General features: G+C 36.5%; 3 protein-coding genes and 1 long non-coding RNA gene across 4 annotated transcripts in view; 2 read left to right on the top strand and 2 right to left on the bottom strand.

Annotated features, from left to right (window-relative positions):
* Positions 1-17,605: 17,605 nt before the first annotated feature.
* On the bottom strand, positions 17,606-20,197 carry LOC136068182 (uncharacterized). The gene is made up of 3 exons (XR_010629592.1): positions 19,823-20,197; positions 19,594-19,608; positions 17,606-17,818 (listed from the first exon to the last, which is right to left on the bottom strand). It is a non-coding gene; the product is annotated as an uncharacterized LOC136068182 (long non-coding RNA).
* A 7,711-nt stretch (positions 20,198-27,908) lies between these two features.
* LOC112038754 (uncharacterized) lies at positions 27,909-35,878 on the top strand. The gene is made up of 6 exons (XM_024071597.1): positions 27,909-27,990; positions 29,091-29,268; positions 31,562-31,666; positions 31,751-32,124; positions 32,188-35,701; positions 35,770-35,878. The coding sequence occupies exons 1-6, from the start codon at positions 27,909-27,911 to the stop codon at positions 35,876-35,878; spliced, it is 4,362 nt and encodes a 1,453-aa protein (XP_023927365.1).
* Positions 35,879-57,145: 21,267 nt separating this feature from the next.
* Positions 57,146-61,399, top strand: LOC112038753 (putative receptor-like protein kinase At3g47110). The gene has a single exon (XM_065774978.1). The coding sequence runs from the start codon at positions 57,224-57,226 to the stop codon at positions 60,326-60,328; it is 3,105 nt and encodes a 1,034-aa protein (XP_065631050.1). The 5' UTR covers positions 57,146-57,223; the 3' UTR covers positions 60,329-61,399.
* Positions 61,400-68,257: 6,858 nt separating this feature from the next.
* LOC112038188 (carotenoid 9,10(9',10')-cleavage dioxygenase 1-like) overlaps positions 68,258-72,089 on the bottom strand; it is a 4,833-nt gene continuing 1,001 nt past the window's right edge. Inside the window, exons 2-6 of the mRNA XM_065774981.1 lie at positions 71,154-71,265; positions 70,840-70,939; positions 70,074-70,136; positions 69,732-69,842; positions 68,258-69,652 (exon numbers count right to left, since the gene is read on the bottom strand). Of these exons, the coding sequence (XP_065631053.1) occupies positions 69,531-69,652; positions 69,732-69,842; positions 70,074-70,136; positions 70,840-70,939; positions 71,154-71,264 (507 nt within the window). The 5' untranslated portion in view covers position 71,265 and the 3' untranslated portion in view covers positions 68,258-69,530. The remainder of the gene's footprint in view (positions 69,653-69,731; positions 69,843-70,073; positions 70,137-70,839; positions 70,940-71,153; positions 71,266-72,089) is intronic.

The raw sequence follows: 72,089 nt of genomic DNA, 5'->3' as shown, positions 1-72,089 counted from the left end.
CTCCTTGTTCACGTAGCATAAAATTAGGCTAGATACTCTCTGTGGGAACGATCCTTACTCGCACTACTACATATATTTTTAGGAGTATAGGTTTTATTTTTGGTTGCCTACGACAGCACACCATTAAGCTCTTCGAATTTGGTGCTAAGCATTTGGAGCTTTGTGTCCTTCACCTTCTTAGTCCCCTCATAAGTTGTCTCCAAAATCTCCCAAGCTTCCTTGGCCACAGTCATGTGAGATATCCTGTGAAATTCATCTGGAGACACACCACAGAAAATAGTATTTAACGCTTTATTGTTAGCATTGGTTGCCGTAAGAGCTGCCTTATCCCAAGTAGATTTAGCAACCTTCAGCCTAGTCCAACCAACTTCAACCGCATCCCAAACGGTGTCATCAATAGAGCATAGAAATGCCCTCATTCTAACTTCCCAGAAGGCACAATTATTACCATAAAAAAATGGTGGAACAGTGAGAGATTGAGACCTATCCATCTCAACAAGGGGTCAAGGATCACACTCAGGTATTAAAACCACAGCAAGTGTACCTGCTCTGATACCAATTGAAAGTTCAATATGGGTATAAAACACCCTTGAACGTTTAGACCCCAAATTACAAAATTACCAATTCAAGCTTTATATCAAACAATTAATGTGCAGAACATAATAACAAGCTTATAACAGAATTGATAAACAATCTAAGCCAAATATAAACGCATCCACAGCGGTAAATATAAGGCAAAGATAAAGGGAATGAAGATGCAAACACACGGACAACACACGATGTGTTATCGAAGAGGAAACCAAAGTTCTCGGCGTAAAACCTCTCCGCCGCCTTCCAAGCGGTCAAATAATCCACTAAAGAATGTAGTTGGGATACATGAACAGCAGAAGACCCTTCAAGCCTAATCTACCCAAGTACGTAAGCCCTCCAAGCTTCTTGCTCCAACGAGGTTACGCCGAACCTATTTCTTCTTTAGCTTCCCGGATTCCGCTACTAGACCATAGCGTCAACCAATGTATATTAGTTCCTTCCAAACTGCTTCCCTTAGCACCAAATGAGCCTTCTCACAAACGTGGGTGTGGTGAGATAAGGATTTGGTTAAAAAACCTCTCAAGGGTATGATAATGGAGAGGAAGAGAGTAGAGGAATTTGTAGAGTCTCTAAGGTAAAGATTGGGGATGAGGCAATCTTGTTTTGCTTTAGGGTTTCTCTCACAAAATTCTCTCTGGAAGCTCTCTCAATATCGTGGGTATAAGGGTCTATATATAGTAGGGTGAGAAAAGAATACGAAGAGACAGTTTTTGCCAAACAGGGTAAATTGGCGGCTTGGTCTCGCAGCTTGTCCAAGTCGCGAGTTCAAGTCGCGGCGTAACGACCTGGCTAGCCTGGGACTTTTGTCCTGTAGTGCGACAGCTGGTGCGACCCTTCAACTTCCCTGTGTACATCTCACGTGCCTGCATTTGGCGGCTTGCCAGTCACGAGCCACCCGTGAGTCCTAGCCGCGAAACTCTGCTTCTTTGCACATACTTGAGTTTTTCTTCACATCTTCTCACACACTACCCTTACAATAATCCCACCTAATTATAGGGTTATTAAATGCTAAATTACAAGCAAATTGGCACGGAATAAAGCCAACAAGATGGTTGATAAATTTCAACCTTACAAACAACAACCACATTTAGTTTTATGTAGTTTCTAGGAGGGGGTTTCCATGACTATGTGAGACAACAACATCCACATTTGGAGACTTAATGTATTACAATTTACTCCTAAATTTTACCCTTGCTAATAATCATAAGATATAAATCGTAAGTGTAATGTGACTATATAAAACATCTCAACATGAATTATTCATATATGAAAAGAGTAAAATTCAATCAACAACTCTGAGATTTGGGTTAATGTGAGCTACATACAAAATATTTCAAAACTGATCAACTCGATCCCTACTCACCATGAGAAAAGGGAGAAAAGTAAGTAATGGTTTCAAAACCAAGTTAGGTTAAGGACCAAGTTGGTTAATTTAAAAATATCTTGAACTTGGCTTGCATTAGCCTAAAACTTTGAGGAGTTAATTGTATTTTACCTTATAAAAAATGACCTTTACAAATTAACAAAATATAATGAATATTTTAGCTATGTATTAGTATTTGGATATTAAAATAGTACTTAATATTCACGTGAGTATAATTTTATAGTCTGGAATAATTTTTAAGTAATATACATATATACACACACATATTATTTGTTTGTGCCAAGGGCGGCGCTACACTTTGTTCTTTTTTTTTTTTTTACATATATATAATTTTTTTAGTTTAATACTTTAATTTATTTTTAAAAATATTTTTGCACACCCTGACTTAAATCTTATGCATCCTTATTACAAGTATTTTCGACTCTAAAAGTAAGAGTAAGTGTTTGTAAATTGTAAGTCACTCTTTAATTATTATAAATTTATCTTATGTGTGTGAGTGTGTCTAATATTGACTGTGTGCATTACTTTTTGTTATAATTTTATTTGTGTGAATAATGATGTGTGTGGATATTTGTGTATAGTATAAATATAATATAACTTTGTATAATTTAATAATTAGGAAATAAAGATGGTTTGTTATATATGTATATATTGTTATCATGTTATAGTAACATCTTGTTATAAAGTCAAAAAAATTCAAGAAAAAAATTGTAAAGTTAGTGATTGTTCAAGCATTTAATTGATTAAGTAGATACATAGTGTATTATTTTATGTATGAATGAGCTAATGAGTTGAGTTTATTCATTTAGTTTAAAATATTTTTATAAAATCGATGACAAATAGATAATAACAACTACATAAAAATAAAAATGTTAGACAAACTTAACAAAATAAAATGGTTATATAGCTATCCACATTGGCAATAAATATTAAATACTCATAATGAGCTATCATGTGACAATTCGAAATTTGAAAACTTGTAAAAGGAAATTGTAAAACTTCTTTTTTTGTTGATAACTTAATATATTTAAGTTCTCTTTTTATTAAATTTTTTTTTCTTAATTTAAGTTTCTTAATGACTCTCCTAAACAAAATTTTTGGAATCGCCACTGGTTTATGCATACATAATATTTTCATATCATCAGATATCTACAGACTACAAGGCACTGTAACACAAATGGTGAAGATTTTGATACTCCAAATGATATTATTTTAGCATGTGTCGTTACATAAAAATGCTCAATAAAATTGATTTTTTTATAATCTTTTAAAATTTTCATAATAATGGTATCAAAAAGTAACTTTGGTATCACATAAAAAGTTAAAACTGTTGACGTTACATCAAAAGTTGTGGTTTACCATGTGAAGCTTAGATTTTTTGGTATAAAAAATTTATAAATCTGATTTTTTAAGAGATAATAAACTTTTTTTTTTTGCTGCGGAGGATAGAACACCCGAGCTGAAAGTTACCAAAGGAACCGGGTGCCACTAGGCTACAAGGCCCAGTGGTGTTATAATAAATGTTTAATACTTTAATTTTTAAATTTTTTTATTGATTTAATTGTTATGTCTTTTCATGCCTTTCCAATCTCTCAAAAGACAATATAAAAATCAAGTCTACAATAAGCAGAAAATAAAGTTGAGCAAACACACAACGGAACCTGTTGGCTCAGGCTCACGTTTCTATCAATATTTTTTTTTTACAATTCGAACATAGTCACTCATGTCTTAAACCGTGTATTTTTCACCTTGTTGTTATTGGTAGATTCGCAATGAGTAATGTTATCACCATCGAAAATGGCACAAATTTGTGCCACAAATCGTCACATGACGATTTGTGATTGGTGAATGTGTAACTTCACGTGAGTTGTCAGTGGCACATAAAACAATAGCCACAAAAACTAAAATGCCCAAAATAAAAGAAATGAAAGGGAAGGGAAGGTAGATAGTTAAATCTCGAAGTTGAAGATGAAGAAGAAGAAAAAGAGGGAGATGAACAAAACAAGCGGGGCAGATGATCAGCGACCTAGGAGTGACGACCGAAAATGTAGTGACAACGGCAGAGATCATGAGTTATTTGCCATTAACTTATTTTTTATATTTTATTTCGTTATTTTTTTTCAATATTTTGTACTGGCCGATTTTTATTTTCCGGCCGATATGTCCAGTATTCGCCAGTATATTCGGTATAGTTCGGTATAGTCTGGTATTTTGAGCGGTACAAAACAAAGGTGTTTCAGTACTGGTTGACTGGCCGGTACTAAATTAACTCCCCTGGTGTGTAGTAGGATTTCATGGGTTTCAAAGCATGATACGCTAAGTCAAGACTTGTGGGCTAAAGGGCCAAATCTGTGAAGTAGAGATATAGATGATGAGTGGGCCACAACACATTTTGTGATTGGCCCAACCAGAATATGTTGAGCGAGAAGCTCCTCATAGCTAAACAGCATAAAAACCCTTTGCAAGCTTCAGTTCTAGCTCCCACATCATTTTTAATCAACCATATGATCCTATCCCTACAATGAATCAGATCATTATGGACTCCTGCATTTTGCTGCATCCAAATATGGTAGATGAATGTAGCCCAAGCAAGCTTGCACAAGATATACCTCAAGGCTTTGCCATTATGAGAATGAAACCCCTATTTATGTTGGGAAAAAAACCACTATAACATACAGCACAATTATTTTCAATTTTTACCCTTTGTACAAATTCTATGGTCACTTGAAATGAAGTAGGCATGCACAATAATCAACTCAAACAGAAATATCCAACAACAGTCCACAACCAAGACATCAATTTTTTAAACCATCCAATGGGAAGAGAAAAACCGCAAGACCAAGTGCGGTATAAATCTTCCACTATTGAATAAAGAGTTTACAACAATCTTCTCTAGAACAAATGCTAAAGACACCAAAGCATTAAGAATACACAGCTCTAGGATTACAGCAAATATTTATGACATTAAAGTGGATTTCAACAAAAATAACAAAAAAAGATATCAACTAGTGGGTCTTAGCTTCCGAGCACATAGAGAGGAATTTCAAGCAATCTGCAGACTAACCAAGTATGTTTTCTACAGTTGCTGCCATATTCTTCAAGTAAAAGAGTAATAAACTAATAATAATAATAAATAAATAATCCTAATATCAGCATTGTAACCCCAATACGCTCTCTCTTCATCCAAGTTACCCTTTTATGCTCAGTTCATTCTTTCAAATGCATATTGCTATGAGGCCAATTACGAATGACTGCAGTGACAATGCATGCAGCATCCTCAAGCTAGCCAAAGTTTGAAAATGGCAGGGAATTGTGAAAATTTGCCATGGATTGGTTATTCAAGCCTGACAGCAATGGCCAGAAAAATATTTCCCAAGTTTATAGAAGTAAGCAATGGAGAACATCACACAAAATGTAAAAAAGAGATTCCACTAAAATTGTGTACTCTTCCAATCACATGAGAAAAAAAAAATGATGTTAAGCTCTAGACCATTAAACTATGGTAGAAAATAAGACAATAATAGAGACAAAAGATATATTTTATAGACAAGGTGTTCTTTCTAAAGGTGAAATTTGATTAAAAACCTATTCAAGAAAATTGACTGAAATGAAGCACTGATATATTACCAGGTTTCAAAGTAGTGATTTTTTTTTTTTTTTTTTTTTTTTGGTTAAAAGAGGATTTGAGGGTAATTTTTCAAATACTCAAATTTTTTTTTTTTTTTTTTTTTTTGGTTAAAAGAGGATTTGAGGGTAATTTTTCAAATACTCAAGTAAGGACAAATCAAATCAGGTTGAGCTTAACCCAAACACTTAAACATATATATGTATCTAAAGAAATATTTTAAAACCCCTGAAGGGTCTTACGAGTTCGTGTACACACGGACGATCCCATCAATACGGACGAATCCAAACTCTGGCTGGATGAGGCAATTGTATGCTTGACTGACGAAGATATCCAGACCATTCAATGCAGGTAATCAAACCTAAAACGGTTACAGGGACAACTGTACAATCCGTTGGAGGACAGTGATGGCACATTAAACGGCCTCAGACGTTACCAAAAGGAGCATTAAGACCTCCATAAATACCCCCAACGGCTAGAAGCCATAAGAACATATATAAGTCTCCCACATTGTGAAGGACTAGGTACATAAATACAAGAAAAATACAAAAAGATCTCTTTCATTCTTTCTAATTACATTGTCCATTTCCTAGGGAGTTTCTTATACTAACTTTGGCATCGGAGGCTTCGTGGCAGGCACCACACCGGTGTTCACATTTTGAGGGCGCGATTATACAGGCCGGGAGAATTGTCATCATCTGACCAACATCACTGACGAATTCATTCTACTGACGAACTTACGCTTCATCAGTTTGGCACCGTCTGTGGGAACGACATTTTTCGTGTTCAGATCCCAAATAGTGATTCCTTATTTTTATTCTTTTTAGGATGGAGTCTAATCAAGATTCTGCAGCCCTAGCTCAGCAAGTTCAAGCCCTTGCAGCCACAGTTGAAGAATTGACTAGGCAAAACCAAGAAATGAGGTTACAGCTTCAACAGGAGGAAAATCGTTCGAAGGGAAATCAGGAAGATGAGGGGGATAGCAACAGAAGAAGTAACCATCGAAGGCCAGACACCCCCGCCGAGCAGAATTCAGACATTCTTCGGGAGATGAGGAGGGAGATGGACGAACTAAGAAAGGCCATCAAAGGAAAAACGGAGTGGAGCGTGGATCGGATGGTTCGGGCGACGGATTCGCCATTCACAACATCGGTCCTCGACTGTCCAGTGCCAACAAAATTCCGGTTACCTCAGCTCGAGCCTTTTGATGGGCTGAAAGACCCCCAAGATCACCTAAATACATTCAAGACGACCCTGGGTCTTCAACAACCCCCAGATGAAATATTGTGTCGTTCCTTTCCAACTACACTCAGGGGAGCTGCTCGAGAATGGTTCACAAAGTTGCCAACATCGTCGATCGATACGTTCGAGCAACTGAGCAACGCCTTCCTGCGTCACTTTATTGGGGGACAACGACCAAAGAGGACCGCTGACCACTTGCTTACCATCAGGCAGGGAGAAAAGGAAACCCTGAGGTCGTATGTAAAACATTTCACGAGGGAAACACTGGAGGTGGACGAAGCCGACGATATGGTGCAGCTGACGACCTTCAAGGCAGGGCTGAGGTCCAGGGATCTCGTCAGCTCACTCGCGAAGAACCCCTCAAAGACGATGGCTGAAATGCTCCTCAAGGCGCAGAAGTACATGAACGCTGAGGACGCATTGGCTGCTATCAAGGACGGGGACAGACCAGGGGACAAAGGAAGAAAAGAAGACGATCGTAGAGGGCAAAAGCGGGATTGACCAGATCGCCGAATTAATGACGGAGTCAAAAGGAAAGATGATAAAAATCCACGCACGGTAAAATTCACTCCTCTCGTTATGCCCGTTGACAAAATTTTAGCGCAGATCAAAGACGAGCACTACCTTAAGTGGCCACGACCACTGCACTCATCTCCTAACGTCCGCGACAAAAATAAATACTGTCGATTTCACAAAGATCATGGCCATTACACCGAAGATTGTAGGGATCTCAAAGAACAGATAGAAGAATTGATACGGAGGGGGAAACTGCAGAAATTTGTGAAGAAGGGGGAACACAATAGATTCCGAGATGAAAACAAAGGCCAACATGGGTCCTCATCCAGGAACGACAACCGTCAATCACAACCTCCTCAAAATGTGGTCAGGGAGATACAGACGATTGCAGGGGGGCCAACCACCGGGGGCTCATTCAAGTCACTCAAGAAAACACATCAACGACAGGTGAATAGCGTCCATATGACACCCCTGCCAAAGCACAGACGAACTGATCAGGATATGACCTTTAACGAGAACGACTCCAGAGGAGTGAAACAACCTCACAACGACCCCTTGGTCGTAATGCTCACTATAGAATGGTTCAACACAAAAAGGGTTCTCGTAGACAACGGTAGTTCTGCCGATATCATTTACTTTCCCGCATTCCAGCAATTGAAGCTAGATCCCAAAAGACTTCGTCCATTTGACTCCCCGCTCGTCAGTTTCAGCGGTGACATGGTGTACCCCAGAGGCATAGTGACGCTGACGGTAACAGTGGGAACGTACCCAAAGCAATTAACTCGTCAGATAAACTTTTTGGTAGTAGATTGTCCATCATCCTATAATGTCATTATCGAAAGGCCAGCGCTCAATAAGTGGAAGGCGTCCACGTCCACCTACTGTTTGAAAGTGAAATTTCCAACGGAAGATGGAGTTGGTGAAGTTAAAGGAGACCAAGTTCTAGCTCGAGAATGCTATCAAGCTGTTCTAGCAGCTAAGGAGAACCACACGTGGGTAGTGGAAGAAAAAGAAGAAGAAAAGGTGGAAGCACTGGAAGTAGTGGAGTTGGTCGAAGGGGAAATGACAAAAACAACCAGAGTAGGGACGACCTTAAGTCCTGAGATGAGAACGAGGCTCATTCAGTTTCTCAGGGAGAACTTGGATGTCTTTGCTTGGAGCCATGACGACATGCCAGGCATATCTCCAGAAGTTATTCAACATAGGTTGAATGTGGATCCAGAGAGGAAACCCATCAAGCAGAGACGAAGAACTTTTGCACCCGAAAGAGACCAAGCAATTGCTGACGAGGTGAGTAAACTCTTGACTGCAGGCTTTATCAGAGAGGTGTACTACCCAAACTGGCTGGCAAACGTCGTCTTAGTAAAGAAATTGAATGGGAAATGGAGAATGTGCGTGGACTTCACAGACCTAAACAAAGCCTGCCCAAAGGACAGTTTCCCCCTTCCCAGAATAGACCAGCTAGTAGACTCTATGGCCGGACACAAGCTGTTGACATTCATGGACGCATTCTCAGGGTACAACCAGATAAAAATGGCTGACGAGGATCAGGATAAAACCGCCTTCATTACCAGCCAGGGGCTCTATTGCTATAAGGTAATGCCCTTCGGACTGAAGAATGCAGGAGCGACGTGTCAGAGGTTAGTGAATAAAATGTTCGTCAAGCAAATAGGCAGGAATACGGAAGTATATGTCGACGATATGCTCGTCAAAAGCAAAGAAGAACTCGCGCATCTGGACGATCTCAAGGAGACATTTGATACCCTCAAGCAATACCAAATGAAGCTAAACCCTGGTAAGTGTGTTTTTGGTGTCGCCTCTGGAAAATTCCTCGGATTCATGGTGTCTCAGAGAGGAATAGAAGCAAATCCTGAGAAGGTGCAAGCTATACTCAATATGGCATCACCTAAGACCGTCAAGGAAGTCCAGAAGCTCACAGGCCGGATTGCAGCTCTTAACAGATTCGTATCTAGAGCAACGGACAAATGCTTACCGTTCTTTAAGACCCTGAAGCAAGCCTTTGAATGGACCGACGAATGTGAAACTGCCTTCCAAGAACTCAAGCGTTACCTTAGCAATCCACCACTCCTAAGCCCGTCCAAAGAAGGTGAAAACTTGTACTTATACCTAGCAGTTTCATCTACGACCGTCAGTGCAGCCTTAATACGAGAGGAGGATAGGAAACAGCTCCCAATCTACTACGTCAGCCAAGCTTTCCAAGGAGCTGAATTCAAGTACCTAAAGATCGAAAAAATCACGTTTGCGTTGATAGTAGCCTCGCGCAAGCTCAGACAATACTTCCAGGCAAACCCAATCTTAGTGATGACGAACCAACCCATCAAGAAGTCTATGAGTAAACCCGAGGCAGCCGGGAGGATGGTCCAGTGGGCAATTGACTCAGCCAGTTCGACGTGGAGTACCATCCCAGGACGGCCATCAAAGCACAAGCTCTGGCTGACTTCATCGCCGAGTTTACCTACCCAGACAAACCGAGCCTTGCCAACATGAACGAGACATGGGTGATGCAGACCGATGGCTCATCAGCCCAAAAAAGAGGGGGAGTAGGGGTCGTCATAACCACTCCTGACGGAGAAACATTGAAATATGGAGTCCAGCTGAAATTTCCAGCCACCAATAACGAAGCTGAGTACGAAGGAATTCTGACGGGTTTAAAGCTCGGGATAGAGCTTGGAGCCAGGAACCTGCTAGTCTAGAATGACTCAAAGCTAATAATTGGGCAGATCAGAGGAGAGTACGAAGCAAAAGAAGAGAGGATGCAGAAATACCTCAAGTTGACGAAACGCTTGACTCAAGAGTTCGAGAAAGTGGAGTTCATCCAAATTCCAAGAAGCCAGAATATGGCTACAGACGAAGTTTCAAAGATAGCCTAGTCGGAGGAGACAGAATCAAGGACAGACTTGATGATGGATATACAGAGAAACCCCAGCATAGAAGAATTTTCAACATTCGCAGTCGAGGGCACAAGAAGCTAGATGACGCCCATCGTGTCCTTCCTTCAGGATGGCCACCTACCCCAAAATGAAGATGAAGCCAGGAAGATCAAAAAGAGGTCTGCTAGATTCACAATTCTTAATGATACCTTATACAAAAGAGGTTTCTCCATGCCCTACTTGAGATGTGTTGACGAAGGAGAGGCCGAATACGTCCTGAAAGAGGTCCATGAAGGAATTTGCGGAGATCACGCAGGCCCAAAATCCCTGGTAAGAAAAATTATGCGAACAAGTTACTTTTGGCCGACCATGCAAGACGACGCAGCAAGGTTCGTCAAGAAATGTGACAAATGTCAAAGATTCGGGAACATCCAACGGCTCCCATCAGAAAAGCTGACGACAATAACATCTCCATGGCCATTCGTACAATGGGGGATCGACATCATTGGCCCACTGCGTCAAGGCAAAGGTCAGGTAAAATTCTTACTAGTTGTTATTGATTATTTCACTAAGTGGGTTGAGGCAGAGGCATTGGCAACCATCACCGAAGCCAGAATCCAGGGGTTCGTATGGAAGAATATAGTTTGCAGGTTCGGGATCCCACGAACGATTATATCGGACAACGGACGACAGTTCGATTGCCAAAGTTTCAAGGACTTCTGCTCGGGCTTGGGCATCAACAACCAGTTCTCGTCACCAGGCCACCCACAGGCGAATGGACAGACGGAAGTAACGAACCGCACGTTGCTCAAAATCATAAAGACCAAACTGGACGACGCGAAAGGAGCCTGGCCAGAAGAACTGCCCAAGGTCTTGTGGGCCTACAGAACCACGGCTAGAACCCCAACAGGACAGACCCCCTTCAAACTCACCTACGGTACCGAAGCAGTGATCCCTGTCGAAGTAGGAATAACCAGCACCAGGAGAGAAGTGTTCAACGAAGATGAAAATGGCGACCTACTGCGAGTTGAACTAGACTGCCTTGACAAAGTAAGAGACAAAGCCTTCAGCAAGATGATGGAATACCAGAGAAAAATGACAGACTACTACAACAGAAGGGTGAAGCTCAGGAGACTCAACATAGGGGACCTCGTCCTGCGCAAAGTAACCCAGGCAACTAAAGACCCACTCAAGGAAAGCTCGGTCCTACGTGGGAGGGGCCATACAAAGTCATTCACTACTCCAGACAAGGCAGCTACCACCTGGAGACCCTAGACGGACAAAGGCTCCCGAGACCGTAGAACATTGAACACTTGAAGAAATATCACCAGTAGATGTAATGGAAAGACGTATTCGTCATTTATGATCAATAAATGAATTATTCAGCCAATATTTGTGTATAAACAAGCCTGGAGAAACTAACGAAAGTCAAAAATGGCTAAGTAACAAGATTCCGCTTAGACGGATGTAAGTTACTGACGGCTACAAAACCCTGAAAAAGGTGTAAGTCCTAAAAGCCTAAAAATGGCTAAGTAACAAGATTCCGCAAAGACGGATGTAAGTTACTGACGAAGATAATTTCAACAAGAGTAGTCAAAAAGCCAAAAAGATGGCTAAGTAGTAAGATTCCGCATTGACGGATGTAAACTACTGACGACGATGAACTAAGCGATTAAATGCCAAAAATGGCTAAGTAGTAAGATTCCGCATTGACGGATGTAAACTACTGACGACGATGAACTAAGCGATTAAAAGCCAAAAAATGGCTAAGTAGTAAGATTCCGCATTGACGGATGTAAACTACTGACGACGATTAACTAAGAGTGATTAAAATGCCAAAAAATGACTAAGTAGTGAGACTCCGCGTTGACGGATGTAAACTACTGACGCTCACAGTTACAAAGAAGGTATGTCTCACAGATGTTTCACCAAACACATCACATGTGCAGCTAAAAGCATATAACTTGTAAACATAGGGAAGATGCAAGAAGTGAATAAAAACTACCATTGTTTTCTTACAAACCCATAAACACTGGGCTTAAATATTGTTCCCCAAAAAGAAATACGTTTCTGGATAAAATTTACAAAAACAAGGGCCACAATGGGCAACAATAATAAAATAAAAAAAACTGAAGTAACAGGTTCAGGCTTCAAAGGTCGGGGGGGCATCAACGGCCGCGTCATCATCAGCAGGGGCATTTCCAGGAGCGTCATCAGCAGGGACTATGGACAGAGCAGCTTCGTCAGCGGCCATCTTTTTGTCCACTTCTTCCAGGTCCAGGCCTCCAATGTCAACGCCAGTTGGGTGCTTGACCATGTACCTTCGAAGAAGTTCAAAGCCTTTAAAATACCAACTGAAGAGCACAGTATTGTACTCATCAGTGGTTTGAAAGGCCTCAACGGACCTAGCCGCAATGGTCTTCAATGATTCTTTGGAGCTTTGAAGCTGCTCGTCCTTCTCCAGGTTCAATTGGCGCTCTACTCTGAGGTCGTCACCCAAAACCTTGACCTTCTCCTTCAAAGTAGTGGCCTCGTCCATGGACTCAATGAGGTTCTTCTTCAACTTTGAGTTCTCACTCTCCAAGGCTAGCACCTTTCACGAAAGGGACGCCAGCTTAGCCTCTTGAGTGAGATACTCAGAGGCGATGTGTAAGCTTTCTCCCAGAACCTGAAGAGATGTACCAATTCTTCGGTAAAAAAATAAAAATAAAAATAAAATAAAAAAATAAAAAAAAGAAGATTACTCATGGAAGAAATAAAGCACTTCACCTGAACGAGCTTATGGACGTGACCACCGACGACCGTATTAAAAGGGACCCCAGAGAAGGCCTTAAGGTCGTCAGCCGTCACAATGCTATGGGCCCGTTCAACTGCCAGCTTCTTGTCACCCCAGATTGTTGAGCGACCAACATCCTCCTTCTCTTTCTCTTTCCCCGTCAGGCGTGGCCTCTTGGAGACGGGCGTGGGGAGCTCCTCCACCAAAGTAGACGGGGATGCAGTCCTCGTCGTCTCAGTGCCGAAGACGAGGGGATTGACGGAAGCTGGCGGAGTGGCAGAAAGACCCCTCCCTACTACATGCACGGTCTTCTTTCCTATGTTGGACAAGGGCTCGTCTTTCTTCGCCCTCATCTTTGCATACATATCTTTATTAAATTTCGACGTCATCTCTGTCAAAAGAAGAACATTAGCCCCGAGAAAAAGCACAAAGATCAATACTGACGAAGTTAGAACTTACTCTTTTTTCCTTCTATTTCAAGGTTTTTCAAAACAAAGGCAAAGGGCTCAGGCCCGAGACAGTAGAACGCAAGAGTTCTGGGATCGACGAGATCGTCCCAGCTTTCGATCGTCTGCACGTACGTGACAGCCTTCTGCACACGTTCTCTATATCTGCTCTTAAGCTTTGGTCGTCTTTTAACTATAAAAAAAAAATAAAAAATAAAAAAAAAAAAGAGAGAGAGAGAAGGTTTCAGCGGCCATAATTGTAAGCACGACAGAATTCAAGAAATGAAGAAGAAATGTTGACGCACCTAAAGTCGGGGTTTCCCACCGACAACGTAACACCGGGAGATCACCCCAGACCTCCCCCGAGGGCGTCTCAAAATCATCCCCAGATACATAGAAGAATCTGGACTTCCAATACCTGAATGACAAAGGTAATTTTTTGACAATCCTAGTCCCTCTCTCCTAAGGCACTAGTTCATAATACCCATGTTCCTTTGATGCTTTCAATCGATACAAATACACCAGCTCGTCAACCCTGATCATATCCCCGTCAGTAGCTGCCAGCCATATCCCCATACAGCTGATTAAAATTTTCCACGAGTTGGGCATAAGTTGCCCCGGAGCGATACCAAAGTGATCTAACAACTCCATCAAGAAAGGATGGACGGGAAACCTCAACCCACAAGTGAAGGCAGCCTCGTAAAAGCATACCTCACCTAGGAAGAAGTGACACGCCCGGTCTTTCTCACTGGGCAGACGAACCCTAACTCGATCTGGAAACTGGAATCTATCTCTAAATCTGGCCAATGTGTCAGCATCTAGCCCACACTCCTCTCCCAGGGCATAAAAAGCCCTAATCTCACGAGAGCCAAAGACGGCGGTATCTTGCTCCGCTGGGCCACCGTTGGACGACAACCCAGTTTCAAGCTCGCTCGACCTAACTTCGGACATACCTACTCGCACCCCAACCTCATTCACAAACCAATCTAAAGACTGACGAAGCAAAGGCAACAGATCGGCCAAAGCAACACTCAGACAGTTACCCTCAAAAACAAAATCCTCAATATTAGAGGGAACCCCTAAATACCCTCCTAAGCGAGCAAAAAGGAATGAAATTGAGGGGCAAGCTACCCTAACCTCAGAGCTACTAAGCATGAAAACCAAAAGACACAACAGCAAACTAAACCCCCATGGAGTTTAGAACAAAAAAAGAAAAAAGGAAAAAAGATCAGATGCAAAGCCATAACAAGGCAAAGAAGAGTAACATAGGAGAATGGGCGTACCTTAAGGAAGCAATCAGAAGAGGGAGCACCACCGCGCCAATTGCTAGTTCACAGGAAGGTTGCGGAGAGAAGTCGCCGGAAAGGATGATCAAGCAAATGATTGAAGGATTTTTGAAAAATGTGAACAAGAAGAAGCTTTAAACTAAGGCTTTGGAAAACTGAAAAAACCAGCGGGAAGCCCAATAGTCCCACCAAATCAAAGCATTAACTCCACCCACCAGCGCGTGCCACGTGTGCCACGATTTGCAAAACACCGCCGCTTTGCATTTAATGCGCATCAAAATCCCAAACGACGCTAAAAAACTCTTCGCATTTTATGATCGTCATTTAAATGACGAACACAGAATCGGGGGGCAACTGAAGGGTCTTACGAGTTCGTGTACACACGGACGATCCCATCAATACGGACGAATCCAAACTCTGGCTGGATGAGGCAATTGTATGCTTGACTGACGAAGATATCCAAACCATTCAATGCAGGTAATCAAACCTAAAACGGTTACAGGGACAACTGTACAATCCGTTGGAGGACAGTGATGGCACATTAAACGGCCCCAGACGTTACCAAAAGGAGCATTAAGACCTCCATAAATACCCCAACGGCTAGAAGCCATAAGAACATATATAAGTCTCCCACATTGTGAAGGACCAGGTACATACATACAAGAAAAATACAAAAAGATCTCTTTCATTCTTTCTAATTACATTGTCCATTTCCTAGGGAGTTTCTTATACTGACTTTGGCATCGGAGGCTTCGTGGCAAGCACCACACCGGTGTTCACATTTTGAGGGCGCGATTATACAGGCCGAGAGAATTGTCATCATCTGACCAACATCACTGACGAATTCATTCTACTGACGAACTTACGCTTCATCAACCCCTAAAGCAAAACATTGTACTAGATTTCTAAACGAAGCTTTCGTTTCCCAAAATTAGAGAGCACATAGACTCAATTATCAATATTTCAAACTTAGAATCTTAGGAAAGAAACTACAGTTAGAGAGAACTACTTTTCTATCATTAAACCTAGGAAACATACACGTCCACATATATCAACCAATCAAGATTTTCAAAGCAGAAGAATTCATTTGAGGAACCCTATTCAACAAAATAGAAAGAATCAAGAAATGAGAAATTTAATTTTTAAGTGTTAAAGTTAATTAAAACTTCAATAAGTGTTTGCCTTAACCCTCCGTTATCTTTAACCTCCCTGCTCAAGTTCCATCAGGTCTGGCAGATACTCAAAAGATCTTAACGATTTCGTCAACCCCCTCAAGGCTCTATAGATTTCCTCTCTCAGAGAATGCCTCTCATCTAAGGAATAGAAACTCAACAACAGAATCGTTGACCTCAATCAAGCTACATCGTGGCAATTTTCTCAACCCTGTATCCCTCATTGCAACTTTTAGTCATGCATCATGATGGGGTGTCATACATGAAACCATAATTGGAAATTACTCTATAGGTGATATATGGTGGTGTCTGTGAATAGCCAAATGTAAACATCTCGCCTGAATGGAAGGATCTGTAAGTTAAAAGGACTTCTTCCATTACCATGGTCGTTAAATAGCTTTTACGAGGATGTCTTACCAGTGAATGTGACAATCTCTTGTCATAGTCCAGCATACCAAGTGTTTGGAGATCTAAATAAAGTAATGAAGACAATTTCAATCCCACATCAGAAGCGAGGACATACCACCAAATTACTTGATGGAGTCCATATATGACAACCAAATTGGCATTGCTCCGTATTTCCTTTCGCCCACCATGAAAGAATAAAGCGGCTACATCATATGAATGGAAATCCAGAGGAAGACCAACCCTTTTCATTTTAATTTTTTAGAATGAAAAACACAAGAAGAAGACAAGCTTACAAGGTTTATCTGCCTCAGAAAGTGCTAGAAGTTTCCCATGATGATATACCAGAGCTGTATTAGCTGTACACAGGAGGCAAATACTTTGTGTCTTGCACTTCACACCAGGATTATCTAAACACAAAAAAATATGCAGAGATACCCAATATACACATTTAAAGACAGGCTTTGGCACGGTGCATGTGTCAGAGATATTCGACAAATACATATGTGTCTACTAAAGCAAGGGAGCATATTCATCTAAGTAATACAAACTTCTGGCTCAGCTGGTAAAAGGCCAGGGAAAAATTGGTAGGTTATAAGTTCAAATCTTACCCACCAAAAATATATATATATATATATATATTTTTTTTTTTTTTTTTGGGTATTGCCGGGGGGTTGATAATTGAAATAAAGGAAGTAAATATGTGCAAGTGTGCACCAAAATATTCAGCAAAAAAAATAAAAATAAATGAAAACAATAAAGAGTTGAGCAACACATAATGTTAGGTAAACATATTTGCCAGGCAAGGTCTGAAAGAAGTATGCATTTGGACACTTCATTCTTTGAAACCTAGCCCTGTACCTGCATCCTAATACATGGGGACTTGATGGATAGAAGAACTATACACACACTATTACCCAACAAAGAAGAACCCGAGCAACCAGAAAATTAAGCAAAATTATATATGGGATAATGTGTTTGAACTCTACTAAAAATTCTGTGCACAATTTCAGCAGATTTATTTTCCTTTGAGCAAACTTTGCATACTTGACTAACTAACCTGTTCCATATCCGTATGAGACATCTAATACTTTCAATTTTGCTCTCAGTAATTGCATGTTCACCATGAATAATCCAAACCGCCCTTTAAGATCTCCAATCTGTAATGACATTTAAAAAGGAAAAAAATATGTATACAACAGGACCAACAAATCAAACATACACAACTGATGATTATCTATTCAAGATTTTAATCATGCAGAGGCAAAACATGTAACTAATAAAGGGGGCATATCCTACTGAGGTTAACCATGCAAATGAACATACCAGAAATAAAAATAAGAAAAATGAAACCCACAGCTTACTGGTATACCTTCATAAATTTAGCATCTCCAAAATACTCTTCTTGTTTGATGCGAGATGTCCTTACATAGCAGGAGACATAGGTTGCTTTCCCATCTTTGATGTGCAAACCATGAATCATGCTGAAAAAGTTAAAGATATCACCTAATCCCTTCTTGCTTTAACAGTCTAGCATTGGATAAACTAACATTCATGAGCCTCTAAAATTAAAGAAAAAGTGGAAAGAATACAAAAACACATTGGAACATGACCAATTTCAATATATCCAAGAGCAGTAAACTAGCAAGGATGGTTATAAACAATCAACTGCTGTCTACTGAACAAACAGACGCACAACTCACCAAAACCAACCAAAATACAAGACTAAATAGTTTAACAAACACCTTGAAAATAGCAAATAACGTGTAAATTACAATCAAGTTTCCTCTCGCCCTTCACTAATAGAGTGACACCTAAGCTTGCCAAGGGATTATAAAGAAGAAGAACAAGCTAAACATCTTCTTTTGAATCCTGATGATTGAACATTTCACCAGCATGTTCAAAGCTGTTTTGATTACATCATGATTATTTTTCACTCTTAAGAACAGGTATTATTCGAAATCATAAACACTTGTAACTCACTAGTTTTTTTTTTTTTTAAGTAAAGAAAATTTTATTCTAAGACATAATAATGAGTCACCCAAATATATAGGAAGTATACAGCAGTGGACAAAAATAATCAAATACATAAATTATAAGCATCCATCAAATCATAGACCTAAAAAATAGAATGACTTCCTATGATGGACATCCAATCTGATAGAGTTTTAAAGAAGAAAAGTTTCAAATCAGCTATAGCCCTTTCAAAATCTTCAAAACACCAGTTGTTTCTCTCCTGCCATATGCACCACATCAAACAATAATGGACAACCATCCAAATAACACCATTACGATGATGACCAAAATTTCCTTGCCAACATGCAAGGAGCTCAACCACAGTCTTTGGCATCGCCCAGTAGATACCAAACAAGGTGAACACCATAGACCACAACTCATAAACAATAGGACAATGTAGTTGCATTATATAGTTAGCTTGGCAACTTGTAACTCACTAGTTAGCATGGCAGTTGCATTCAATAAGATATTTTGGCTCAGCACATGCCCCACAGAAATATCATTGGGAAAATTTTCATTCTTTAGAAGCTCGATTTGGTTATTCTAGTTTGTTTTTTGATTGATAAGTCACACACACACAGTGGGTCTTGAAACCACGACCTAACCTTCCACCTTACTCTTTCAAGGGGAGGATGTGCCATTTGAGCTAGAGCTCATTGGCAGGCTCGATTTGGCAATTCAATGTAGTTAAACTAGTAAAACTTCAACATTTAATGTCAAGATAGTATATGAATAAAATGGAAAGAACCTCAAGTAAGTGTGGAAGGGGGAAAAGAACAAATGTATCATTTTCAGTTACTAAAAAAATTATTCATTTGGCTCCACTGCCAAACTGCAGTTGTGTAAGAACAATCATGGTATTTTAAGTGAATTTCTCAGAACTAGGCACCATATAAAATCCAAATAATCTTGGCCAACTAAAGAATGAACTACAAGGGTTTAATGCACATATAGCCACCATATATGATGACTAAGGAAAATTACATAGAGCAGCCAATTGGCATTTTTTTCTTTGTTATATGCTTTTTCCTTCAAAGTATGTGACACAAATACTTTTATAATGTAGAGAATTGGGCGTTGAGTAGCCACTAAAAAGCAACCATAAATTAAACACACAAAGCAGAGAAACATTAATGGTATTCTGGAGGGGGAAAAGTGGTACTGAAGTTATATCTTTGAACTTTTTCTTCAAGAAAACTTAAAAGAAATACTCTTTTGAATAAGGGAACAGAAAATCACGCACCCATCTCCATCAAACCTGCAAAGAGAGCAACAATGGGAATAAGTACAATGGTCATCTGATTAATATCTGAATTTTCATTCACAAGAACTAAAAAAAAAACGCTTCATATATGGTAGTTAAATGAATATGCTTCTTCACTTAGAATTAAGTCAAGTAATTACAGTAAATAGTTCCGCAGACGGGTTTATATATATTAATTAATTAAAAAAAAGAAAAAAAAAAGACATACCAGTGATATCCAGCAACAGGAGAAAACTTCGGGTTAGGACCCACCCTAACAAACTCTCCGTTTAAGCAATCCTGTAAGACATATTCTACATTCCATGTCATGGGCAATAGAGGCAATAAGATGCAGCTTGATGCATTGGAGAAATAAATGAATAATTGGTCAAACTGTTGGCTACATTTACTTGAAACGAAATACATATACAGTTATAGTAATTAGATAGCACATATCAAACTCAAGGTGATAGGAATTCTTCAAATTGACAGGTTATTACATGACAAGGACCACTATTACCCAGCAACAAGGCTGTAGTATAATACAGAAGAAGAAGCTAGAATGGTAATTGACCTGTTTCTTAGGTAGCATGAAGCTTATTTAATACATTTTCATTTGCAGTGTTGTAAACAACATCAATTACTCTTGCATCACTAAGAAAACATTACACCACAAAAATTTGTTGTGGATGTAAATCACGTAAAACTTAAAAAGATGACAATCACTTCTGCACATGGGCTTTGAAATGAGGCCCTTAAGTTGCACATCTTTTTGATAATCTAACAAGTAATGGCACTGAACTACAAGGTTCTTGATTAATGGGGTTTCCTTTGAGAAACCACAAAAGTGGTTAGCCGTGAAAGCTACAACTAGTTCTAAACTTGTTCAGTATGGTAATTTTTCAGAATGTGGAATTAATTCTTAATTTACCATTTTGGCATAAAAATCAAGTACAAAATACTTTCCTGAAAAGCTAAACTAATGCTTTACCAGTTAAATCACAATGACATTTTTAGTGCTTCTTCTGAACTCAATGCCAGAGCATGTTTAGCCAGATTTGTGTAATGCATTTCAACTTGTCAAATAATTTTCTAGTGTAAAAAAAAATAAGCCTCTGGATTCGTAATCAGCTTTTGAGATTCATGATATATACATCATAAAGCTTTTGCAGCTGACTTAGTGCCCAGGCAATTTGGATACTATTTCTTGTCCTCTGTTTTTGGATGAATGAGGAAATTTTATTAACTCAAAAATTATTACATGAAGTTCAAAAGACAGAACACTACATTTCAGCAGAAAAAACAGCTAGCCCCTGCTGCAAAAAGACAAGCTACCAAGCTAAGTTAAAAGAGACAGAGAGACCCATATAACTAAACAACACCCTATTCTATATTGACATTTTAAAACCATTGTAAGTTCTAGTTCTAATTCTCACATCATTTTTTAATCAACTATATGACTATTCTCAGTTTCTCACTATAGGATCATTATGGACTCTTGCATTTCTTTAAATCCAAATATGGTAGATGAATGTAGCCCAAGCAAGCTTTGCACAAGGTAGACCTCAAGCCTTTACCCATTGAAGAATGAATCCCCTATCTCTATTGGGAAAAATTGCAGATTGATACAATAGCACACAATGGATTTATATGTATGTATGTATGTATCTATATATATATATATATATATATTTTTTTCCCTCTTTGTGCAAATTCAATAGGAACTTCAAAAAAATTAGGCAAGCCCAATAATCAACACAAAGTAGAAATATCCAACAACTAACCACAATCAAGACACCAAATTTTTACATGGAAACCCTTCAATGAGAAGGGAAAAACCACGGGACCTAGTCCAGTAAAAAATCTTCTACTATTGAATAAAGAGTTTACAACAATTTTCTCTCAAACAAAAGCTAAAGACTACCAAAACAAGAAGAACACAATTATTAGATTACAGCAAATCTACATCACACTAAAGTCGATTTCAACAATAACAAGAACACCAAGTGAGCCTGATGCAGGACAACCTAGGCTTCCCACCTAGATTAGTCCTACAGATGAACCTTAGGCTTCCCACCTAAGGGGTTTGGAATCACCACCAAACAAATACGTTTATAATCTCAATAATAATAATAATAGTCTGTAACGTACAAAAGAAACCATCTGGAGCTTTATATACAGCTTCCAGGAATCACAAAGATAAAGATAAACTCTCCTAAACAAATCCTAAACAATCTCAATTACTAATATGATAATCCTAACAATCTCAAATACTAATCCAATACTAAAGATAAACTCAAATAAAGATAACATAAATGATAAAGATAATCTCCATAGACGTGCTATCATGTGGTGTCCGCACCAACTCCCCTGGGGTGGGAGAAACTCGACCCCGTCGAGTAAAGCTCATAAGGATCAAGTGACATCAGAATAAACTCCATCAAGCCACGAGCTCACTGGGTCAGCATGGCGCCTCCGTCGACGCTCATATGTGCGGGTGATAGGAGGTAGAGATGAAGCAGTAGCAAGGGAATCCAAGTAAGCCTCCAAAAGAGCGGGATCAAGCTGCTGCAACTCCTCTCTGGTCATCCATGTACAATCGAAATCAGGCCGTCCTCGCCAGCGAACCAAGAAGCGCTGAACTGTTCCATCCCTAATGAAAAGAGACTGCTCATCCAAAATAACATCAATAATATCTTTATGTGCCTTTTGAAAACAAGATGGTGTAGGGCTAGGGACATGGTTAGTCAAAGAAGAAAAGGGAGGATCATCAAAAGGGTCATAGGGAATAACTGCTGGACCTTTAAAAGCAATTAAATCAGCAATATTAAAAGTAGAACTAGTACCATAATCTGAAGGTATAACAATCACATAAGCATTAGGTCCAAGTTTCTTTAATACCTTGAATGGGCCAGCACTGCGGGCCTGCAGTTTCTTAACGGTTCCTATAGGGTACCGTTCAGGCCTGATACGAATCATAACATAATCCCCTACATCAAAGTCTAAATGACATCGATGTAAATCAGCTTGAGTTTTATACTTAAGATTACTAGCATGAATTCGTTTGTTGATCTCTTTATGCAGCTCATGCATGTGACTAGCAAACTCTACTACAGACACAGGAACCCTATCATGTGAGGACATTGGGAGAAGGTCGAAAGGTCTCCTAGGTGTATAACCATGAACAACTTCAAATGGACTCATACCTATGGACCTATTGACTGAGTTATTGTATGCAAATTGGGCTACAGGGAGTATAGATTCCCAAGTCTTACCATTCTCACCTATGAGACACCTTAAAAGATTTCCTAAACTCCTATTGACAACCTCAGTTTGACCATCAGTTTGAGGATGGTATGCTGTGGAGAATTTCAACTTTGTTCCCATCATGTGCCAAAGGGTCTTCCAAAAATAGCTCATGAATTTAACATCCCTATCTAACACAATTGTTTTAGGTAACCCATACAACTTCACAATCTCATCAAAGAAAATCTTGGCTACCTTGGAGGCATCAGAAGTCTTAAAGCATGGAAGAAAATGAGCCATCTTAGAGAATTGATCTACCACTACAAGGATGGAATCAAACTTCCTAAGGGTACGGGGAAGACCTAGTATAAAGTCCATGCTAATATCCTCCCAAGGACGGTGTGGAACTGGTAGAGGAGTGTAAAGGCCAGTACTTTGCTTGCAATGCTTAGCTAATTGACATTGACGACATTGACCAATTATCTTAGCAACATCCCTCTTAAAACTTGGCCAATAGAACTGCCTCTCTACCTCTTCAATTGTCTTATCACGTCCAAAATGTCCTGAAAGTCCTCCCGTGTGCACTTCCCAAACCAAAAAGTCTCTAACTGATGTGCGGGGAATACAAAGCTTATTGGCTTTAAACAAGTAGCCATCTCAGAGGATAAAATCATCAACAACCTGAAGATGCCTAGTCCTAAATGTAGTGTAGACTTCTCCAAAATCTGGGCAAGATTCATACTCCTATTGCAACTTCTCAAACCTTATGACTTTTGTGCTCATCATAGAAAATAAGGTGACTCGGCGACTCAAAGCATCAGCTACCTTATTCTCAACACCAACTTTATGTCTCAAAACAAAAGAGAATCTTTGCAAATACTCAACCCAAGGGACATGTCGAGCATTTAATTTCTTTTGGGAATTGATGTGACGAAGAGCATCATGATCAGAATAAATGACAAACTCATGGGGTGTCAAGTAATGGCTCCAATATCTTAAAGCTTGTACCACAGCATAGAGTTCTTTGTCATATGTAGAATACTTTTTCTTAGCCTCATTTAATTTCTCACTAAAGTAAGCTATAGGGTGACAATCTTGGCTAAGAACTCCTCCTATGCCTACACCAGACGCATCACATTCCACTTCAAAGACCTTATCAAAGTCTGGTAGGCGCATCACCGGTGCTTCTGTCATCTTCTTCTTGATTTCTTGAAATGCTTTACCAGTAGCATTTGACCATTGGAACTCGCCTTGCTTCATACAATCAGTGATTGGTGCCATGATTGTACTAAATCCACGTATAAATCGGTGATAGAAAGTTGCAAGCCCATGAAAGCTGCGAACCTCATAAATGTTCTTGGGTTCGGGCCAATCCACTATAGCCTTGACCTTTTGTGGGTCAGCAGAAACTCCTTTAGATGAGACCACAAAACCTAAGAAAATGACACTATCAGTGAAGAAAGAGCATTTCTTTAGGTTGGCATACAAGTTTTCTCTCCTCAAAGTAGAACAAACTTGTTTAAGATGGTCCAAATATTGCTCCTTTGATTTACTATAAATGAGGATGTCATCAAAGTACACTACCACAAATTTGCCCATAAAAGGCCTTAGTACTTGTGTTATCATTCTCATAAAAGTACTAGGAGCATTTGATAACCCAAAGGGCATCACAAGCCACTCATATAGACCATCCTTTGTCTTAAAAGCAGTCTTCCATTCATCACCTGGGCGGATCCTAAGTTGATGGTATCCACTTTTCAAATCAATCTTCGAAAAGATTGTGGCTCCTGACATCATATCAAACATATCATCTAACCTAGGGATAGGAAAACGATACTTCACAGTAATCTTATTGATTGCGCGACTATCCACACACATTCTCCAGGATCCATCTTTCTTTGGGGTCAAAAGTGTAGGAACTACATATGGGCTTAAACTTTCACGCACAGATCCTTTGTGCAAGAGCTCATCCACTTGTCTAACCATCTCATCATGTTGAGGAGGGTTCATTCAATAGTAGGGCAAGTTTGGGAGTGCTACTCTCGGGACAAGATCTATGGCGTGTTGAATATCACTCATAGGAGGCAATTGATTTGGGAGCTCCTTAGGGAAAACATCTTGGAACTCTTGAAGCACTGACCGTACTTCTTTTCTTGGTTCTTCAAAGTTATCTAGTGCAACTTCTTTAACAACCAAAGCAAAGATGATGGAGTCTTGATTGATAGTTCTTTCAAGTTCTTTTGGACCAATGAGGTTCATACTTTGCTTTTTGGGCTCTTCTCTAGCCTTACTTGCACTAACAAACTTAGTTTTGACTGGGTTAAGCTTAATCCTTTGTCCGTTGTGCATGAAAGAACAAGAGTTCGAGCGACCATAAAGAGTGACATCTAAATCATAGAGCCATGGTCGTCCTAAAATTATGTGTCCTACATCCATTGGAATCACATCACATGAAATCTGAGCCTTGTATGAGAGGATGTCACTAGGAATAAGACACCTATCCTTGATGGTGATAGATGAATCATCTACCCAAGAAACCTTATAGGGCTTAGGATGGGCAACTAACTTCAAACCTAGGAGGGAGACAAGTTTAGAAGAAACTGCATTAATGCAACTTCCACTATCAATGATAACCTTGCAATTTGTGGTTCCACACTTGACAAAGGTTTGGAAGATAGTATTTCTTTTCCAATCATCACTTTCTTTGGATTGTGCTAGAGTACACCTAACAACACTTATTACAGGAGTACCCTCATTGAGATTATCAAAAGATGGTAGAGCTCTAATGCAAGCTAATTGGGTGGAATCATCCTCTCCTATTTCTACAATGTCTTCAATGTTAGGCTCATAGACTACTTCTTCTACCTCTTCCTCTCCATCCAATTCTTCAATCAACAAAGTCTTATTAGGACATTGGGCAGCCATATGACCAAAGCCTTGACACTTAAAGCACTGGATTCTAGAATTGGGCCTAAATGTCTCTCTAACTACACTCTTCCCTTTGTCTTCTGGGCGCAAGGGCCTATTGTTAGGATTGGGTCTAGTTTGAGGACCTTGTTGGTATCTATCCTGAGGATTCTCTTCTATGTGCAAGAGTCTATTGTTGGGATAAGGTCTATTTTGGGTACCTTGGAGGTATCTACCTTAGGGACCATCAAAATTGTTGTGAGGCAATATGCGATTATCAAATCTCCTTCCACCTTGGGGCCTAGGGATCAGCTCTAAATCTTGCACTAAGGTATAAGCATCATCAAGAGTTGAGATCTGTCGGGCCACCAATTCTCTTTGAAGATCATAATTTAGACCTTTCCTAAATCTACTCAAGGTAATTGGCTCATCTTCAGTGGCATTGCTACGTATCCTATACTCTTCAAATTGTTCTACGTACTTAGTAGCAGACCTATTGTCTTGTCTCAAATCATACCATTGATCCAACAAGTTACCTAGATGAGAGACTGGGAAGTACTTTTCATTGAGCTTGGCCTTCATTTCTTCCCAAAGAGTTATGGGTGGTTGGCGGGTCTTACGGAGGTGGTTGACAACACTATCCCAATAGAGTTTGGCTCTTCTTACAAGTTTCATTTTGGCAAACCTAACCTTTCTATCCTCAGACAGGTCATACCACTCAAAGAAATGCTCCATCTCTCGCACCCAATCATTGTAGACCTGGGGGTTCCTAACACCATCGAAGGTAGGGGCCTCTACTTTGATATGCTTAGCTGAGTTGTCTTCATTGTCTCTATGGTCTTGCCTAGGATAAGGGCCATGTCTATTATTATTTCTTCCATTATGTGTATTATCCTTGTCATACCTAGACTCTAAGTGGCCTAGACGGGCAGTAAGCTCTGCAATGGCTTGTCTTAATTCATCTTGGGGAGGAGGATCCATGTTCAGGCGGGATTGGGGACTAGACTGGGATTTAGAACTAGACACTGATGTGGAATTAGACTGTTCTTCCAAACTAGTTACTAGACGACCACTGCACAAATGCATGCAAAGAGATCAACAAACTAATTCTAGCAAGTGAATAGTAAGGATAAAACTCAAGTTAAATTATATGTGAAGAGAAGTCATGAATTCCACAGGTTGTTGCATTCAAGCAGTACTAGCTTCAACAAGAATTAAATTAAAAAGGACCTAATTGTTGCAATGTGATTAGGCTAGTTCAACTACTAATACCAAGAATTGATTACTTTAAAGGATTTTTTTTTTTTTTTGGCTAAAATAAAATACTGAAAGAAAATAAACCAGTAGTTAAAATAATAAATTCATGTGAAAGTTTAAGCAGAATAAAGGGCAAAGGCAGTAGCATGTTACTGAAGATAAAGCTAAGGCACATAGTAGATATATTGATATTAAATCTGAAAGTGCATTTCAATTCATTAAGTTAGGAAAGTCCACACCTTGGTTGGGCTGACTTAGCAACCTGGGCCTCATTGGACAGTGGGTCAGCTACTAACAATGGAAAGTTGGGCTTGTGGGTCCTCACGTGGCACACTTCTGCTTTGACTTGATTCTTCTTTTTTTTTTTTTTTTTTGGAAATACAATAACCAAAGAACTGGAATATAAAACTAAAGCCTATTACGTCAAACACTAAAAGTCTACACTGAAGCAAAAAAGAAGAAGTACAGAGTAAACTAAAGAAAAGGAACTTCAGGGAGCAGTCATGATGGCGTTGCTGGGGTCGATGGCGAAGAGGCGGCATGGGCTCGTCGACGAAGGCTGTCAGCGGCACTCGAAGGTAGAGATCGGAGCTGGTGGGTCAGATCTTAGTGTTTCGTGAAGTGGCATGGCGGCGGCGATGGCGGGTTGTGCGACGGCGTCATTCCGTTGGTGGGATCAGCGGTTTGGTGTTAACTCTTAGCTCTCTTATATCTCTGTCTCTGATCTGGTGGATTGAAGTTGTGAATCTGAAATTTTTTTTTTTTTTGGTGGAATTTATGTTCTCTGTTTCTGATCTGGTGGTAGTCCTCAGAGTTGGGCACGGATTGGGATCACAGGTTTTGGGGGAGTAGTGGGCTTTTCTGTTGGTTTTGGGATGAAGAATTTGTGTGGGTAGAGAGGGTATATGGTACGGATTGTTTCAAGTTCTGGTTTACAGATTTCGTGGGATAAGAAATTGGGTAGCTTTGGTTTGCAAATCTCGTGGGGTAAGTATTTGAGTAATGGCATGCCTGGTGATTGATTTGTTTTCTGATGGTGAGTGTGGCTGTAGGTTGTCAGTCGTGATTTTAGGTTGCTGAAAGGGGAGATCGGGTTGGCCTCTGATACCAAGTTGATGCAGGACAACCTAGGCTTCCCACTTAGATTAGTCCTACCGAGGGGGAATGGGCAGAGTGGCTGCGTGTGGGGGAAGTAAATAGTAAGTTAGGCAACGTTCGTAAGAATTAAGAAAAATAGTATCTCGAGTTTTAGAAACTCGAGATCCATATTAAAAATCGAGTCTTAAAGACTTTCTTTGCGAGTGTTTTGCTGGTGAAAATGCCACACAAATCTCGAGTTTTTAAAACTCGAGTTCTATGCAAAATAATTTTTAGTGTGATTGCTCCTATAGTGGCATTTTTAAGCCCTATAGCGACGTTTTAAAGCCCTATAGCGGCGTTTTCCTGCAAATAAATTTTTATAAGTGCCCATACCAAGTTCAATGAGCCCTATAGTGGCGTTTTTAAGCTCTATAGTGACGTTTTTAAGCCCTATAGCGGCATTTTCTTGCAAAAAATTTTTCTAAGTGTCATACAGTGAGCCCTATAGTGGCGTTTTTAAGCCCTATAGTGACGTTTTAAGTCCCTATAGCGGCGTTTTCCGGAATTCGAGTCTTTAAAACTTGATTTTTACTTGAATTTTTTTCCGCATCGGAGCCATCCGCTTACAAAGCGAGACTTAAAAACTCGAGTTTTATCTTGGAACTCGAGTTTTAGACACTCGAGATGCTAGTTTTCAACATTGTTTTGAAACGTGACAACTAACTAAATTTTTTTATATTTATTGTTAAATGGAAAAAAAATTCGTCCTACCGAAAAACCTTAGGCTTCCCACCTAAGGGGTTTGGAATCACCACCAAACAAATAAGCAAATAATCTCAATAATAATAATAATAATAATAGTCTGTAACGTACAAAAGAAACCATCTGGAGCTTTATATACAGCTTCCAGAATCACAAAGATAAAGATAAACTCTCCTAAACAAATCCTAAACAATCTCAAATACTAATATGATAATCTATGGTATTAGTGTTTGATATACCTTCAGATTATGGTATTAGTTCTACTTTTAATATTGCTGATTTAATTGCTTTTAAAGGTCTAGCAGTTATTCCCTATGACCCTTTTGATGATCCTCTCTTCTTCTTTGACTATGTCCCTAGCCCTATACCATCTTGTTTCCAAAAGGCACATAAAGATATTATTGATATTATTTTGGATGAGCAGTCTCTTTTTCACTAGGGATGGAACAGTTCAGCGCTTCTTGGTTCACTGGCGAGGACGGCCTAATTCTGATTGTACATGGATCACCAGAGAGGAGTTGCAGCAGCTTGATCCTGTTCTTTTGGAGGCTTACTTGGATTCCCTTGCTACCACTTCATCTCTACCTCCTATCACCTGCACATATGAGCGTCGACGGAGGCGCCATGCTAACCCAGTGAGCTTGTGGCTTGATGGAGTTTATTCTGATGTCACTTGATCCTTATGAGCTTTACTCGACGGGGTCGAGTTTCTCCCACCCCAGGGGAGTTGGTGCGGACACCACATGATAGCACGTCTATGGAGATTATCTTTATCATTTATGTTATCTTTATTTGAGTTTATCTTTAGTATTTGATTAGTATTTGAGATTGTTAGGATTATCATATTAGTATTTGAGATTGTTTAGGATTTGTTTAGGAGAGTTTATCTTTATCTTTGTGGTTCCTGGAAGCTGTATATAAATCTCCAGATGGTTTCTTTTGTACGTTACAGACTATTATTATTATTATTATTGAGATTATTTGCGTATTTGTTTGGTGGTGATTCCAAACCCCTTAGGTGGGAAGCCTAAGGTTCTTCGGTAGGACTAATCTAGGTGGGAAGCCTAGGTTGTCCTGCATCAGAGCCTTAGCATTTGAACAAATGGAGAGGAATTTCAAACAAGAAGCTGCAGATTAACCTCATACTCTTTCAACACATGTTGCTTTAATCTTCTTGTAAAAGAGTAATCACAAAAGAGATGATCCCTACAGCACTCCAAACGCTCCCTACAAATAACACAAGATATTAGCATACAATCCCAATGATGATCCATGTTGCATCCTCAAGCTAGCCAAAGTTTAACAGTGGCAGGGAATTGTGAAAGATTGCCATGAACTGGTTATTCAAGTAAGAGAAAATGGCCAAAAAAGATATTGTTCCCAAGTTTGTAATAGTAAGCAATGGGAACATAGCACAAAATGTACAAAGAGATTCCACTAAAATTGTGTATGCATCTAACTGCATGAAAAAAAATTGATGTTAAGCACTAGCCCATTAAACTATGGTAGAAAATAAGATCATGACAGAGACAAAATGTTCTTTATAAAAGGTTTCAAATAGGCTCAGATATTTACCCCTGGTTTTGTTTTGTGCTTCCAATTTGTTTAGCATTTAGGATCAAACCAAGTGAGAAATCACCATAACACAAGAAGGACAAAGAAGAGGAAAGGAATTAGCATTTGAATAACCCACTTCTAGCTATTCAAAGTTCATTGGAAGCATTAAGGACTTGAGCAAGGCATTTTTCATGTAAAGACTTCTAAACAGCACATCCATTAGCATCTGTAAAAATCAGTTAGAATAATGAAGCAAATAGGGATATATGCATCTTAACGTGTGAATCAAATAAATGGAATGAAATTTTATTCAAAATATTCATTAACCTTTGATTATAGAAAGTGTAACCAAGTACCTTTCGTACTCCATCCAAAATCTTACTAGTAAGGCCCTGTATATAATTTAATTGCAAATCTCCAATGTTTGTAAAGACGAGAGATCGCGCATCTCATCAGGCAGTGATTTCAGATTGAGACAGTTGTAAATTGTAAACTGTTTAAGTGAGATAAGATTCCCAATCCACCGAGGCAATGTTTTCAGATTCTCACAATTTCCAATTAAGAGTGTTTCCAGATGAGTGAGGCAATTGAGATGCCATTCCCCATCTGTCGGAGACACAACATCTGGCAAAATCTCACTTATACCCATATAATTTAATTTGGAGAGATGAGAGGACGAAGAGGAGGAGGAAGAGGGAAATATTGTCTCTTGAAAAAGCTTTGAGCTAATTTTAATTAGAAATAGCGCATTTCCGAGATAAGGAAACAAGGGCAGGGAAGTCATATTAGGACAATTAATAATCCAAAAAGTAGAAAGACAAGGAAATAAAGGCAGTATATGGTTGAAAAAAGTTGTAGACAGTTCAAGAAGGGTCTCTCTCTCCCAAGTAAGAGCTTTTCTCTCACCCCGTGTGGGTTCTCCCTCCACCTCCGTGTGGGTTCTCCCTTCACCTTCGTGTGGCCTACTTCCACCATCCCAGGGTGGGTTTCCTCCACCTTCATGTGGTATTTCTCCTCCGCCTGCATGTGGGTTTCTCTACTTAGGTCTTTTGTGGGCACTTTACTTGTTAGCTGGAAATCCCTAATTCTAATCCCAAATCTCAGTTTCTTACCAACCATCTACCTATTTTGTGTCTTCTCTATAAACCTTTCATTTTAGTCTTTTGGCTTCGCTGCGGTTATCTCCGGTGAATGAACTTGATCATCGGTTTCAGCTCGGAAGTGGGTCGCCATCTGATCAGCCCAAATTCCGATATTCAAATTAGTAAGTGTCCTATTCCTTGTACTTTAAGTGGTCTAATCTTGATTATTTTTGTGGTTGTTGGGGTTTGTATTGTCTGCCCATTAGTATTGGCATTCTTTGGATTGGTATTGGTGTCTTGCCCCTACCTTCTCATGAGGTCCCTCGCTTGGAACTGTCGGGGTGTAGGCAGAGCTTCGACACTCGGGGCCTCAAGGAGCTCATACGGGATTCTAATCTGGAGTTAGTCTTCCTGTCTGAAACCAAGTCCAAATCTCCAAGAATAAATAATCTCAAAGCTAGATTGAAGTTTGCTAATTGTTTTTGTGTAGAGCCAGTTGGTCGTGCTGGTGGTCTTGCCTTATTTTGGAGTTTGGGGGTGGAGTTGGAAGTAGTGTATTCTGATAAAAATGTGATTTCTGCTCTTGTGTATTCTGACCCTCCCAATTCGCCATGGATGCTTTTTGCTATTTATGGGCCCTGTAGGAGAAATAAAAGGATAGTTTTCTAGGAGATGCTTGAGAATATGGTGCGCTCCTTTTTAGGTCTTTGGTTGGTCATTGGGGACTTGAATTGTATTAAGAGGGCAGATGAAAAAAGGGGTGGGTGCTCTAGTCCTGAAAGTTCTATTAATTGTCTTAGGGACTTCATGACAAACACTGGAGCGATCGATCTTGGTTTTAATGGGCCGTCTTTTACATGGTCTAATAGGCGTGAGGGTCTAGCTAATATTAAGGAACGCCTTGATCAATGTCTATGTGATCGAGATTGGCAAATTCTTTTTCCTAAGGCTGGTGTTAAACATCTGTCAAATGCTAATTCAGACCATAATCCCATTTTGCTTGATACACATCTGGAGCCCGAAAATCTCAATCGCCCTTTTAGATTTGAAGCAATGTGGACTAAGGATGAAAGAAGTAGCATTGTAGTGGAGAATGCTTGGCAAGCAAATGTGGAGGGTTCTAATGGGTTTAGACTTGCAAGGAAATTGGAAGAGACAAAAAAAGATTTAAAGAAGTGGAACAAGGAGGTGTTTGGCCTTGTTAGGGAGAGAATTAAAGCCATACAAGCTAATATTGCTGAAATACAACAGAAATCTCCCACTAAAGAGAATCTGGAGCTTGAGGCATCTCTAAATCTTGAGCTGGATGATTGGTTGACTAAGGAAGAGTTGAGATGGAAGCAGAAATCTAGGGAACTATGGTTAAAAGAGGGTGATAGGAATTCGAGATTCTTCCATTTATCTACCCTCAATCGTAGGAGAAGAAATCGTATCTCAGAAATTAAATTGGAGGATGGCTCTTGGATCAATAATATTGCTGATATCCAAGATTACTTTGAAAGAAATTTCAGTTCTCTGTATCAATCTAGTAATCCTCATATTCCTAGAGAGTTGGAGAATTTAATTGATTCCTGTATCTCTGATGAAGATAATGCTGAGCTTTGCAGAATACCTTCTAGAGATGAAATTAGAAAGGTGGTTTTTGAGATGAAATCCTTAAAGGCCCCAGGCCCGGATGGCTTCCCTGCTCTTTTTTACAAACATTATTGGGGAGTTGTGGGGGATCAAGTGGTGCTTGCGACGCAAAGTTTTTTCCGAAATGGCTGGATGTTAAGAAGCTTTAATCATACATATATTTCTCTCTTTCCTAAGAGATCTGGGGCTTGCAATTTTAATCACTTCAGACCCATTGGTCTATGTAATGTGTGCTACAAAATTATAACAAAAATTCTTGTAAATAGGCTTAGGCCTCTACTGAACAAATTAGTGGATCCAGCCCAAGTTGCCTTTGTTCCTAATAGATGGATCACAGAGAATGTGGTTCTTGCTCAAGAGATAGTTCATAGTTTCAAGCTTATGAAGAAGAAGAAAGGTTTCATGGGAATAAAACTAGATTTTCAGAAGACCTATGACAGAATGGAATGGAGTTTCTTAATGAAGGTGCTTAAAGCTTTTGGTTTTAGTGATAAGTTCTCTAATTTAATTTTTCAATGCATCTCCACTGTTCAGTATTCCTTGCTACTAAATGGGGGAATTGGTCCATGTTTTATGCCTAGTCGTGGCCTCAGACAAGGGGATCCTCTCTCTCCATACTTATTTATTCTTGGTAGCAATGTGCTTATGAGGTTGATTAATAGAGAGGTGGATCAGAAGAATATATCTCCAGTGAAAGTGGCCTGCAATGCGCCTGCTATTTCAAAACTTTGCTATGTAGACGATATCATCCTGTTTTGCAAAGCTAAGAATTCTGAGCTGGTCTCACTAAAAATGTGCCTAGAAAAATACTGTTCTTGGTCTGGTCAACTAATTAGCGTGGAGAAATCAGGTGTCTTCCCCTCAAAAGGTGTCAGCTCTCAGTTTCTCAACCAAATAAAATGGGGTCTTAATTCCCTTCCTCAATGTTCCACCTATCTAGGTGTTCCCTTGTTTTTAACTAAAAGTAGGTCCCAAGATCTTAGGTTGGTTAAAGATAGGTTAGTGGGCAAGCTTAGTGGTTGGAAAAGTAAAAATTTATCTTGGGCTGGAAGAGCAACTTTAATTAAATTAGTGGCTCAGTCCATTCCAACTTACACCATGGCTGCCTTACAATTCCCCAAGAATTTTTGTGATCAATTGGATGCGGTGGTTCGTAGGTTTTGGTGGAATCCTAAAACGGAGTCTAGTCATTTTTGGACTCCCATCTCGTGGTCCTCTCTTTGTAGACCTTTGAAGGAAGGTGGTTTGGGTTTCAGGAAATCTTGGGAATTCAATCAAGCCCTACTTTCGAAGATTGTCTGGTGGTTGTTGTCTGGTAAGAACTGTCTTTGTGTTAAGGTTCTTAGAGCTAAATGCAAGATTAGAAATAATTGGCTGTCTCATATCTCTCAAGGCCATTCCTCTCCAATTTGGAAAAGTTTAGAAGGTGTCAAGCACCTTTTCTCTAATGCAGCTTGTATGATTGTTGGTGATGTTAATTCCATAAGAATTTGGGATGACCCTTGGATTCCAGATCTTCAGGGTTTTATTCCTAAGCCCAAGGTTGGGGTTAATCCGGACGAAATAGTGTTGGTTTCTCAACTTCTTACCTCTGATCATAATGCCTGGGACATCCATATGCTGAAGCATTGGTTTGAGGATACATATATTGAATTAATTTTAAAAATCCCAGTATCATCTTGTATTGTTGAGGATGGGTGGATTTGGACCCCTTCAAGCTTTGGGGAGTTGTCGGTTAAATCTGCCTATTGGTTTGGTCAGGGTTTCTCAGCTAGTCAGCCACCTGTGCCTCTTTGGCATCAACTTTGGAAATCCAATCTGTATGAAAGGCTTAAAATGTTAATTTGGAGAATTGCAGCGGATTGTTTGCCTACTAAAGCCAATTTAGCTAGATGTTTGGATATTGGAGAGGTGCTTTGTCCTCTTTGCAAATCAGAAGTTGAGTCCTCTTTCCATCTCTTTGCACTATGTCCGGTGGCAAAAGCTCTACGGTTCAATAGTAAGTGGGGTGTGAGGTCTGATGCTCTTGGGCTTTCCTCTACTTTAGAGCTTATTCACTTCCTTTTCTCCCCCCCTTTCATGTCTAACTTATCTTCTGGTCAGAAATATGAATTTTTATTGTTTGGAGCTGTTCTTTTTGATGGAGTTTGGAAGTTGAGGAATCAAGTTACCTTTGAAAATACCTCCCTAAGTTTTGAGGACTTATCTTCTAGAATTGGGAGGCTTCTTGCTGAATTTCAGAATTCTAGAGCTGCTGAGGTGGTTCCTGTGGGACCTGCGAAGCGGCTTCTTGCTTGGTCTCCCCCTGGGAGATTCTCGTTTAAAATTAATGTGGATGCTGCTATTGGGCCTTTATTATCTTCTGTTGCTGCAGTGGCGAGGGATTGGAGGGGAAGGCTGGTCTTTGCTTGCTCTCAAAAGGTGAATACCACCTTCCCTCTTCAAGCTGAAGCTGAAGCAGTGAGATGGGCTTTAGTGTTGGCAGCCAAATTGGAAGCTGTGGGTGTTTATATTGAGTCTAATTCAATGATCTGTTGTGATGCTCTTATCAATCCTTGCCAAGCTTCCCCATGGAGGATGAGGTCTATAGTTATGGAGATGCAAGGGCTGCTTTCTGATTTATCTCATGTTTTTGTCTCTTGGTTAATAGGTCAGCTAATATGGCTGCCCATCATCTTGCTGCCCCCCTGTTTTTGCTGCTGTTGTTGGGCGGGATTGTGGCAACTAGTGTGCTTTGGTTGTTTCCTGTTCTGTGTTAATAAAGTTTTTTCCTTCATCAAAAAAGGAAATGAAGGCAGTAACTTGGAAGTCATATTATGCTGATGACCTGTCATTGATGCACTCCTCCACCATCCCTTTAAGTTAGGGCAATCCCTAATCCAAAGAAATTTTAACGACGGGAAGAAGGATAAATTAGAAACTTCCTCACTTATATCACGATCTGATATGCATTCCAAATCTTTCATTCCACAAAGCCTTAAGCTTTCTAGAAATGGGAGTTTAGACAATGGTGGCAGGTGGTTGCATCTATCAAATCCCATTAAAGTGATATCAACAAGATTTTTGATGGAAGAAAGCCAACTTGAAAATGTCACACCAGTATACCCATACACTTTCAAAATTTTGAGATTTGGATGTGGCTGGAGGCTATCTAATAACATCTCATCATGTCCTTCTTGGTGAGTCCATGTTAATTCTAATTTCTCAAGATGTTGTTTTTCCTTTAAATTTTTGACATCGCAATTAGAGTTAGTATCTTCCAATTGTTCTAAAATTTTGATGTCAAGTGTTCCTCTGAGGTTGTTTAGCCCATTCAATTCGCCTAGTCCACCATTATTCCTCGCAATGAATAATGGTAATGATTGAAGACTAGTCAGTCTCCGTAATCCTTGACTCAACTCAAAACAACCCCTATCATCAAGGTGCCTGAGGCTAACCAATTTTGTGATGTCTCTAGGCAATTGTTCAAGATTACGACATTTATGAAGTTTTAGTATTTGCAAATTCAACAATGTAGTAATAGAATCAGGAAGAGTTTCAATAGGATTAAAAGAAAGATCTAAGTACTTCAAATGTAAATCTAATGCACGCAACCTTGGGAAACTCTCAATTAGTGTAATCAATGTTGACTCATCCATGGCACTAGTTGCATAGTCACCACGTGTGAAAAGAATTGTGCGTAGCTTGCTGCTTGCTTTAACCAAACTAAAAGTTTTAGCAAAAAATGAATAGCTAGAAAATACATGACGAGTTTTCCAATCCAAATTGTCAAGTCTACAGTCTGACCCTGCAATTAATTCTGCAAGATCATTATATAAATCATGCATCTTATATTTTAAAGCTCTATCCCATACTTCCTCAAAAAAATTAGAGAGTAGATACTTGAAGTATTCATCTGCAACATCTTCTACCTGCTGAGTATCATTTGATAATTGGATAAACCCATGTGCCATCCAAAGTTGAATCACTATCATCTTATCAATCTTAAAATATTTAGGAAACAAAGAACAAAAGGCAAAACAACCTTTCAAATGAGATGAAAGATAATCATAACTCAACCTTAGAGTATAGTACATTTCCAATGGACTTTATGGCTAAGGGTACTCCTTGACATTTGCCTACACTCTCCCTTCCATAATCTACTACTGTTGGGTTTTTGGTGTCTTGACTATTTTCAAATGCAAATTTCTCAAATAAAGACCAAGAATAGTCTTCAGAGAGGCCTTTAAGAAAATGTGTTGCATCAGCACGTGTAATATCTACAACTGATTTGTCACGCGTAGTTATTATCATTCCAATTTTTACAATTTTCATTCCAAAGATCCAACACAACTAAAAATTTCTTTTGATAAATTTTGTTGTGGACTTGATCCATGAGGACTTCAGGATTAAACTTACAATGTTTCTTTAGCCTTTGTTCATCAATACCACCATCTACTAGTTTTTCAGCAAATGTTGTCACCTCAAAGACATTGGAGACACGCCCATAATTTTAGCTCAAAATGTTTATCAACTTTATCATCATTGAATACACACTGAGCTAGTGTGGTCTTGCCTAACCCTGCAATCCCCACAATAGCAACAATTAAAACATTCTGTTCATTGTTAGGCTCAAATAAACGATTTATGATTTGATTTTTCTCATCTTCTCTCCCAATAACTCCATTATTCGGAGTAAGCCATGGGCGAGTCACCCTACTCGGACTCACAATACGCTTTACAGTACTGCGTTCTTTCCAGTGAAACTTTTCCCTATCTTTGGCTATTGCATCTAGTTCCTGGCTCAGTTTACTTATTTTAAGACTCATCTTAGGACGTCCTAAAACAAGTGAGAAGAAATAGCGTACCACCTTTAAGACTCATCCAACAAGTCATCTGCATCAAAAACTGCTTCCTTGAGCTTTTTGAGCCAGACTGTGTCTTGATTATTGTGGTTCTGCTCCTCCGCTGCATCCTGGAGTACAGCTTTGATTGTGGAAACAGTTTTCCTGATTTGTTCAAGATCATCTTTAACATTCCAGAGCGATCCAACCTGTTCAAAAGCAGCAGAGCCCAAATTTTCAATTATGGACCCAGCAACGCTAGAGAGGATTGCTTCATCCATTTGTTAGTGCGTAGTGAGAGAAAAAAGAAGGCTAAAAGAGAGAGAGGAAAGCTAGAGGCTGGGATTCAAATGCTTCAATGCTAGGGTGTGAAAGGAAAACTTTCTAGTGAGTGAAAGATAGGCTATAAGAGCGAGAAGAAAGCTGAAGGGTGAGAGCTTGAAGTGCTTCAATATTTTAGAGAGTGAAGGAAGGCTTTAGAGCGAGAAGAAAGTGGAAGTGCTTCAATATGCTAGAGAGTGTAATGCTGCTGTGAAGAAGGAGCAGAGGACTACCGGATATTTAAAGGCGAAGAAAGTTACCGTTACTAGTTTTCCTTTACGAATTTTCTGAGAAGGTGACCGTTATCATGCACAGCTTTATGAATTTTCTTGGAATGTTACCAGGTGGCTGCTGACCGTTGAGGCCTTTACCCTTTCAGCGTCTGCGAAGCTAATGAAAATTTTATTAGAACGATCATATTCTGAAATGCACGAAAGTCTATGACCCAGTCTTTTTGCTTTTTGAACTCCCTTCCCGGAAATTTCGCAATACCAATATCATTGTGTCAATTCCGTCAAAAAGGTGGGTCTGACAATTCAGACCTTTTAAAATGGAATCTGAATGAGTGTGGCATTTCTTCAGTGTACTCATTTTGTTGAGAGTTGAATGTGAGAGAGCGAGAGAGAGAGAGAATGAGATATTTGAGAGGGAAAAGCTTTTAGATTGATTTTTTTTTTTTTTTTTTTTTAAGAGCGAGAGAGAGAGAGAATGAGATATTTGAGAGGGAAAAGCTTTTAGATTGATTTTTTTTTTTTTTTTTTTTTTGATAATCAGCTCTTAGATTGATTGGGGTATTAAGCTTAAGTTAGTTTTAATTACAACTTCTCTGTTCTGTTCTTACATACTCTGCATATTTGAGAAACAGAGCATGGCTGGAAAAAACAGAGCCTACAACGGCTATTACATCCAGACTAACTATATCTAATATCCAATCAAATCTTTACAATTTGAAAATCTTTTTCAGTACTTATGCTTTTATTATAAATGATGATTTGGGGTTGGATTTGATTAAGGGCAGTGATTTTGTAACAGCATTAATCGTTGAACATATATAGCTTTATTCATAAGTCTTGAACACCGTGCGAACATAGGCCTTAGGCCCTTCTTTTATATAAATTTAATTTTATTTTGAAACTTTGAATAATTTAAATTTATTTTAGATCCGCATATTTTATTGAAATTAATAATTTTTATTAAAAATATTATATATAAAAATAAAAATTAATTGAAATAATATAGTAAAAAATTAAATAACATAAAAAATTACAATAAATCTGTAAATAGTAATAAAAATAAATTAAATAATAAAAAGGTCTGGTCAATGTCTTTTTTGAAAAAAAAATTATCTGGAACTTTTTTAATTTTTGATAAATTTTTTTTAAAATATAGTATAACATTGTGTGTCTTTAAAGCACATTAGTAAAATTTATAATAAAATAAACTGATTTTTAAAATTTTATTTTTCAAATTTTTATCTTTCATTTTAGAAAAGAAAATAAAATATGGAGCCAAGTGCAGAGATCACGTTCCTTCAAGAAGATGACGAGGCTTTCAGTCATGTCACCAGGAAGACCAATGACAAATGGACCCAATTAATAAAAGGAGAAAAGGGTCACGGGTTGATAAGAAATAACACAGATACATTGGTTTTGTCTTCATCGAAACAGTGTCTTGGCCTCGTTGTGATTTGTGACATGTTGAAATTATTTTGGGAAACAACCATGGTAATCTGAGCCAGTCAAGGGATTTTTGTAGAGTAATTTGTGATGAGTTTTATAATTTTTTATAATATTTTTGATATATAGGTAAAAAAGTGTATAAAAATAGGTGTAAATGGATTTAAAATGTAAAATAATATTGCTAAAATAAGGCTACCACACGGGCCCTAGAGTTTGAAGACTTTGAATATTTACCCAAGGGTCATCAAGCATTTTTGTCGTGGTATTACAGAATAATTAATGCACCAAATGGGCCCAAGTCCAAAATGGTTTAAAATTGTTATAATTTAATTATTTTATTAGTTTAAAAACATATATGAGATATACTTTTTATTTTTTAAAAATTTAATTTATTAAGAATAAAAACAAGTACAATAATAAGTAGATTGCAACTATTACTAAAAAGAAAAAGAGCAATAGAAAGTTTAGCAATAGAATAAACTGTGAAGTTAAGAGATTTCTAACATAGCAAAATTCACAATTAACAAAATAGACCAAATCACTTGGTTGATCTTTTCTAACCAGAGTATCAAAACATACTTTTGTATCCTTCCATTATGACATTGCACTAATTTTCAGACATAGGCAAGTTTAAACTTTAAAGCCCACAAAATTACAACTGTTTTAGCTTCAATAGGAGTGCATAAGTCATAAATCTTGGTCCAAACCTTTAACAGCTCACCAATTGCATTTTTTACCACCACAATTAAAGAGGTGAAATCATGTGACTATGTGAGATAACAGCATCTACATCTAGTTTCATATAGTTTCTAGGAGGGGTTTTTTTTTTTTTTTTTTTTTTTTTTTGATCATCAACATATAACTTCATTAAACCAAAATGGGAGCCATACGGCTTACATCATTTTGCACTTGAACAACAAACATGGGTGGGACATCTTCCACCCATATATCACAATTGTTTACAAACTTGGCATGTCTTGCCATAATATGAGCCGCTGAGTTGCAGCTTCTACGTGTGTGAACCACCTCCCACTCAGCAAAACATCGCAGTCCCAGTCTAGTGCCTTCAATAACTTTTTGGACACTACTTTGCATCAAGCCTGGATTGCATAATGAGTTGACCACCACTTGCGAGTCACATTCAATAACTACCTGTCCCAGACTAAGGTCCCTTGCAAATTGGACCCCTTCTTCCATAGCTTTTGCCTCGACCTCCAACGCTCCCAACGGCAGCTCCAGTCTTTTGCACAGAGCTCCCATGATTTGGCCCTTTTCATTCCTGACCACCACACCAATGCCACAACTTCCTGTCTCCCTGAACACTGCACCATCCGTGTTAACTTTATACCATCCTTGCTTCGATGAAGTCCACAGTTGTGCATCATCTGAGTGAGCTCTCCTCTGTGTTATCTTTTCTCCTTTAATCTCTTCAACATACACAGCCACAGACTTGATGAACCCCACCTGCCCTTTGCTTTGTCCACCATGTATTACCGTATTTCTATTATTCCACAAGCTCCACGCAGTCACAGCAAAAAGTACCTAATTAATATTTGAATGAGCTTCCATAACCTCCCACACTAAATTCAGAAAATTAGGCACTGGTTCAGGCAGGACAGGGAGTTTGATTTTTGTTCCACTCCACACTTCCTTTGCATATTTGCAGTCCCAAAGGATATGCCCCAAAGTCTCACTAGAACCGCACATTGCACAGCAATCCTCACAACTAACACCCTTCATCTTTAGCCTATTCCTAGTAGGAAGAATGTTCTTGCATGCCCTCCACATGAAGTGTTTTATTTTGTTTGGACATTCCAACTGCCAAACCATTTTTCAAATGGCTTTCATCTTTGCATTATCAAAGCTGCTGCCAGAGACAGGTCTTGTTGACCCCTCTTTTAAACATCTCTGTGCTACCCTGTAGGCACTCTTCACTATAAACTTTCCGTTTGAGGTCTAGGCCCATATGACTAAATCATTAGGAAATCTAAAGCTGATTGGAATGCCCAACACTAACTCTGCATCATGCGAAAGAAAGATACTTCTGACCTTATCTGCATCCCAGCTCCTCCTATCGGCATCAATAAGGTCCGAAACCATCACTTCGTCATCCTGATTTCGCTGGGGGCTGAATACTTTGAAGGAGTTTGGTCTTGGGATCCACCTATCGTTCCAAATGTGGACTTTTTGTCCATTGCCAATGCACCGCCGAGAACCCTTTATAATTGTCTTTGGCTGCCATGATGCTTCGCCACGTGTAGGAGGGTTTCCTACCCACTTGAGCATTTAAGAAAGACTCATTTGCAAAATATTTAGCTTTCTAAACTCTATGAACCAAAGAGTTAGGATTCTCCAAAATTCTCCATCCTTGCTTCGCTAAAAGTGCTAAGTTGAACGCCTTAAGATCCCTAAACCCCATACCTTCCTTGGACTTTGGCTTACATAATTTTTCCCAAGAAACCCATGTCATTCTCCTTTCCCTTCCTTTTTGGCCCCACCAGAAATTACCCATCATTGAATTCAAATCTTTGCACGAGTCCGAAAGCTTGAAAGCGCTCATCGTGTAAGTCGAGGTGGCTTGTGCCACAACTTTTATAAGAATTTCTCTACCCGCATTGGATAAGAGCTTGCCCTTCCACCCCACAATTTTTCCTTCCTACCTGATCCTTTATTTGGTTGAAGGATTTCCTTTTTCCCTTTCCTACTAATGGTGGGAGCCCCAAGTATTTCTCATGTTGTCTAACGATCTCAGCCCCGAACATTTGTTTGACCTGGTTTTGCATTTCCCTACTCGTATTATTGCTAAAATATAAGGCTGTTTTCTCCTTATTTACTTTCTGACCCGAGTCCCTTTCATAATCCTCCAACACCTTCAAAACCCTCTCACATTCCAATATCGATGCCCAACAAAAGATGATACTATCGTCAACGAAAAACAAGTGTGAGATACTCGGGGCACCTCTACTTACTGCCACTCCTTTAATGTATCCTTCATTCTCTTCCTTCTTCAACATGGGCAACAACCCTTTCGCACACAATAGAAATAGATATGGGGAAATTGGATCTCCTTATCGAAGACCCCTTGAGGGAACTATTTTCCCTTTAGGCTCCCCATTTATCAATACTGAGTAAGAGACCGTTCTGACACACATCATCATAAGTGCAATCCACTTCTCATGAAACCCCATTTTCCTCATTATAGCCTCCAAGTATGACCATTTGACCCGGTTATATGCCTTACTCATATCGAGCTTCACTGCCATAAGAGCTTCCTTACCCTTCATTTTCTAGTCTATGCAATGCATTGTCTCAAAGGCTACAAGCACATTGTTTGTTATTGATCTACTCGGCACAAAGGCGCTTAGAGATTCGTTAATTACCTCCATTAGTATTTTTTTTTAGTCTATTTGCAAGCACTTTAGAGATAATTTTATACACTACGTTACATAAACTTATCGGTCTGAACTCTGTAATTTTCTGAGGTGATGCTATCTTTGGGATAAGACATATAAATGTTTCATTGAGAGTGCAGGGTAACACCCCAGAATTTAGAGCTCCTAAAACACAGTTTACTACATCAAGTCCTACAATATCCCAATATTGTTGGTAAAAGATGGGAGACATACCGTTAGGACCCGGAGCCTTCGTGGGGTGCATCTGTTGCAGAGCTTGCCACACCTCCTCTGCCTTGAACCCTGCCAACAATTCCACATTCATTTCCGAAGTGACCCTCTTCCAGATTGCACCCAAGCTTGCATCAAAATTTTAGGGATTATCAGACCCGTAAATCTTCGTAAAGTAGTCTAAGGTTATATTTTCAATACCCTCCTGATCATCTATCCACTCCCCCTGATGATTTTGCAAACCATTTATTCTATTTTTCCTTCTCCATTGGCTAGCTGTGGCGTGAAAGAACTTTGTATTTCGATCACCCCATTTTAGCCACAATGCCCTAGACCTTTGATTTCACATAATCTCTTCTCGAATTTGAATCTCATTGATTTCCTTTTTCAGCCCCTGAATTTCCCCAGCTTTATCCAACACCCCATCCACGGCTTCAAGATGTTGAAGTTGGTTTTTTTTTTTTTTTTGCTTCAAGGTATTGTTAACATTTCCAAACACTCTCCAATTCCACCTACGTAGCAGCTCTTGACAATTCTTTAAACGATCCATGATCGTGCAACTAGTGTCTCTCGTCATCGGATCCCACACTTCTTCAATCAACTCTCTACATCTTGCCTCCCTTGTCCATATCGCCTCAAAGAAAAACCTCTTCTTTGCCTGATTTCATGGCTTTCGACGGTGAAGGGACAGTGATAGCAAACAGTGGTCAAAAATTGACATGCTAACATGATGAACACTTGCTTCCGGGAAAGTGCCTATCCAACTTTCACTAGCCACTATCTGATCCAGTCTAAGTTTGGTTCTCTGCTCCCCTGCCTTTCCATTGCACCAAGTGTACCTTTGCCCAGCAAATCCCAAATCAAACAATCCACATCTACTTAGACATTCCCTGAAATCCTTCATTTGTCTAGCATCTCTCTCTGGACCACCAAGCTTTTCGTCAGGATGGGAAATTTCATTGAAGTCCTCGAACACCACCCACGGTAATGAACTCTGAACTTTCAAGACTTCCAATAGTTCCCACGAAATATATCTTTTAGCTGCGTCGGGTTGCCCATAAAACCCAGTTGCACGCCACGGAGTTGGAGCTGAACTATTATGAATCTCGACATCAATGTGCGAGTTAGAACAACTCTTAAAACGCACATCAATACCTTCTTTTCACAACAGCGCCAAACCCCCACTTCGACCATCACTAGGAACCGTAATACCTTGAGTGTAGTCTAGCTTGCTTTGAATTCCCTTAATCTGTTTCGTTCCGGATTTTGTCTCCCATAGAAAAACCAGGAGAGGGTCCTTCGAACTCACCTCATCGGCGAGTGTCTGAACCGCCAAGGACGACCCCAATCCTCGGCAGTTCCAGGCTAACAAACTCATTTGGCTCGGTGGTGCTGCTCAGCAGCTACCGCCACACCGCCAACCATGTTCTCCTTACCATTTAAACCGTGATCTCCTCCTTCGCTTCCTTTTCTGCGTTTTAGCCTTCCTAAGTTTGGGTCAAGTTCCTGAAGGGGTGTTGGGCCATCCCTTTTTACTTTAATTGGGCTTTCACTAACCTGAGTTTCCCCTTTATTGATTTCCCTAGCCAGCCTTTTCTAGTGCCTACTTGATGGGCCCAAAGGCTTGGCTATCCAACCCTTTTTATCATCAAAACTCATAGCTAATGTGCCTAAGGTTGGGTTTTCAGTGACTGGCCCATCTTCCTTCACTTTGGAGTCGTTCCTTGTCACCAAACTACCCTCTGATATTAGCTAGGGCACCTGACACTTTGCTGTTTCCCACTACATCCCCTTCACAAAATCGAATTTGACTGTCAGCTTTTCCTCACCGAATCTTCCCAAACCAGGCACCTTCTCCTCTATCTTTCCTACCAACTCTTTGACCCTTCCCTCCTCATGTAATCCACATTTGGAGAATTAATGTATTACAATTTACTCCTAAATTTTACTCTTGCTAATAATCATAAGATATAAATCATAAGTGTAATGTGACTATATAAAACATTTCAACATGAATTATTCATATATATATAAAAGGTAAAATTCAGTCATCAACCCTGAGATTTGGTTTAATGTGAGCTACATACAAAATATTTCAAAACTGACCAACTCGGTCCCTAATAACCATGAGAAAAGGGAGACAAATGAGTAATGGTTTAGGAACTAAGTTGAGTTTAAGAACTAAGTTTGTTAATTTAAAAATGTCTCGAACCTAGCTAACATTGGAGTAAAACTTTGAAGAGTTAATTGTACTTTACCTTATAAAAAATGACATTTACAAATTAACAAAATATAATGAATATTCTAGCTATGTATTAGTATTTGGATATTGAAATGGTACTTAATATTCACGTGAGTATAATTTTATAGTCTAGAATAATTTTTAAGTAATACACACACACACACACACACATATATATATATATTAATTTGTTTGTGCAAACATAATATGTGCATATCAACAGATTTTTACATACTACAGGGCACTGCGACACAAATGGTGAAGATTTTGATACTCCAAATGACATGGTTTGGATTATTTTAGCATGTGTGGTTAAATACGCTCAATAATTGATTTTATTATTATTATTTTTTTTTTTTTCATACTAATGGTATCAAGAAGTAATTTTGGTATCACATCAAAAGTTACAATAGTTGTCGCAACAATTTTACGTAGCAAATTATGATTAATTGTGTGTCACTTTCACATTAATACTTCCTTTTTTTTCTACCACTTATAGACTTACATGAACATTTATGGAGCTTTATCGTGCGATCTTAGAATTTTTTGGTATCAAAACTTTATAAATCTGATTTTTTAAGAGATATTAAACGTTTAATTTGTAATTTTTTATTGATTTAATTGTTATGTCTTTTCATGCTTTTCCAATCTCTCAAAAGGCAATATAAAAAGAAAAGTCTACAATAAGCGAAAAATAAAGATGAGCAAAGCTATGTCTCAGTCACGCCACACTAATGACGAAACACACAACAGAACCTGTTGGCTCAGGCTCACATCTCTATCAGTATTTTCTTTTACAATTGGAACACAGACACGCGTGTCTTAAATCGTGTATTTTTCACTCGGTTGTTAACGGTAGATTTGTAATAGACAAAGCTTGGTCAGTGCCCTAGTATTCTTAAAAACTATTTTATATAACTCACTTTATTTTTACATATAATTCAATAAAATAATATAAATTACCTAATAAAAAAAAAATACTATTCTCTCTTTTTCCTTCCACTCTTTTTTTCTCTTCACCCACAAGTGCCACAACCACAAGATTAAAAAATTTATTTTTTCTTTACAACCCAGGAACAGTAAGTGCACTAGTATTAGGGGTGTAAACGCTCCCTAATTGCTATTTTACAACCCAAGACACCCAATACCCACTCCATCTGGGTTTGTAAACTTAAAAAAATTTGCAACCTATAAATAGTATTTGCAAAGAGAAAACCTATTATGCATTCTCAAACACCACTTTATCTATTTTACCAACTCATTTTATAACTTACCCCACATCCAAGTTTTTATTTTTACATATAATCCAATAAAATAATATAAACTACCTAATAAAATACTAAAAAAATACTCTCCTCCCACTCTCTTTTTCTCTTCACACACAATCACAAGATTAAAATTTTTTTTTCTTTACAACCTATGAAAAGTAGGTTGCATATATGCAACCTACTGTTCATAGGATGAAAATCTTTTTATGTTTACAAACCTAGATGGAGTGGGTTTTAGGTGTTTTGGGCTGTAAAATGGCAATTGAGGGGTGTTTATACCCCTCAATGCTCGTGCTACTATTCATAGGTTGTAATAGACAAAATTTTAGTTTAATCTTGTGGTTGTGTGTGAAGAGAAAAATAGAGTGAGAGGAAAAAGAGAGAAAATAGTACTTTTTATTATTTGATTATATAGTTTATATTATTTTATTGGATTGTATGTAAAAATAAAAATTGAGATGTAGGTTGAGTTATAAAATAGGTGGGTAAAAGAGATAAAGTGGTATTTGAGGATGCAAAATAGGTTTTTTTTTTTTTTTTGGCAACCATAGAAGCTAGTGCTCTAAAATGTTGCATATATGCATCCTTACTGTAGCAAGGTGGCAAATTTTTTTTTTTCAGTAAATAAAATCGACTAAAGTGGGTTTTGGGTGTCTTGGGTTGTAAAATAGCAACCAGGGGCTGTTTAAACTCTTCTTAAAAAAATTATTATAACTACATATTTCAAAATTATAATCGTTGATTTTTTTTTTTTTTTTTGTTATTTATGTTCTTATGCCTAATTTTTTGTCGATAGAAAATGTTATTTACTATTTAATTCATAAAATACGAAAATTTAAAATTTAAACACTTAATTGATGACACAACTATTGATCTTTGATTTTCTTAAAATTTTACAAGCAAAATGTAATTTAAATGTAGATTTGTCAAAATTCACATTGTAATCATTGACTATAACAAAGTTTGTCATATGACCCCAATTTTGACACAACAACTAATTTTTTTTTTTTTTTTTACACAAAAAATTTATAATAATTTTCATAATAATTGAGTTGGTAAGTTTTTATAGATTTTCATTTGAATCCAATAATAAAATAACCTTCCGCTAGATATCAAATTTGTTGTGTCTATAGAGTATATAAACTTTGTCCAGGGCTGGCCCTTTCACTAGGCCAATTAGGCCATTGCCTAAGGCAACCAAGTGGAAGGGGGGCCCCAAAATTTCAAAAAAGAAGGGATAGTAGAAATTGAAATTGAAAGCTTTGAGTTCTTATTGGGTATGACTATTTGGTATGATATATTATTTGCTTTCAACTCTATTAGTAAAAATTTAAAATCAATTAAAAGGCCTCATTTCTTATTTTAAATGATTTAGAGAAAATAGATTTATATCTGCTATGAATTCATCTAAAAAAATTGCATCTGAAATGGAAATATGATAGGAATCACCTTATTCCTATCCAAATAAGAAGAAACAGGGATTTGAAAGAAGAATAGAACAGAGAGAGATTAGAGAGAAAAGAAATAGGAATTAAGAAGAAGGAAAGACACAGGAATTTGCATTAGTTTTCTCATTGATTCCCACATTCAGAACCTACATTCCTTTATACCCAAGCCTAACAGAATTGGGATACATTGGCACTTCCTATAATTGCTACTAACTAACTAACCAACCACCCCATCCCTCAATAGCTATAACTAACAAGATAATACCAATTACAACTATCCCTTAACTAACTACTCAAGACTTAAACCCATATACATGGTAGCAGCAACCTCTGATCTAAGCACAGCAGCCCTTGACCACATCAGCACTTCACGCACCAGCCATCAGCACCCCACACACCAGCCCACACACCAACAGCACCAATACCCAGAGCACTCCTATCAAAATAGAACCTATATTTTGTGAGAAACGTATAATTCATAGAAAGAAACAATTTGATGAAAATATTCATAATGAGACAACACGATTTGCTAAAGAATCTTTTAGAATTGATTATTTCTTATATATAGGGTTTAATTGGATACCGCTTATTGCTGAAAACTGAAAACTAAAAATTGAAAACACTATAGCAAAATAATTTTTAAATGTGTGAATAGTACCGTGAGACCCAGTTTTGAAGAAAAATTTACTGAATTAGACAACTTGTGTGTCACGTGAACAGTGCATAGGACCCATTGACAGAGACGCAAACGCGCTGAAATGAACAATCCAAACGGAGGCATAGTAGATAAAGCAATTAGTTCAATTGAGAATAGATATGAACAATTTCAAATATATGAAGATATTTTTGGTTTTTTTATTTAACTTCACGAAATTAAAATCACTAGATGATGATAGTTTGCAAAAATATTATCTTAAAACAAACATGATATTTATTATGATATTGATGGTTTAGATTTATTTTTAGAGTTAAAAGTTTTTTTTTTTTAAATTATCAAATAAAAGAATATAATTCAATTTACACACTAAATTATATAAAAAAAAAAAGGTTAGATTCATTTCCAAATACATGCATTGCTTATAGAATTTTACTAACAATACCTGTTACAGTTACTTCTGCAGAAAGAAATTTTTCAAAATTAAAATTAATAAAATCATATCTAAGATTGACAATGTTCCAAGAAAAATTTAGTGGATTAGCTATATTATCGATTGAAAATGAGATGTTAGAAGAACTTGAATACAAGAACTTAATTAGTCAATTTGCATCTTAAAAGGCAAGAAAAATAAATTTTAAATAAAATATATTATAATAAAAATATATTAATTTAATTAATACATAAATATAAAAAAGATCTAATTTTAGTTCTCGACTAAGGCTCCAAAATGTCTAGGGCTAACCCTGACTTTGTCTTATGCAAATAAAACTAAAAACTTTTATTTGTTGTGACTTTACTAAAAACTTTTTCAACAAATCTAGTTATTTAATTATTAAAGATAGGTTTTAGTTATTTGTCATATATTTAGTATAAAATCAAATCCAAAATTATGTCTTTTGAAACATGCTAAGTATAGAAGCTACCAAAAATGATGTGGCATGCAACTAATTAAACAGACACTAAATTTGATCAATTATTCTTTAAATTCACTTGGATAATATTGTTGATCATTTCATTCATATTTATCTTCAGCCCTTAAAATATGATTTTTTAATTCTAGGATTTATTTTTATTTCTAAATTATTGAAAATGTTACAATTATCCATTTGTTAAATATTCTTTCATTATCACCAAACTATTCAAGAATATCGTTAAAATATTTATGAATGAAACACAGCGACGAAAAAAAATAAATTTGTGCAAATTTTAGAGACGGAAAAAAGATTTGAGCCTCACAAAAAAAAAAAAAAAAAAATCCTCTCTTAAGCTCTAGAGCAAAGACACACACACACACACACACACACACACACAATAAGCTTATTTGTAACGGTCAAAGTTCGTCCCAAAAGCACAAAAAGCCATCGCAAATTCGTATTACTGATGGCAAAAAGCCATCGGCGTCTGTCGACAAAGGCCTCATCAATAATACTATATTGCCAACAAGGCTGTCACTAACACTTATTTTCAACAGCAAAACACCATCGTAAGTAGTTGATAATTGTCATCATAAATTCAACTTCATACAAGGAAGTTGGACGATCAAATACAGTTTGTGACAAACTAAGTCCGTAGTTAATGTATTTTTTTGACAACAAAAAGTCATCATAAATACTTGCCTTGTCGTTGAAAATAGAACTTCAAACAAGTAAGTTGGACTATCAAATACCTTTTGCGATGAATAATGACCCTCATTATTGTATTTTTTTCGACGACTAAAAGCCATCGTAAATACCTAGTTTTTCATCAAAAATATAACATCAATGCAACCAATTACTTTTTTTTTTTTTTTATGAACTTTAACTGTTATTAAAAACCATTTATCTCGTCACTAATACATTATTTGCAACAAAATAGTTCCGTCGAAAAAACAAATTTATATTATTTTTATCTTATTTGAAAATATTTGCTACCAGACACACAATATCACAATCATCGAATTAATTGATTATTTTTAAATTTGTAATACTCAACTCGTCGCCGCTCATTTACAACCTTACAAAATCGAACGAAGACAATCATGCTCATTCATAGGAAACTAGTAAGAATCACGAAAATTTTCAGCATTTGCGAAGCTCATGAAAATTTTCTTAGAACGATCATATGCTCATACGCATGAAGAAAACAACAAGAGTGTCAGACACCCAAGTGTTGGTAGTTATTAGCTGTTACTAATTGTTATGGCATAGTATTGTAGGACTTACATTTAGCCTTGAAAGTCTAGGACATTCTGGCATTTTACCCCCTTTTATTTTTTTAATTGGCAAAATGCCCCTGTTTCGAAACTATATAGGTGCGTGCCCCTGTTTCGATACTCGATGACCCTAAAATCGAGTTACTTAAAGTACTCGATTGGTTTAAAATCGAGTTATGCCCGATCAAACTTAAAAAAAAAAAAAAAAAAAATTCATGAAACTCGAGTAAATGGAAATCGAGTTCCAAAACGTCACTATAGGGCTTAAAAACGTCACTATAGGGATAAAAAACGCCGCTATAGGGCCACTGAAACCTGGTATAAAATTTTTTTCCAGAAAAACGCCACTATAGGGATTAAAAAACGCCGCTATAGGGCCACTGAAACCTGGTATAAAAAATTTTCCAGAAAAACGCCACTATAGGGCTTAAAAACGTCACTATAGGGCTTAAAAACGCCGCTATAGGTCTTCCTGAATATTGGGCGATCACACTTGTAAAAATTTTTTGCATGGAACTCGATTTCCCTAAGCTCGAGTTACATGCAAATTTTTTTTTTTTAAGTTTGATTGGGCATAACTCGATTTTCTACAAATCGAGTATTTCATTGAAACTCGATTTTAGGATAATCGAGTATTGAAACAGGGGCATATCCCTATATAGTTTCGAAATAAAGGCAAATTGCTAAATAAAAAAATAATTAAGAGCAAAAGGCTAGAATGTCCTGAAAGTATGACCCAGTCTTTTTGCTTTTTGAACTCCCTTCCTGGAATATATATATATATTTTTTTTTGAAGTTCTTCCTGGAAATTTCGCAATACCAATATCATTGTGTCAATTCCGTCAAAAAGGTGGGTCTGACAATTCAGACCTTTTAAATGGAATCTGAATGAGTGAGGCATTTCTTCGGTGGCTACACATTTTGTTGAAAGTTGAATGAGAGAGAGAATGTGATATTTGAGAGGGAAAAAGCTCTTAGATTGATTTGGGTATTAAGCTTTATTTAGTTATAATTACAACTTCTCTGTTCTGTTCTTATGTACTCTACATATTTGAGAAACGGAGCGCGGCAGGAAAAAACAGAGCCTACAACGGCTATTACATGTGGATAACAGACTAACTTTATCTAATAATACCCAATCAAATCCTTACACGTGTCCACTACTACAATTAATAGTTACAATTTACAACACTTATCCAAGACGATTTGTCGTACAAATATATATATATTAAAGGTAAAGATCAGACAGTTTTAATTAGAATTTGAAAATTTGTATTTAGTTTTAAATGCTTCTATGTGATCGCATGGGTTACATGTTAATAATTTTTAATATAAACGACTGCCATATAACGGAGTTCAGAGGACCAAAGTGTTTGCAAATTGCAACTTTGCATTTAAGGCTGGCATGCTTAATTAATTGTATTATACTAGATATAAAAATTTAATGCAGTTTATAAGATAGTATAAAACTTGGTTATACTGAATATTAAATTTTCAAGCCCCATCCCTTGAAAACTAATTTATTTACAAAACAATTTAAATATGTTGTCTGGAATGTAAATTTAAATTCCATTATGTGTGCTAAAAGTTGCTAACTGCTAAAGTTACATGAAGCAATATAGCTCTAAATCTGGTTTGTAAATTGTAATAACCAGAGCGTTCATACTTCAAGTACAGAGCATAATATTGCATAGTGGGAATCAGGTACGCATAGGGAAAAGATGATTTTTAGGGTACCATTATCGCTTGCTGTGGGCCTTGATAGGCCAAAAACATATTGACCCTTGTGATTAAATTAATTAATTAATTAGTCAAATTATTAATTAATCAATTTAACATGCAAACGCGTGGCAACACAAACAAATCACTAATAAACTAATTATGCAGCGGAAAATAAATAACACGGTGATTTGTTTACGAATGGAGAAAACCTGAAGGCAAAAATCCCACCGGGTGATTTTCAGGTCACTATTCCCGAAACTCCACTATTATCACAACAAGCGGTTACAAGTAAAGGAATCCCAAGTACCTTACCAACCTACAATTGGACCCTTACCCCAATACCCAATTAGACTTTTTCTGTAGTGATAGTTCCCCTTTTTGATGCACGGCTCCCGAGTATGTGACTAACCAATTGCGCAGATCCCAGCAGGCGACTTCAATCACCAACTAGAAAGAGTTGTTGGTTGCAAAGTTCTTCAGTTCATCCACGATGAAGATCAAGAAGATGCTTGGTCACAAAACCCAAAGGTGCACATACACAGCAACTTATTTAGAAGAGATGAACTAGGGCAAAATTTTGTCTCCGGTCACAATTTGCTTGAATAGAATTTGCTCAATACTTGTGCAATTTGTGAACACTTTGACGGCCCTTAAAACAATCCTTTTATATGCCTAGGGTTAGAAGAAAAGAAGACCCAAAGACACATCCACGGATCCCAATAAATCAGATCGAAAATTCTGATTTTAGTAAATCTCGACAGATAGTAGCTGTCGAGAAGCTATCGAGCAGGTGTCGAGTTTTAATGATTCAACACTTCTTCAGCTTGTTTCTTGGACAGACTTGATGACTTCAACACTTGATCTTGAAACCTTGTTTCTTGAAGTATTAAAAACATCTAGAACTACCCAATTACAAGTTGAGTGCATTTTGTCAAAAGATTAGCCAATTACATAAAAGAATGACATATGTTCTTTAACAAATGAAACCACATATGTCCTAACAGGCCTCTCTTCGTCCCAAACAATAAATCATGCCTTGTCTCTATTTATTTTCATTCATATTTATCTTCAGCCATTTAAATATGATTTTTTAATTCTAAGATTTATTTTTTATTTTCTAAATTATTGAAAATGTTACAATTATCAATTTGTAAAATATTTTTTTTATCATTGCTAAACTATTGAAAGAATATCTTTAAAATATTTATGAACAAAAAACAGCGACCAAAAAAAAGAAAAAAATTCATGCAAATTTTAGAGAGAGAAAAAAGATTTAAGCCTCGCCCAAAAAATCCCTACGACCAAAAAAAAGAAAAAAATTCATGCAAATTTTAGAGAGAGAAAAAAGATTTAAGCCTCGCCCAAAAAAAAAAAAAAAATCCTCTCTCAAAGCTCTAGAGGGAGTGATTGAGAGAGGATTAAATCTTTTTTCTCTCTCTAAAATTTGCATGAATTTTTTTCTTTTTTTTGGTCGCTGTTTTTTGTTCATAAATATTTTAAAGATATTCTTTCAATAGTTTAGGGATGATAAAAAAAATATTTTCCAAATTGATAATTGTAACATTTTCAATAATTTAGAAAATAAAAAATAAATCTTAGAATTAAAAAATCATATTTAAGGAAACTAACATAATCAAATGATGACAACCATGCTCATTTATAGGAAACTAACAAGTTAAGAATCACATACCATGTGAATGGTGGACCTCAACGTGAAGAAACCAAGTGCAGAGATCATGTTCCTTCAAGAAGAAAGGTCATTCATTAAAAGAAAGAAAAAGGAAAAAGAAAAAGAAGAAAGGCCATTCATTCTTGGTCTCGTGTGACACATTGAAATTATTTTGGGAAACAGCCATGAAAGTACGAGCCATTGTTAGACTTTGAATATTTGCCCAAGGGCAATGGGTCATCAAGCATTTTGGTCGTGGCATTACGGATCAATTAATGCAGCCAAATGGCGGGCCCATGTCCAACACTCACTTTTCAAATCCTATATGCTCGTCCAATTACTCAAAATCGATTGAATTATAAATGGTACAAAATTGTTAAAATTTAATTATTTTATTAGTTCAAAAAACATATATGAGATATACTTTTTTATTTTTTTAAACTTTAATTTATTAAAAAAAAAAGAATTACAATAATTAGTAAATTACAACTATTACTAGAAAACAAGCTTTAAGAGCAATAGAAAGTTTATTTAGTAGAATGAATTGCGAAGTTAAGAGATTTCCTAACCTAGCATAATTCGCAGTTAACAAAATGCAAACTTAAATCAAAAGCATTACTCATGATAGTAAAAATAGACTGAATCACTTAGTTCTTCTTCTCTAACAAGAGTATCAAAACATATTTTTGTATCCCTTCACTATGACATTGCACCAGTTTTCAGACCTAGACAAGTTTAAACTTTAAAGCCTACAAAATTACAATTGCTTTAGCTTCAATAGGAGTGCATAAGTCATAAATCTTGGTCCAAACCTTTAATAGCTCACCAATTGCATTTTTGACCACCACAGTTAATCATGGATCCATAAAAGAAGGCCAATTTGCCTCGTTTGGTAGAGTTGTTAAACAACTTATTTTTAGTTTTTAAACAACATTACACCCATTTTCACATACTTTTTCACTTATACGTATTTCAAAAAATTATAAACAACATTACTTAAACTCCTTTATCAACCGGGCCAATTAATATTCGTGGGCTCCATGAAATTTTGCTTAAACGTGATTTTTGGCTTTAACAAAAGCCAATTATTTTGGCTTTCCAGCACGTGAACTTTTGTTTTTTGGACAAGGCAGCAGACAAATTTTCAACCAAATCCGTTGGTGGGATGATGACACGGGAAATAGACAAAGACCAATTCCGTAATGCAGTAGGATTAACAAAATAGAGTTGGTTTAAGAACAAACACCAATAAAGCAAAACTAAAATAGGACTCTCCAAAGTTTCAAAAAAAAAAAAAAATGGGACTCTCCAATAAAAAATTAAAAAATAAAAGTAAAAATACTGTTGATGAATTAATGCTAAACAGGTTTAGGACTTTTTGAAATTAACTCATTTGGTTGATATTTTTCTGTATTTTTTTATATATAATGAGAAAAAAAGATTTAAACCTTAGATATCTTTAATAAAAATATAGAAAGATGTCAACCAATTGGGTTATAAGGCTTTCAACCATTAATGCTAAATCTTTAAAACTAGATAAATTAGAGAGATTGAAAGCAGCAGTGTTTGAGTATTTTATTGGGATTTTCAGCATATATAATCTATGTTTTTCAGAGAGATCAAGTGGGCTACTTAATGACCCACAATATTTTAACAAAATTGTGGTCAAACATGCAATTCTTATTATTCTTAATTGATTTTATTAACAATATAGTACAATTACAATATTTTGCAAAGTTTTATATAGAGATCTTTTCGGTCACTCTATGTTAGGGACAATGGAGAAGGGAAGAACGAAAGACGAAAGATTTGAGGCGTGTAATTGCAGTCTTGAAAACTTGATTTTCCCTCACTTCGAAGAATTTGCTGAGGTTTCGAGCAAATAGACACTAGCATACATCTACAGATAGCGATTCTAGAAATACTTAAGAAGTTCTATATAGGTCGATGTGTTTTGCAATATAATATATCTTGCTGGAAATAACTGAACTTGTCTAATAAAAAAGAGAGATGTTATGTTTACAACAAATCACAGGTGGTTAATTGTTATTGATTCAAATTTGAAACTAACACTACAATTACTTTTTTACCTCAACAATAACAACTAATAACAACTGACTACTTAAAATTTGTTGTAAAAATATTATAAATATATCATTTCTCAATAAGAAAAGGTAATGTTAATAGTAGGTCTTAAAGAAAAGAATTTGCTGTATCTAAAAATGTACTTTAAAAAATGTCGGACAATAGCATTACCACTGTTTTGGGACTGTTACCGCGTCGGCTAAAGCCACAGGCGCTCTATCATGTTCACACATATGGTCCAATACCACAACCACACAATATAAACACCACCCACCAACAAGAATCCGTCACCCGCAAATTAAACTCGAGCTTTCTTTATCTCTCTCTTGCACACTCAAGCCTTCTTTGCCTCTTTCTTGCGCACTATTCCTTTTCATGCTAATAGAAATGCCATCCGTTCTCCTGCTCTTGGCTTTTTTGTTGGTGCACCCATGCATGCTTCACTTGTCCGAGTCCTCCAACAACTTTACAGATCAATCAGCTCTCATTGCCTTCAAATCTCATATCACTTTTGCTCCAAATGATACTGTCTTTGCTGGTGGTAACTGGTCCACGACAACAAACTTCTGTGAGTGGTTTGGGGTCTCTTGCAGCCGACGCAGACAAAGAGTCATAGCCTTGGACCTTTCCCTCGTGGGTCTCTATGGCACCATTTCCCCTCATATTGGAAACCTCTCCTTCCTAGTTTCACTTGATCTCTCTAACAACAGCTTCAATGGTTTTCTACCGCATGAGATCAGTCGTCTACACCGCTTGAGGAAACTTAACTTGTCATACAACCAATTGGAAGGTAGTATCCCTCCAACTGTACATTATTGCCACAAGCTTGAATATTTCTCTCTTAGAGAAAACAAATTAAATGGTAGCATACCAAAAACTTTGGGCATGTTACCAATGCTTCGCACATTGGATCTTAGTAGTAACAAGCTTGTGGGTACAATTCCATCGTCCTTCACCAATATGTCATCATTAGAGTACTTTAATTTGCAATTCAATAGCTTCACTGGACCATTTCCTCTTGTCATCTTTAACCTCTCTGTTCTAACGGGCATTGCTATTTCATCTAATCACTTCACAGGAATGGTTCCAACGGATTTTTGCAACTATTTTCCTAATCTTCAAGTACTGTATATTTCCTTCAACGAATTCAGCGGTAAGCTACCATCACAGTTTAATAACTGTAGAGAGCTTGTAGGGTTAGCTCTGGGATTCAATAATTTCCATGGAAGCATTTCAAAAGGTTTTGGGAGTCTAGAAAATCTTGAGCTTCTACTTCTTGGAGGTACCAACTTAATTGGAAATATTCCTCCTTTCATAAGCAACTTGTCTATGTTACAATATTTTGACATTCAAAATAACAACATTATGGGAAGCATTCCAAGTGACTTAGGGCGTCTCCATAATCTGAATGAATTGATTTTTCAACAAAATGATCTCACGGGGACAATACCCCAAAATATTTTCAACATTACCTCTTTACAATGGCTCTCCTTGACGAATAATTCCTTGTCTGGAAATCTTCCATTAGATTCTAGGATCTCTTGCCCTAATCTTGAAATTCTGTTTCTTGGTGGCAACAAAATTAGTGGTCCTATCCCATCATACCTTTCAAATTGTTCCAACCTCATCAAAGTTGATCTTTCTAGAAACTTACTCTCGGGACCTATTCCCAGAAGTCTTGGAAACTTAAAATATGTTGAAGCGCTTCATATGCATAGTAATCAGCTAACAGCGGAGCCTAATCATCATGAGCAGAGTTTCCTTTCATCTTTAACTAGTTGCAGATTTTTGGAGCGTCTATTCATACACCGTAATCCCTTCAACATTACAATTCCAGATGCCATTGGAAATTTTTCAAATACGTTTAATACCTTTATAGCGTATAATTGCCAAATTAGGGGTCAAATTCCAATGACAATTGGTTCATTAAAAAACTTGAATTGGCTTGATTTGGGTGGTAATAGTTTGACTGGAAACATACCGTCAACGGTTGGGAGACTGGAGAAATTGCAGAGATTGTATCTTGACAAGAACAAGATTGAAGGATTCATTCCAGAACAACTTTGTCAATTAAAGAACCTGGGAGAATTGTATCTCTCAAATAACAAAATCTCTGGATCCATACCAAACTGCATTGGAAACCTTAGTTCATTGCAGCTATTATCCTTGAGTCATAATGGACTGACATCATCAATCCCATTAAATATGTGGAGCCTTGAAAATATATTGTACTTGAATTTATCACTGAATTCCCTTGGTGGATCTTTGTCTCCAAACATGAAAAATTTCGCTATTATTGATAGCATGGACTTATCTTGTAACCAAATTACTGGAAATATTCCGAATATCATTGGTGATTTTAAAACCCTAAGCTATCTAAACTTGTCAAAGAACTCATTCCAAGGAGATATTCCAGAATCTTTCGAATCCTTGAAAGGATTGGATCAGTTGGACCTCTCAAACAATAATCTCACCGGTGCAATTCCTAAGTTTCTTGAGGCACTTCCATATCTCAAGTATTTGAATTTGTCTTTCAACAAGCTATCAGGAGAGATTCCATCTGGTGGAGTTTTTATAAACTTCACAGCAGAATCATTTTTAGGCAATGAACTTCTTTGTGGGAATCCAATTTTTGGAGTTCCACCTTGTACAAGTCTGATTTCTTCTCAAAGATCAAAGGTGAAGCAACTTTTGCTTAGGTATGTTGTTCCTGCCATTGCATCAATTATAATCTTTGCAGCATTGGTCACTATGCTAAGAAGACACCTAAAATGTGAAATCCAAATTCCAAGTTTTATTAACACATTGCGTGCAGTGGATTATAGAATGATATCATATCATGAGCTTTGTCGTGGGACAAACAATTTTTGTGAAAGCAACTTGCTTGGAATTGGAGGTTTTGGTTCTGTTTACAAAGGGGTACTCTTTGATGGGACCATTGTTGCTGTCAAAGTTCTAAACCTGCAATTGGAGGGTGCTTTCAAAAGTTTTGATGCTGAATGTAAGGTGTTAAGGGCAATTCGGCACAGAAATCTAGTTAAAGTCATTACTACATGCTCCAACCCCGAGTTTAGAGCTTTGGTGCTACAATACATGTCAAATGGTAGCCTGAAAAAGTGGTTATACTCTCACAACTATTCCTTGAATCTTGTGCAAAGAGTAAGCATTATGGTTGATGTTGCATTAGCGTTGGATTATCTCCACAATGGTCAATTGGAATCCGTGGTGCATTGTGATTTGAAGCCAAGCAATATCCTTTTGGATGAGTACATGGTTGCACATGTTGGTGACTTTGGCATTGCAAAGATTTTAGCTGAAAATAAGGACGCAACGCAAACCAAAACCATTGGTACAATTGGCTACGTCGCACCAGGTATGCATGAATTCTCCTATGTTTATATAATTACTAATCTCATTTTACGAATAACATTAATTGCAGCTAATTTTAGAAATAACAATGTGCATGGTAGTTTACATTAGTAATGTAGCTGTATTAGATTCTTAAGAATATACACTTAAATTATTGAGTAATGCTAAAAATACAAATTATTTTACAAAAAAATTTATAAATTACTGATGTGGTGAGTGATCATTAATAAATGAAAAAGTAATATTAATGGAAGGCCTAAATGAAAATCAATAAGAAGTTGGCCACATCAACATTTTATAAAAATGTTGTAAAATAGTTTATGCCTGTAGCGTTACTTTAAATTATTTGTTTTATATGTGATGCTTACTAGTCAAACAAAAATTAATTCAATTTTACTTTAATATTGGTCTCGTTAATGCAACCATGGTATTGATATATGGCTTGCCTTAGGCGCACTCATAGCCAATTTTATAGTCATTGACACCGTACAAGGTAATGGTCCCTCTAGATCAGTTATCATAAAGTCTGAGTAGAAGAAGTTCAGCTATGGTGATCAATCTCCAAGGCTAAATGAATCCAAATTTTCTGTCCCACTTTTTCTGCTCCACTCTATGCTCCACCAATAAATACTTGATACGTGTTCACCTAATTAATTAAACATTATCATTAGACTTATTAATACTACATTTATTAATTAATAGTAGTATTTAATTAATTAGGTGAACACGTGACAAGCATTTATTGATGGAATATAGAATAAAGCAAAAAAAGTGGGACAGAAGATTTGGACTTAGGCTAAATGACTAATACAAATCATTTCAAAGTCAAACTTAAACGAAGACACAAATAAATGTGTGGCTATAAATAGGTGTATTCATCTTCGAACTTAATGAGTTGGGAGTTGAAAATAATTACAAAAGTATTTAATCAATATTAGGGATATATTTTCTTTCACAAATGGTCAACATTATTTACACATCGACTTGCCACTAGGTTTCTGAAAAAAAAAAAAAAAAAAGAACTTGCCACTAAAGCAGCTTGTATAATAAAAAATAGCACAATACACCAATTCAGAGCATCTCCAGTGGCTTGGGCATACCCAAAATCTTAGCTATAATAGAGAACGTAAGCTAAAACCCAGCTCCAGCGGATTATGCATAACCAATTTTTTTTTTTGGCTTATGAACAGTAGCTCATCAAATCTGTTGAGCTACTGTTCATTAGCTATTGAATTTGTTGGATTAAAATATTGCCAACAGTTCTATTATATTAATTCTTTCTCTCTCCTCCTCCGGATTTCCATTTTTTTTTTCTCTCTGTTGCTTCTTTTTTTTTCCTCTCATTCTCTCATTCTCTCCGTTGCCGTTGCCGTTGCTTCATTTTTTTTTTTCTCATAAACCAAATGAAATCAGAAAAAAAAAAAAAAAAATTAAACTGTTCATAAGCAAAAGAACTAATACAAACACAAAACACAAAACAAAATCCAATTCTTAAAATAAAGTTGAATCAAAACAAGCAAATATGAAAAAAAGAAAAGAAAAAAGAAAGAACAAGCCGATCTGACGGGAGGACGACGAGCGGCGGCTAGAGCGGCGCTGGAGCAGCGCTGAAGCACTGGCTGGAGTGCAGCAGGAGCGCTTGGAGCGGCGACAAGCCAATCTCTCTCTCTCTCTCCTCTCTCTCTCTCTCTCTCTTTTCTCTGATGTGAAGCAAAGTGATGCTGGATGTTCTTGATGAAAGGAGAAAAGAAAATAAAAGAGAGCCTGGACAGGTGTGCGGTGGAGAAAAACAATAAAAGAAAAAGAAAAAAAAAAGAAATGAAAGGAATGGTAGAAAAATAATATAAAAAATAAAAATCCTAATTAAGAAATTCTACTACAATATTTTCACAATATTTTCACAGTAAATTTTAAGTAACAAATTGTTATTAGTTAATATTGGTGAGAAAAAAAATAATTTCAACGGTGAGTTTAAATTAGAACTAATAACAAATTTCACATAAATTTTGATGTGAAAATATTGCGAAAAATGTTGTAAATATAACACTTTTCATTAAAAATATAATTGTTGGAATAAATATAGAAAAATAAATGATGATAAAGAATGAATAAAGAAATAATATTTAAATGAGATAAAGAATGAGATAGAGAATCTGTTGGAAGTGTATTTAAAAAAATGGGTAGGCAAAAACTAAATGTCACTGTTCATTAGCCAAACAGTACAAATATTTGGCTATTCTGCTGGAGATGCCAATAGCTGTGTAAAACAGTAACACTACATTATGCTTAAGCTAGGTAATCATTTTAAATAACAAAGTAAACAGACTAGTCTTAACTGTTGTGAAAAAAGTAACAAACTGTTACTAACAGTGCGTTATGCTTTAAGCCAGGTAATCGTTTTCAATAACGAAGGTAAACCGTAAGAACAGTAGCAAATAGACACATAAAGAATTGGTCATTTCACAATTGAACCAAAATAAATAAATAAAAGAATCTAGCATACATATATTCTATACATCAATAATAGATGGATCATTAATGGATACAGTACAAGGTTATATTTATTAATGTTGTGAGGGTATGTGTGTGTATGTATACACGCACCCACTAAAAGGTTATATTTATTAACCTTATTTTGGAACAAGCACACAGATCATTAACTTAAAGACTTCTTGATATATGTGAGCATGACAGAGTATGGCTCTGAAGGAAGAGTATCCACTAAATGTGACATTTACAGTTATGGGATAATACTGTTGGAAATGATCACAAGAAAGAAACCTACGATGAAATGTTTGTTGGAGAACTAAGTATAAGGCAATGGATCGCATCACTTCCTAACAAAATGCTTGCTGTGGATGATGGTTTACTTAGCATAGAAGACGGAAGAGATGTAACTATCATGCAAACTATTCTTTCATCTATTTTAGAATTAGGCTTGAGATGTTCTGAAGGATTACCGGATGAAAGACTTGACATCAAGGATGTGGTGACCAAGGTTAACAAAATCAAACTGGCACTACTTGGAAACAGAAATATAGAGGGGTGTCTAAAATCTGTGTTATTGCTCAAGTTTCTTATGTGTGCACATGCAAACTATATATATATATATATATATATTTTTTTTTTCCTACTTGTTATTATGTGATCTTGGTTTGGTATATCTTTTGATATTGTAAGCTACTTACAAGTGGTATGTTACTTGGACCATATTCAGTCAAATTATCCAAAGTTATTAGAATTTCTGGTGTGAAGATGTTTCATCAGTTGATATTCTAAAATATTGTATGAACAAATGTAACTGGATCTTTTGAATAAGAAAATCTATACTCTTCGTATATATAGGCAAAGAATGACTAACGAAAATTTTCATTCGCAATCACCCACACAATGGGTGTGGTAGTATGTATTTATTGCAACTATATTTAGGGCATACATACCAACTATATGAAAAACAGAAATACAATTAAACAAATGTTCTCGATCAATAAAAATATGTATAAATCCTCCGGCAGTAGTTGAGCATGTGTTTTTTTTTTTTTTTTTAATGTTCAAAATGTGTGTAAAACACCTATGAATGTTAGACCCTCAAAATACAAATTACCAAATTAAGTTTATTATCAAACAATGTATGTGCGGAATATGAAAATAGCTAAAACAGAATTGATAAAACAATCTAAACCAAATAAAATCACAACCACAACAGAATTAAATGGCAAAGATTAAGGGAAGAGAGATGCAAACACAAAGACAACACAGGGATGTGTTATCGAAGAGGAAACCGAACTCCTCGTGTAAAAACTCTCTGTTGCCCTCCAAGCAGTCAATAATCCACTAGAGAATCAAGTTGGGATACATGAACAGCAGAAAGCCTCCAAGCCTAATCTACCAAGTGTACCTAAGTCTTCCAAGCTTCTTGCTCAACGAGGTTATGCTGAACCTTGTCTTCTTTAGCTTACTGGATTCCGCTATAGCCCATAGCATCAACCATTATCAATTAGTCCTTCCGAACTACTTCCCAAAGCATCAAAAGCTCTCACAGATATGGGTATGGTGAGATAAGATTTGGCTAATGAACCTCTCAAGGATATAACAATAGATGGTGAGAGTAGAGGAATTTAGAGAAACAAGGAAGAAGATTGTGGATGAGTCAATCTTGTTTTTCTCTAGGGTTCTCTCTCAAAATTCTCTCTGGAAGCTCTCTACAATACTGGATATAAGGGGTATTATACTGTGTGTGTGGAATGCGAANATATATATATATATATGTTTGTATGTATGTATGTATATGATTTTAAACAATCAATATTATATTTGGTGACTTTGTAAGAAATGAAAGAAATTCAATCCGAAAGGTTTTAGTAATATTATTCAGATAAGAAAAAATGAGAACAATTATTTTCCTAAGAAGAGCGTATAAATTATTATTATGAATAGTATAAAATACTATGCATGAAAAGATGTTCTCCTATCTGAATATTTATAAAATGGAATGATTTGATTTACATGCATTCTTATTAAATTCTTGTGTATCTTACCCTTACTGAGCTATGTAACTCACCCCTTCCATTCTTTCAGTCAACAGGTTTTATTTTGGAGCAAAGGGAGCCTTAGTCGAGTTTTGGAAGGAGCTGGTTTTAGTTTTAAAAGTGTAGATCCCAAACTAGCAATTTGATATTTAGCTTTGCAGTATTGTGTATTTTAGGATCTAATAAAAATTGTGTGCTTTAAAGTATTAAGAGATGTATTATGTGAAATTCTAAATTTGAATAACAGGTGGATTGAGTTATCCCTTGAAGTACAATGTAGATGCTCTGAATATCAAGTGAAAGTTATATCAAGAAGTAAAGAAACAAGAATGAAAAGAAAGAGGGAAGCTTTTGTAAAAAGTTTAGTTGGTTCTTGTTAATATCAGGTTTAAGCTTGATATTAGCATGCCGATCATGGCCACAAATCTGGGTATTGGGTTTCGGATGTGACAATAACCTTCTGCTAGATATCAAATTTGTTGTGTCTGTAGAGTCTATAGACTTTGTCTTATGCATTAAAAAGTAAAAACTTTTATTTGTTGTGACTTTACTAAAAACTTTTTCAACAAATCTAGTTTTTTATTTATTAAAAATAGGTTTTAGTTATTTGTCATATATTTAGTATAAAATCAACCAAAAATTATGTCTTTTGAAACATGCTAAGTTTAGAAGCTACCAAAAAATTATGTGGCATGCACCTAATTAAATAGACACTAAATTTGATCAATTATTTTTTGAATTCACTTGGATAATATTGTTGATCATTTCATTCATATTTATCTTTAGCCCTTTAAATATGATTTTTTTAATTCTAAGATTTATTTTTTATTTTCTAAATTATTGAAAATGTTACAATTATCAATTTGTTAATAATTTTCTTTTCAACAAATCTAGATATTTATTTATTAAAGATAGGTTTTAGATATTTGTCATATATTTAGTATAAAATCAACCAAAAATTATGTCTTTTGAAACATGCTAAGTATAGAAGCTACCAAAAATTATGTGGCACCTAATTAAATAGACACTAAATTTGATCAATTACTTATTTTAATTCTTTAAATTCACTTGGATGATATTGTTGATCATTTCCTTCATATTTATCTTCGGCCATTTAAATATAATTTTTTTATTTCTAAGATTTATTTTTTATTTTCTAAATTATTGAAAATGTGACAATTATAAATTTACACGCAGGTTATAAATGTTTTATACATAAAACATCAACTAGACATACAATATCACAATCATCTAATTAAATAATTAATTTTGAATTTGTAATACTCAACCTGACTCGGCTCATTTACAATCTTACATAATCGAATGAAGACAATCATGCTCATTCGTAGGAAACTAATAAGAATCGCGCACCATGTGAATGGTGGATCTCAATGTGATGAATACCAGTGTCTATTATTCCCAATCAAAGTTGATGAATATGTACATAAAATAAAATAAAATAAATATGATGAATAGGTAATGTTGCAGACTTGCGTGTAACACATTGATTGCTTTTTAATTTTGATTTCCATAAAAGTAGGTGATATGATTACAATGTTTTAAATCAAAATGGGCAGTGGGTGAGACCTGATTGTTGCTTGCGGGTCATAAAGGTAATTTCCTGTAGACTGTGTAGTAGGATTTCTTGGGTTTCAAAGCATGATACGTGAAGTCAAGACTTGTGGGCTTGTAAGCTTGCACAAGATATACCTCAAGGCTTTGCCCTTATGAGAATGAAACCCCTATTTATGTTGGGAAAAAAACCACTATAACATGCAGCGCAATTATTTTCAACTAGCTGCGAACCCGCGCTTTGCGCGTGATAATTATTTTTATGGTGGTTTTATTAAAAAAAATTTACAATTTCATCTAATCTAATAATGAGTAATGTATTTCGTAATTATATTTTTATTTATTATAGGAACAATCATAAATGTAATATAAAAACAATCCAAAACACCAAAAAAAATATACTTAAAAAAATTAATAAAACTTAACTATGATTAATTGAACCAATATTAGGATAAAATTTTTTTTGATAATCTATTAAATAATTTCGGCCACCCAAAACATATTATCAAATAAACAATTATTAGCAAAATCTAAGAATTAAATGTCTATACATGCATTGTTATAAAAAATAATAATTAAAATAAAATTACAAAAGTTAAAATTTGTCACCTATCCAATTATTTTCATTTGGCTAACCTTTGCTTTTCTTTAAATAAATGGCATTATAGAGTACTTCTAACACAACTATTTAGAGTACTTTGTCCACCACAAAAGATTAGAAATATAAACAAAAATTAGTAAAGTCTCATAGTTTAACATCTAAATTGAGCACTATAAAAAATCATGTTATGTAACAGAATAATATACCAAATTATCCAAATCATGCTATGTAATAGAATAATATTATATTTTATATGCTATATTTAATTCTTTAGAACGCAATAAGATAACATTTAACAATCAAAGAGAATAATAAAAAAAAAAAGAACAACAACAACAATTTAAAAAAAAAAAAACTAAATCGCATTAACCAAAATAGAGTTTTAAAGAATAAAAAAATTATCAATCTAAAGTAGAGATGCAAGAAAAATTAAAAAAATCCACCAAAAAATTTAGAGAGAGAGAGAGAGAGAGGGAGAGAGAGGGAACCATTTTTTTTTTTTTTTTTTGTGAGGGAAAACTATGCATAGAATAGAAAAGATAGTGACAAATTTATAGTAAGAAGGTGTGAATAAGAAGAGATAAAAATAAAGGAAGATAAAGGGAAAGAGGAAGAATGATATTAATGTAAAGGGTAGTGGGGAGATGAAAAGGTAAGGGAGTGAGAAAGATTGAAGAAGTAGTGGGGAGATGAAATGGTAAGGGAGAGAGAAAGGTTGGAGAAGTGTAAATATTAAAAAAATAAATGTTAAAAACAATTATAGGAAAATTGGAAAGAAGAAAAAAAAAAAAAAAACCCTATAGCCTAAAAGGCTTCAATTTTTTTTTTTCCCCTTTAAGATGAAAAGGCTCACACAAAACCCTAAAACTGAACTAAAAAGATTTTGGATTGGGCTTAATAGTGAAACTAAATAAATAAAAAGTGGGTTGGATTAATTATACAAATTTATTATAGGGTGATAGTGGAAGTAAATAAAGAAGTAGTGGGCTGGATTTATTATAGAGTGATGGTGGAAGTAAAAAAATAAGTAGTGGGTTGCATTTATAGGGCTGAAAATTGTAAAAACCATTTTTAAAATTGTAGGACAAATTATATTTAAAAAAGGAAAAGAAAAAAAAGAATGACGTGGCAGCTAATGTGGCGCAACGTGAGAGCAGCAGCATTAAACATTACGCTTCAGCTTTTAGTAATATATAGATTTTTACCTTTTGTACAAATTCTATGGTCACTTGAAATGAAGTAGGCATGCACAATAATCAACTCAAACAGAAATATCCAACAACAATCTACAACCAAGACATCAAATTTTTTAACCATCCAATGGGAAGGGAAAAAACCGCAAGACCAAGTCCAGTACAAATCTTCCACTATTGAGTAAGAGTTTACAACAATCTTCTCTAGAACAAATGCTAAAGACACCAAACCATTAAGAATACACAACTCTAGGATTACAGCAAATAGTTATGACATTAAAGTGGATTTCAACAAAAATAACAAAGAAAGAAATCACCAAGTGGGTCTTAGCTTTCGAGCTCATAGAGAGGAATTTCAAGCAATCTGCAGACTAACCAAGTATGTTTTCTACAGTTGCTGCCATATTCTTCAAGTAAAAGAGTAATAAACTAATAATAATAATAAAAAATGATCCTAATATCAGCATTGTAACCCCAATACACTCTCTCTTCATCCAAGTTACCCTTTTATGCTCAGTTCATTCTTTCAAATGCATATTGCTATGAGGCCAATTACGAACAACTGCAGTGACAATGCATGCTGCATCCTCAAGCTAGCCAAAGTTTGAAAATGGCAAGGAATTGTGAAAATTTTCCATGGATTGGTTATTCAAGCCTGACAGCAATGGCCAGAAAAATATTTCCCAAGTTTATAGAAGTAAGCAATGGAGAACATGACAAAATGTAAAAATGAGATTCCACTAAAATTGTGTACTCTTCCAACCACATGAAAAAAAAATGATGTTAAGCTCTAGACCATTAAACTATGGTAGAAAATAAGACAATAATAGAGACAAAAGATATATTTTGTAGACAAGGTGTTCTTTCTAAAGGTGAAATTTGATTAAAAACCTATTCAAGAAAATTGACTGAAATGAAGCACTGATATATTTCTAGGTTTCAAAGTAGTGATTTTTTTTTTTTTTTTTTTTTTTTTTGTTTGGTTAAAAGAGGATTTGAGGGTAATTTTTCAAATACTCAAGTAAGGACAAATCAGGTTGAGCTTAACCCAAACACTTAAACATATATATGTATCCATAGAAATATTTTAAAACCCCTAAAGCAAAATATTGTACTAGACTTCTAAACGAAGCTTTTGTTTCCCAAAATTAGTGAGCACATGGGCTCAATTATCAATATTTCAAACTTAGAATCTTGGGAAAGAAACTACAGTTAGAGAGAACAATTTTTCTATCATTAAAACCTAGGAAACATACACGTCCACATATATCAACCAATCAAGATTTTCAAAGCAAAAGAATTCATTTAAGGAACTCTATATTCAACAAAATAGAAATTTAATCCCAAAGGGGACTAAGAGAATCAAGAGATGAGAAATTTAATTTTTAAGTGTTAAGTTAATTAGAACTTCAAAAGTGTTAATACATGAAGGGGTCTGATATTGTTATTGGTACTGGGTCATACATGAAACCATCCTTGGAAATTACTCTGTAGGTGATATATGGTGGTGTTTGTGAATAGCCAAATGTAAACATCTTGCCTGCATGGAAGGTTTTGTAAGTTAAAAGGACTTCTTCCATTACCATGGTTGCTAAATAGCTTTTATGAGGATGTCTTACCAGTGAATGGGTCAACCTGAGGATGAGCAGTAAAAGAATGTGACAAACTCTTGTCATAGTCCAGCATACCAAGCGTTTGGAGATCTCCATCTTCCAAAACTTTAACAGCATCCAAATAAAGTAATGAAGACAATTTCAATCCCACATCAGAAGCGAGGACATACCACCAAATTACCTGATGGAGTCCATATATGACAACCAAATTGGCATTGCTCCGTATTTCCTTTTGCCCACCATGAAAGAATAGAGCGGTTACATCATATGAATGGAAATCCAGAGGAAGACCAACCCTTTTCATTTTAATTTTTTAGAATGAAAAACACAAGAAGAAGACAAGCTTACAAGGTTTATCTGCCTCAGAAAGTGCTAGAAGTTTCCCATGATGATACACCAGAGCTGTATTAGCTGTACACAGGAGGCAAATACTTGATGCCTTGCACTTCACACCAGGATTATCTAAACACGAAAAAAAATGTGCAGAGATACCCAATATACATGTTTAAGCACAGACTTTGGCGTGGTGCATGTATTAGAGATATTCGACAAATACATATGTGTCTACTAAAGGAAGGGAGCATATTCATCTAAGTAATACAAACTTCTGGCTCAGCTGGTAAAGGCCAGGAAAAAATTGGTAGGTTTTAAGTTCAAATCTTACCCACCAAAAATAATAATATTTTTTTTTGGGTATTGCCGGGGGGTTGATAATTGAAATAAAGGAAGTAAATATGTGCAAGTGTGCACCACAATATTCAGCAAATTAAAAATAAATAAATAAATAAATAAATAAATAAATAAATAAAACGAAAAAGAGTTGAGCAAAACAATGTTAGGTAAACATATTTGCCAGGCAAGGTCTGAAAGAGGTATGCGATTGGACACTTCATTCTTTGAAACCTAGCCCTGTACTTGCATCCTAATACATGGGGAGTTGATGGATAGAAGAACTATACACACACTATTACCCAACAAAGAAGAACCCGAGCAACCAGAAAATTAAGCAAAATTATATATGGGATAATGTTTTTGAACTCTACTAAAAATTCTGTGCACAATTTCAGCAGATTTATTTTCCTTTGAGCAAACTTTGAATACTAGACGAACTAACCTGTTCCATATCCGTATGAGACATCTAATACTTTCAATTTTGCTCTCAGTAATTGCATGTTCACCATGAATAATCCAAACAGACCTTTAAGATCTCCAATCTGTAATGACATTTAAAAAGGAAAAAAATATGTATACAACAGGACCAACAAATCAAACATATACAACTGATGATTATCTATTCAAGATTTTTAATTATGCATAGGCAAAACATGTAACTAAAAAAGGGGGCATATCCTACTGATGTTAACCATGCAAATGAACATACCAGAAATAAAAATAAGAAAAAAAGAAACCCACAGCTTACTGGTATACCTTCATAAATATAGCACCTCCAAAATACTCTTCTTGTTTGATGCTAGATGTCCTTACATAGCAGGAGACATAGGTTGCTTTCCCATCTTTGATGCGCAAACCATGAATCATGCTGAAAAAGTTAAAGATATCACCTAATCCCTTCTTGCTTTAACAGTCTAGTATTGGATAAACTAACATTCATGAACCTCTAAAATTAAAGAAAAAGTGGAAAGAATACAAAACACATTGAAACATGACCAATTTCAATATATCCAAGAGCAGTAAACTAGCAAGGATAGTTATAAACAATCAACAGCTGTCTACTGAACAAACAGACACACGACTCACCAAAACCAACCACAATACAAGACTAAATAGTTTAACAAACACCTTGAAAATAGCAAATAACATGGGTAAATTAAAATCAAGTTTCCTTTCCCCCTTCACTAATAGAGTGACACCTAAGCTTGCCAAGGGATCATAAAGAAGAACAAGCTAAACATCTTCTTTTGAATCCTGATGATTGAACATTTCACCAGCATGTTCAAAGTTGTTTTGATTACATCATGATTATTTTTGACTCTTAAGAACAGGTATTATTAGAAATCATAAACACTTGTAACTCACTAGTTTTTTTTTTTTTTAATAAGTAAAGAAAATTTTATTCTAAGACATAATAATGAGTCACTCAAGTATACAGGAAGTATACAGCAGGGGACCAAAATAATCAAATACATAAATTACAAGCATCCATCAAATCATAGACCAAAAATATAGAATAACTTCCTATGATGGACATCCAATCCGATAGAGTTTTAAAGAAGAAAAGTTTTAAATCAGCTATAGGTCTTTCAGATCTTCAAAACACTGGTTGTTTCTCTCCTGCCATATGCACCACATCAAACAACGAGGGACAACCATCCAAATAACACCATTACGATGATGACCAAATTT

The sequence above is a fragment of the Quercus suber genome, unplaced genomic scaffold, assembly GCF_002906115.3.
Source record: "Quercus suber isolate HL8 unplaced genomic scaffold, Cork oak 2.0 scaffold_102, whole genome shotgun sequence".
Classification (NCBI taxonomy): domain Eukaryota; kingdom Viridiplantae; phylum Streptophyta; class Magnoliopsida; order Fagales; family Fagaceae; genus Quercus; species Quercus suber.
The sequence above is the reverse complement of the archived record's forward strand: the minus strand, read 5'-3'. Positions and strand labels throughout refer to the sequence as shown.

Excerpts from the sequence above, each read along its gene's own strand:
- LOC112038754 (XM_024071597.1), top strand. The coding sequence starts at position 27,909 with ATGGTACGGATTGTTTCAAGTTCTGGTTTACAGATTTCGTGGGATAAG. Across the intron at positions 29,269-31,561 it reads GATATTATTTTGGATGAGCA|TCTTTTGGCTTCGCTGCGGT; the intron begins GTCTCTTTTTCA and ends CTTTCATTTTAG. Across the intron at positions 35,702-35,769 it reads GCTTCCCCATGGAGGATGAG|GTCAGCTAATATGGCTGCCC; the intron begins GTCTATAGTTAT and ends CTTGGTTAATAG.
- LOC112038753 (XM_065774978.1), top strand. The coding sequence starts at position 57,224 with ATGCTAATAGAAATGCCATCCGTTCTCCTGCTCTTGGCTTTTTTGTTG.